The 71,838-nt window shown below is 40.3% G+C and overlaps 2 protein-coding genes, 1 long non-coding RNA gene and 1 other non-coding gene across 8 annotated transcripts; 1 reads left to right on the top strand and 3 right to left on the bottom strand.

Annotated features, from left to right (window-relative positions):
* Positions 1-808: 808 nt before the first annotated feature.
* Positions 809-4,213, bottom strand: LOC110077170 (uncharacterized). The gene is made up of 3 exons (XR_012082435.2): positions 4,090-4,213; positions 2,654-2,749; positions 809-948 (listed from the first exon to the last, which is right to left on the bottom strand). It is a non-coding gene; the product is annotated as an uncharacterized LOC110077170 (long non-coding RNA).
* Positions 4,214-9,769: 5,556 nt separating this feature from the next.
* Positions 9,770-34,263, top strand: LOC110077169 (uncharacterized). Its single transcript, XM_020789947.3, has 7 exons — positions 9,770-9,838; positions 9,931-10,131; positions 16,061-16,248; positions 19,608-19,821; positions 24,127-24,225; positions 30,510-30,577; positions 33,881-34,263. Exons 1-7 carry the CDS (start codon positions 9,770-9,772, stop codon positions 34,035-34,037), a joined length of 996 nt encoding a protein of 331 aa, XP_020645606.3. The 3' UTR covers positions 34,038-34,263.
* A 3,975-nt stretch (positions 34,264-38,238) lies between these two features.
* EIF4G2 (eukaryotic translation initiation factor 4 gamma 2) lies at positions 38,239-51,889 on the bottom strand. 5 transcript variants are annotated; one of them, XM_078383935.1, is made up of 22 exons: positions 51,634-51,852; positions 50,129-50,236; positions 49,383-49,448; positions 48,815-48,940; positions 47,536-47,638; positions 46,327-46,458; positions 46,172-46,238; positions 45,933-46,084; positions 45,171-45,281; positions 44,218-44,301; positions 44,032-44,130; positions 43,734-43,875; positions 43,484-43,644; positions 42,664-42,777; positions 41,993-42,118; positions 41,348-41,452; positions 41,030-41,245; positions 40,662-40,920; positions 40,329-40,533; positions 39,755-39,966; positions 39,270-39,391; positions 38,239-39,048 (listed from the first exon to the last, which is right to left on the bottom strand). In XM_078383935.1, exons 8-22 carry the CDS (start codon positions 46,014-46,016, stop codon positions 38,983-38,985), a joined length of 2,106 nt encoding a protein of 701 aa, XP_078240061.1. In that variant the 5' UTR covers positions 46,017-46,084; positions 46,172-46,238; positions 46,327-46,458; positions 47,536-47,638; positions 48,815-48,940; positions 49,383-49,448; positions 50,129-50,236; positions 51,634-51,852; the 3' UTR covers positions 38,239-38,982. The 5 variants fall into 5 exon arrangements, with proteins under 5 accessions (XP_078240061.1, XP_078240062.1, XP_078240063.1 ...); XM_078383936.1 differs by having other exon boundaries at positions 51,610-51,634; XM_078383937.1 differs by lacking the exon at positions 51,634-51,852 and adding an exon at positions 51,198-51,338.
* On the bottom strand, positions 42,429-42,624 carry LOC140703646 (small nucleolar RNA SNORD97). The gene has a single exon (XR_012082948.2). It is a non-coding gene; the product is annotated as a small nucleolar RNA SNORD97 (small nucleolar RNA).
* Positions 51,890-71,838: the final 19,949 nt, after the last annotated feature.

Raw genomic sequence — 71,838 nt, forward strand, 5'->3', positions numbered from 1 at the left:
AGTGTTAGTTGGCTGGGATCAACACTATGAAAGTAACCCAAGCCTCAGACTAGAGACGGATGGAACCATTTAAGGTAATCTGAATCCAGTTGATGGTGGGCAATGGGCTTGTGAAGGAAATTAAGCACTCCTGTGAACCGCTGGAAGGGAGGTGGCCAAGAAGAATCTGTATCTCGCTACCCAAATCTAAAAAATACGAGCTCTTGCAACATCAAGAGCCTCAAGTTCACAAAATCTTTAGTTCAAAAAACCCTCCTGGCCACCCCAACCTTGAGCAGGGGTGACAGTGGTCACAGGGTTAAATACTTTCTCAAGTACCTTTATTCCTAAAATGAAATGCCACAACTCGCAGGCAGCTTTTAAAAAATACTGTACTACATTCAGAACTTTTCCCATTGGTTCACACAGAAAAAGATACTAACTTGCAATATTAATTGCCATTGTGTATGCATTGCTTGAGAAACTCTGGATTTGTTTTTCTGAGCGTTGGATTGCCTAACACCTTGATTATAATCTTGTTGCCTTCTCGTGTTTTGCCGTTCCCTCTGGAATGCTGACAGGTCAAGAAATGATTTCCTGCCAAAAAACTTGCTATGACAGGAACAGAAATAGAATAATTGCTAGATTAGGTATAGATTATGCTTTAAATTTTGATAAGGGTAAGGGAATGCTTTATAGAAACAGAACATAATTTTTGCTTGGTTGATGTTTTATTTGGTTTCAACTAATATTTATTCTAGTTCATTTTAACTATATACACAGTTTGTCAAACTGACGCACACAGGTATCTTCTGAAATGCAGTGTGTAAAAGCGAATGAAAGGGACGTGGTGGCACTGTGGGTTAAACTGCAGAAGTCTCTGTGCTGCAAGGTCAAAAGACCAGCAGTCATAAGATCAAACTGACGCAATGGAGTGAGCTCCCGTCGCTTGTCCCAGCTCCTGCCAACCTAGCAGTTCAAAAACATGTAAAAATGCAAGTAAATAAATAGGCACCACTATGGTGGGAAGGTAACGGCATTCCATGTCTAGTCGCGCTGGCCACATGATCACGGAAGATTGTCTTCAGACAAACGCTGGCTATATGGCTTGGAAATGGGGATGAGCACCGCGCCCTAGAGTCGGACACGACTGGACTAAATGTCAAGGGGAACCTTTACCTTTATCTAAAAGCAAATGAATGTAAAGTTGCACACAAGAATCACATTACCCAGCATCAGTATGGGCCATTTGAGGCTCCACAATCATACTCTGTTGTAGAATCCACATAGAATGAAACCTGCAGTGTAGGCAATCTGTGGCATTGCTACCTCAAAAGCTGCAATTTCCCTAATTTTCAGTTATGTATAAGATTTTCTTTTTAAAATGTCACATGCCACATTTTCAGTTAATACTCCCACACCATTTTTCAGTATGAACATTCTTGCACCAATATGTAAGTTACATCCATTTGGAAGAAATTGAGATAAATGCTTTTTTAACATGGAAGTCAGAATATACACTGTGCTACCAGAAATGTATAGTTATATCCTGTCTAATTCCCAATTTTTCTAAGGATCAGAACATATCCCATAACTTGATGCAAGACGGTTCATTTATTTTAATTCTAGTACTTGAGGGCTAAAATTCACTCCACAAAATGCAACAGAATGTATGCATATCTCCAATAACTCTGCCATTTTGCATCGATGCCTGTTGCTTTTTATACAGGCGCTTGGAGGCTGTCCCATCAGGTAGATCTAGTATATGTTGTGATATGTAAAAGTAATCTGCATTTCTGTGTGATATGCTCCATAGCCAATTAGTCATGAATTAGTAAATGGATTACAGATAAAAACTTGTGTATCTTATCCAAACATCAGTCTAGGCATGCCTTTGTGAAGATACTGAAGGAGCATGTCAGAACCTAAACAAAAGCAGTCAGTTGCTAAGAAAATGAAACATTTTCTTTCTTTCATTCTTTTTTTGATAGAGTAACATTGCAAAAAGCAAAATACAGTCGTCTGTGCAAAAGGAGGTATCTTTACTCATAGCCTCAAATCTGACTATAGCAATTAAATGTAGTTCTCACCATAAACCAATGAATGACCAACAACCACTTGAACCCATAAATCTTAATGTGTTCTTACCCTCATTCTTTCTACTTAACCCTCCTGGAACCTCTGATTAAAACCCTTCCTCTCTCTCTTCCCATTCCTGGCCTGAAACTTCTGTATCTACTCCGTTTACTGTGGGCTCCAATAACAGTTTAATAATTGATGCCAGATGAGGCCTTTAGTTGTTGGCTCATCTTATGCTGGAGTTTCAATCTTCATTGTTTCCCAAGTACTCTGAAGAAGTGAGGTGTTTTTTTTTTTTAACTGGGTAAGCAAAAGGTAGTAGCTGTTCAGCTGGAAAGCCAGGACTAGAAGATAGACTTTCAAGAAACACTTCTCAAATATGCCACAAAAGACATTATCACAGAGAGACCCGCAAAGACCCTCTCTGTCAACAAAACCCTCTCAGCTGGAAAACGCAGCAAGTGGCAAAGGCATCTCTACTGTCAACTGCAGCAGTGCTGGTGGACCAACAACCTTTCCTAATGGCAAGCCAAGTTCCAATGGGCTCACCAGGAAATCTTTCATTTCTACTATTTCTCTGGGGGATCACGCCAACCTGTATTGCGGAGGAAGGCCTGTATGCCAGATTCGTCCAACCAGTGCTGTGATCCAAGGAGGCTCTGTTGCCCATATCAACCGCCTGCACGGAGAACTTGTGAGAAAACGGAAGGTCAGTGGCTATCTGTCATGCCTTAGTAAACCAAACAGCTATAATTTAATGTAAAAACACATTCATTTTCGAAAAGATACTTGCTTTTCAAATTTGCCCTTTGCATCATGGTTCTAAGTGGCAAAAATTCTAATTTTGTTACAGATAATAATAAGTTCATTTTTTAGGATGCAAAGGTGCCATCTACTTTATGAGCACAGACACACTTAAGAAAATGCTTCCATCCTGCACAACCACAATCTTCTTTTCTCTCTCAGCTTTCAAATTGTTCTGTTGCTTTGCCCCTTTATATATACAGTATATTGACGGATAACAGTTGGCTATCTTTTGTCCTGTTGAAATGTAATAAACAACACTTCTTAAAAAGTGTATTCATTAGGATTATTCTGGGTCCTCGCAGTCATTTCATATTACATGAGATTCTTTATTGTTTTTCTATCATGCTTCTAGGTGTCCCCATAATTCTTTTACTATTTCATGAGATGCATTCAGTATATTTCCTGTCCTTTTCTGAGTGTATAGCAGGAAACATATTTATATGAATAGAAGAATATTGGCAAAATGCCAGTGTTAAGAAGGCCTTGTGTTTTTCAAAAAATTTGCAAGACTCCATCCACAAGCTGTGGAAAATTTCCAAAGCAGGATCATGAAGGAGACTTTGGAGACAAGATTCTCTCTCTGTGTATACAGTATATGTATCTGGGTGACTAGACCTTATGCGCATTGTTTAAATCTGATTCCATATTTGGGAGTGGAGAACAATACACCTGACTCATAAGGACAGAAGCTGTTACGTCTTACAGTTGCTGCCTTGCCCGGAGAATGTGAATATCTGCATGTAATTAACAGGGGAAGTAATACTTTTGGATATGTGTGAGTTAACATGCTGTTCTTGGGCAGATTGTCTCCTGTCACATGTGATGAATCTGCTTGATTAGTGATTATTACCTCCTCCATTTCTTTTTTTTTTTAAATCTTCTTCCTCTACATGCAGATTTGGAGAAGACACAGACTGGACTGCACTGGGATGGGTTTCAGAAGTCCCAAAGTTGCTGGCTTGGAGTAGGTTGTTTGACATGCCATTGCAAGAATGGCCAGCTGACAGCCCATGTGCATCACCTAGCTCATGAGATGACTTTTGGTCTACTAGGAGATTTCTTTGTTGCTCACTGTAAAAGGATGCAGGATTTGCACCACTCCTGCACTGGGGAGCTGACCAGTGCTGATGTGTGTTTTGTTAGCAGCCTTCTTGCCCATACATCAGCCACCATGTTGTAGTAGAGGAAATGCTGCGGTTAACTCTGAAACTCCTGATGCCTCACCTTCTTTTCAGCCTCATTGATGGATTCCTGATTGCAGTGTCATATCTTTGTTTTCTAAATTATTAATGGAACTCTCTCCAGAACAGAGAAGCCACTGCATCTTCCCTTTTAGAAAAGCCTCTTTCTTGAGCTCACACTGAGGTGGTCACTTTTGAGCCAGCACCAAAAAAACAAACAAAAAAACAAAAACAGAAATGCATCACTAAAAGAGAGTACAAAATGCATGTGCTAATTTATATATTATATATGAATATTTGTTATAAATTAACTTGCAATCTAAATATCAACACACTCCATATATATATGATTTTAAAATATTATATGTATATGTGTGTATCCTGCATATGATAGTTATAACATAGCTGCATGCAAACCCAGATTGATGTCCAGGTAGTTCATTACTTTTCAACCCAGAAGAGAATCAGACAGTGCAGAACAGGAAGGGCAATGTGTGGCTGATGAACCACACACACTCCCACCTGCTTTTACGAAGCTGCACTAGACCACCATCAAAAGCCAGTGCAATTCTCTTTTAATGTGAGCACACTGGAAGCATGTGATGAATTTCACTCCTGAAGCTCCCTGGCAGTGGAGTTCAAATTAACAGCAAAGTGTTTGTCTCTCCACCTCCTTTGAAAGTACAATCATGGGTTTCTTGTGACAGCAAACTTTCTAGTTTTTGCTATGATGGCAAATTCAGTGGGGCAGCAGTGGGTGTGACCTCGCTAGGTTGGGTTGAAGGGTTGACTCATAAGTTATCAGTCACTCATTCTGGTGTCACTCTGGGACTGCGTTGTTGCCTATATCTGAACAGGGGAACAGGGCACTCAATCCCCTTAGCTGCGCACACTCTGAGCCATCTTGGCTTTTGGGGTGGGTGAAAATGTCAAATGTTAACCTCTGCCCTCTTATCCATCCCACATAAATTTAACAGATTCATATGCATATTTGTTAAATTTTAAGAAGCAGTAGGTGAAATCACACCGTGATATTAAGACAAGAACTCCCTTTTTATTATCAGGAGTGTGAAGAACTGAAGAAGCAAAACAAATGTTTGTCAAATGAGCTGCATATGGAAAGAATTTTTATGAAATCAGAAAGTGAGCTTGGGATGAGAAACCTCAGAAGTTTGAACCATGGTCTTCAAACTACAGTTAAAGAGGTATGGGAAAATCACCCTGGTTACTCCATTTTATTGTGGTAGATAAACCTGACATTTTAACCCAGATTACACCCCGCAGACTATTACGTTGCTGTGTTGGCAATCTGAAGATGAAGCACAAGGACGTCATATGTTCTGCATCTTTGCTATGCACTCCAACAGGAAAAAGTTAACTCTTCCAAAACAACTCAAAAGCCAAAGTGTTAATAGTTGATTTAATCTGAAGAGATAAAGGTCCAAAGTGAGGTTAAAGTATAAAGTCAGCAACAGAATTAAAAAGTTAATTCAAACAAACTGCAAATCTTCAATAACACTTTAAATGCCTGGGGTGAGCAGGGCCTCATTGGCTTTACAGTGAATTCTGTGAATTTATGGAGGCTTCATGAGGCCATCTTCATTAAGAAGATGAATAATGATGGACAAACATTGCTGAAAAGCAGCCAAGATCATGCTGATATTCCTGTTATTTCTTTAAGATGTAATTTTATTTCATACAGGAATAGCATGAGTGAGGCCTAAGAGGCCAGTATACTATGTGAAGTGGATTGTGCATGCTAAAGTAAGTCTCAGAATCAATCTGCATTTGGCATGTTGGATTGTCAGCAAGGTAGAAAGTGTTAGGTTTCCAGCAACACAGTAAATTGTCTTATACATTGGTCTGACTAGCCCAGAACTGGCAATTTTAACTGGCAGCTGCTTTCCAGGATTTCCTGGATAGGATTATAGTGTAGATAGGATTATACCTTTAGTTAATATAGAAAATAAAACATTAGAAAACAAGTGTTGCAGATAAATTTGGTAATCATATGGGAGCTGAATCTCTCAGGTCTATAACTGAATTTTTTAAAAATATGGTAAAATGAAATAGCTGCCATTATCCCAGTCATGATTCTGTACATTGCTCCTCTTTGACTTACAATACTGTTTTCTGTTAACTTTGGAGTAATTATCATTGTGAGAGAGACAGAAGAAGAATATTATATGGAGACATTAATTTCTGACTTGCTTTTTTGTTTTTGTTTTTGTTTTTTAACATCTCCAGTTCTTTGGTTACCGAGAACTGAGCCTTACTAATGAATATTGCATGGGCAGTTTATGTTTGGCTGGTTCAGTCTCAATATTTGGGCAGCAAGTGCTATTCAAGGTCTGCCAAAGCATTTGCCCAGTGTAAGGATATGTGGGAGGGGGTGGGGGGGACACAAAGTAAAAGTAACTCAGGTGAGAAACACTGCTGATAGAGAATTGGTAGATATTGGTTCATAGGTAGGCTTGCTATAACCAAACATGGGGGGGGGGGAGAGAGAGAAAGAAGTCTTGTTAAATCAAATAATCTTAGTTTCTCTCAGTAGCTGTGCAGTGTTGACAAAAAAGATTGCTAACAAAATAGAAGAAAGGTCAAGAAAACAATGAAATATTTTTCCATGTTTCCATTTGTATCTCAAAATTAACAACACAAGACAACATTCTTTAAAGACAAGATTACAAACAAAATTGGGGGGCACAGTCTATTCCCGGCATCTAGTTTGTTCTGTACAAAAGGTCTGCATGGATGCCGATGCTGATATTGCCATTAAGAGTTTGGCTGTCAGGATTTATTATTTAGTGCAAAATTCTATTTCTGGTTTATAAGCACATCTTGCCAGGATTTTGTACAATGTCCTGTTGGCCTAAATTCCACTGTAGACTTTAACCAAAAGGATTCCACGTTGCAATAAAATAAAATAAAAATAAATTGTCCAGGTTGGGTGCTGCTTTGATACCTTAAGGACATGAGTTAACTTTCCCATCAGCACTACTGTATCTGCCATATTCTTTTGACCCGGTTTTCTGTTGTCAGCCTTTCCAGTGTCCTCCATTGCATTATTTTTAAGTGTGCTGTCACTATTAATAAGGATGTTTTTTGAACAATTGTTCATTAGGACCCATAAAAATAGTCAACATATACAGTGTTCCACAGTGCTTAATATTTTGACTTGTTTTTGGAATTTGGGCTTCTGCTTCCTTCCAGAACTCTCTCACTCTTGGACATTCCCACCATAGATTAATTAAGGTACCTGTCTTTCTGCAGCACCCTCTCCAGCATGCAGGGGAAAACTGCATTCATTTTAAACAGCTTTACTTTTTTTGAGTCCCATCTCTATCCTGTTTTCAAATTGTTCCCTCTATTTGTGCTGAGATTCTTTTACAAGAAGCTGTTGTCCAATTTTTCTCTCATTGTTGTTCCATAATACTGATTAACAGTTCTGTTTCCCACACTAATTTGGATCCTTGCTTTCCTGTGTATATCACATCTATTATCCATTTGTGTTCGAGACACTTATTCTTTGTTTTCTCAAATCTGTGTAGAGTGCATCAAATTCTGTGAGGGAGTGTTTTTTTTAACTGTCTGTGCTGCTGAATATATTTGCTTTATTTGCAGCCAGGTAAGTCTACGATCAGCTAACTTGGTGTTCAGTTCTTTCTTTCATCAGGGACAATCCCCCGCTTAGCAAATCTTATATTCTGTAGGTACCCTTTTCTTTCCAGCTTTTAAAAGGTATGGTTGCAAATTTTACAGTGAACCTTTTGGAGGAGGGGATGGTTACAAAAAAAATGACTCCAATGAGGAAGCAGAGTTATGGGCTGGATGAGGGCCAATAAACTCAAACGAATCTTGAAAAGATGGAGGCTGTGTGGCTCAGTGAATTCCATGTCTGGGAATTAGGTAAACAAATTGTTCTGATGAGGTTACACTCCCTCTGAAGGATTATGGCCAGCTATGAAGAATGATCCACTATGTGGAGACATCGGGGTGGGGCTTTCTTGGCTGTAGCATGCCATTTATGGAATGCTCTCCACTTAGAGACTTAACTGGCACCATTTACCGTGTTTCATTGCCAAGTCAAAACATGATTATTCTCAAAGCTTTGGGAATTAAGATACTAGACTATGGAGGTTTCCTTATTGTTATGGGTTCTAATTTATGCATATAGTTTTAATGGTTTTACAATATTTAATTGTTTTTAGATTGTTTTTATTGCTGGCCTGTTCCCTGAGACCATAAGATACAGGTTGTAATATAAATGTTCTGAACTAACAAACAAATGAACAATGAAAGATTTTTAAAACTACAATTTTTAAAAAATCTAAAAACGAAACACTACAAAATATTGTCTTTTCAAATCTAGTTTTTGATGGAAGCTAGGTTGATGCTCCATTAATATATTTCTACTGGCAGGCAAAATCACTTTTATCTAGATCAATCAAATGAAGAGGAAATAAGAAATAGTTTGCTTCTTCATTTGCGTGCTGTTGTTTTTAACCTATTATTAATATATGAACTTAGTGGATTTTAAAATAGGATAATCAATATAATACTGCAATTTATTTTATTTTATGTTTTAGCTTGATTTGTTGTATTTTTTTAAATTAAGTTATTTTGAAAATGTAAGTTGGACGCCACCTTGGATTCCGCTAGGAAGGAAAATAGCATATAAAACACATGCATGTACTGTACGTATACAAACATATCTACCTACGTATATACATGAACTCCTTTTGGGCACAGCCCCTTGCCTTACTGTTTAACTCTGCCTCCTCTTTTGACTATCGTTTTGCTTCTGTTGAATACAGGTATTTAGATTGCAGGCACCTCAGGGCTTTCTGACACAGTTGCTTCACAGATGTTTTGAAAATGGTGTCATGAAAGAGATAATGTTTATGTTAGTAAAAACTGAAACAGTAAGTCTTGAGACACATGAATGGCCTAAACATTTCCAGGAGCTTTGTTAGAAAAATGGCACCTAACCCTTTGATTTTTGCATGTATGTGCAGCTATTTTCTGGCTTCTTCATGATAAAATGAGGGGAACAAAATGAAATGTCAGCAGCAGCAAAAAATACGGTTGAAATTTGCAAGTGAAACTGCAGGTAATGTGTCTTATGGCAGAATACTTCAGCCCTACACTCCTGACTAGTGCCTTCAGGACACTAGGGAAAAAAGGCTAATCATAGAGGAAATTTTCAAAGCAATGCTCTGAGAGGCATTGTATAAGTAATTTGCAGAGGCATTTAAAAAGAAGTGTTAACAACGACAAGGAAAAATCTCCAGAACAGCAGGAAAAATGGAATCAGTTTAGTTTTTCTTTCAATAGTTATGAGAAGATTTAACAGTTAATTGCCACACTTATTCATTTGACATTAAATGCTTTTGAATGTCCCAGTTTTCTGGATAAGTATTTTTTTTTCTTACAAAAAAACTACAAGCCACCATAGTGTTCCATATACTGTGAGGAAAATCCAATTGTTAGTCCCCAATTAGAGTAAAACCACAGAATCAATGGAACTCACTCGAGCGCTGACTTACATAAAACCCATTTGGTCAATATAATGATCATAATTATTGTAGGTCCACTCCAACTGGGCCTTGACAATTGGATTTAACGCCTTTTATTTTTGTGTATACAAAATGCAATATTTCAAAAATCTGACTGCCGAGGCCTCTGCTGAGCCAGTTCCCTACCCTCAGATTTTGCCTAGAATGCCTTGTGCTCTGAAGCGCTACAGAACGCTGTCCCTCCTACCTTCTCCCCTATCCTCTGACTACCGGGTAAGTGGAAAAACAGCAGGAGTGAGGAGGTTTTCTGACTCTGTCTCCAAGTGTTTCCCCCCCCCCTTCCTCACCTCCTGTCCCTCTTGTAGCTCAAGCAGAAGCTGAGCACCTCTCAGCAGGCAGCGGCAAAGTACTCCAGACTTGCTGAGGAGGCTTCTCTGGCCCAAGCAGAGGCCGAAAAGGGCCGAGCAGAGGCCAAAGCTCAGGAAAAGTTGTGCCGAGAGCAACATGAGGCAGTTCAACTGGAAAATCTCAGCTTGAAAGAAGAAACACAGCTGCTGAAGAGAAAGGTATTTATTAGTTTTGGATCACATAATCTCGTTTTAAAATAATGTGGTAATGATTAGCACCTTGTTCTATTGGGCTGAGTAAAATTTTGTCTACATCTGGGCTGGCTCGATCCTACCATTTATACAGAGTGACACAAATTCCTCAGGCTGATGTTTCTCCTGAGACTTTTGGCCTTTTCCCTCTCTCGGAGGGTAGTGCTGGGTACCACACAGTCGGTCCTGTGCCCTCTAACCTGGCCTGTTGCTTTTAGTTTAGCAGACACCCTGTCCAATTGCCAGTGTTGAGGGAGGACTCAGCTACCTGTACAGTACATGGAATGAAAGGGACAACATCTTGTCTTTTACCTCTGGTGGGAGAAAGTCTTGGTTCAGCCCTGTTTCACAATCATGCCAGATGAGACACTCAACATGTATTCGGAAGCAGCACTCTCTCAAGTAGTGAAAGGCAACTGTCAGAGCACATGTGTTTCCTTATCCGGGTATCTTGCATTTAATGATGCTTTGTTTTGCAGTTAGAAACTGGAAGGTAAAAATTAGCTTATGTTGTGGCAGTCATTGCTGAGCTATAGTGAGAAAATCCTATCACTGAAGGGAATGTCTTCCCTTTTTTGTTAAATGTTCTGTACTGCATGTTTCTGGTAATTGAAACAAATATCATGTAGAACAGTTAAAACAAAGCAAGACCTTAAATAAATTGTGGTGTTTGGATTTTAACTAGAATAGCAAAGCAACATCAGATGGAGGTATTTAAACTTTTCTATCCTGAAGCTGCTGTATTGCTTCTCAAAGAGAAAAAAATTAAGAGGCCTGTAGGTTTTCCCCCTCCACTCTCCTACAAGGCTTTAGAGGCAATTAATGGATTGAGTAGATAGCAGGGAGAAAAGGAGAGTATCTTTTCCTTTGATTGAAATAAAGCCTGAAGTGATCCGATCATAGACCTCCCCATGTCACATTTGTTCTGGGTTTTGCATTCTGATGTTTTGCATCACAAAGAAAGGTGTCTTTTTTCCCTTAAAGCATGTAACAAACAATGCAATTTTTATGGCTGGCAATTAAAAATGAATGAGTGAAAGATAATGACACCATTTGTGTTGCCATAAGATGCACCTAATCACCGAATGACAGGAGGAAACGCTCCTTCAGAAAGTCGGGATTACCCTTATGCAATGGGCATTTTAAGCAAGCCATGAGCTACCCAGCTTCAGTCTCAGCTTCTTCTATAATGTTTTATTTCTGTGGAACAATTCTCTATCAGCTTCAGTAACACTCATTTTGATTTACAGTAATCATTTTCATCCATGGTCTCATATCCACTGTAAGGTAAAGCAGTGTTTGGGATTGAAGAAGAATAAAGATTTCAGTTATGTCAGTGGTTCCTAGCCTTGGATAACTCAGATGTTTTTGGGTTGCAACTCTCAGAAACGCTGGCCAGCACAGCAGTCCAGGAGCACCTGGGTTACCAAAAGTTGGCAACCAATGAGTTATGTCAAGAAGAGTTTTACTGGTGCCCTGCTTTGGCTGGTACCCAGCTCTGTGGTAAGAACAACCCAGCCAGAAATCAGCAAGCGGGAGCAAAAGTGAGGCAATGCCAAAAACAGGACGTGAGAAGAAACAGGAAATTAGCATTACGATGAAGATAGGCTCTGCTAAAATGTACCTAACACAGCTGCTTGAGGCAAAGGGCAAGATGGCTCTCTGCCCTGTCTCCATTTGGCCCCGATAATTCCTCGGAGCCAGGCATTGAAACAATGCTTTGCTGATCTTTGCCAGTGATTTCAAGGTGTGTGGCAGTGCTGGCATTGGCAATCTGGCCTTTGTTAACCACTGTCCTCTTCTTCTCCCGCAAGGGGAAGGTGCAGGGGTTCTGCCACTGTATCTAATAGCAGGCAAGTTGGGTCAGGGTCTTTTCCAGGGAGTCCTCTCTTCTAATGAGATGGCCAAAGTATTGGAGCCTCAGCTTCAGGATCTGTCCTTCCAGTGAGCATTCAGGGTTGATTTCAAGGAAGATGGATAGGTTTGTTCTCCTTACAGTCCAGGGGACTCTCAAGAGTCTCCTCCAGCACCACAATTCAAAAGCATCAATTCTTTCGCGGTCAGCCTTCTTTATGGTCCAGCTCTCACTTCCATTCATCACTATTGGAAAAACCATAGCTTTGACTGTGCGGATCTTTGTCAGCAAGGTGATCTCTCTCCTTTTTAAGATGCTGTCTAGGTTTGTCATTGCTTTCCTCCCAAGAAGCAGGTGTCTTTTAATTTTGTGGCTGCTGTCACCATCTGCAATGATCAGGGAGCCCAAGAAAGTAAAATCTGTCACTGCCACCATATCTTCCCCTTAAATTTGCCAGGAGGTGATGGGACCAGTGGCCATGATCATAGGTTTTTTGATGTTGAGCTTCAGAACATTTTTGGCACTCTCCTCTTTCACCCTCATTAAGAGGTTCTTTAACTCCTGCTCACTTTCTGCCATCAGAGTGGTGTCATCTGCATAACTGAGGTTGTTGATATTTCTTCCAGCAATCTTAATTCCGGTTTGGGATTCATCCAGTCCTGCCTTTTGCATGATGTATTCTGCATATAAGCAGGGAGAAAATATACAGCCTTGTTGTACTCCTTTCCCAATTTTGAACCAATCACTTGTTCCATATCTGTTGCTTCCTGTCCCACGTATAGATTTCTCAGGAGAGGCTTTCTTTTTAGGAGACAATAAATGGGATGGTTTATATTTTGTTGCTTCTGAAACTGTTTTCATAATGCTTTTACCTAACATTTTAAATGTTATTGATTCTTCTTTCATGTATGAATAATTTACTGTTTTTAGTTTTTTAATATTGTGTGTTTAATTATGTAAGCTACCCTGGGTCCTTTTTTGAAGGAGAAAGGTAGGGTTTAAATATTTTATACAAATAAATAAATAATAGAAGGATGCAATGCTGGGATAGAGAAAAATAACAGAGCTACAGGCTCCTGAAACAACATGGTTCTTTATTGTCTTTATCTGTATCAGAGTGTTACACAATTGAAAATTATCGATATATATGAATTATAGGTAAGATTTTTTAAAAATTAAAATGTTGAGATAATTAGACTATTTTTGACCAGAAGTGGGCTACTTCAATAGCATTATCATGGCCATTAGCTAGGTATTCTTTTGTGGATATGTGGTGGGACATAAATTGCATGCACAAAAGTTCTGGATTGATTGAATTTCTCCACATTCACAGAAAATTTGTCATATCCAACTAGCCCCATTTTACTTTATTACTGTATTCTTTGATCTTCCTCCTTTGCTTTGAAGTCTAATAAGTGACTTCCAGATGGTCCAGACAAAGTTTTCTCCTGGTGGGGGACAGTCTTTGGCATTCCTCTTTACACCAAGGTGTGGTGTTTCTGTTCTCCATAGATGTAGTCTACTCTTTTCTGCTTTAATATTTAGAACTTGAGATGTGTGCAGAAAACATTGTTTCAACTTTCACCACTGTTGAGGGGTTTGGTGTCTATGTAGTAAATGGATTTGGCACTGTGTTAACTTATTCCATTCATTATTTGCTAGCACCTCTTGACACCTCTGGAAGGGCAATGCCAGCCAAATAATAGACCTTTTCCAATGGGGGGGGCAGGTTTCAGGCAGCCAATAATAATCCTGCATGATTCATTAAGAGCCACATCCACTTGTTTGGCATGAGCTGATTTATACCATATGGCACTAGCATAATCTCCTGTAGCACAGGGACAAAGCTGTTGTTCTTATTCTTTGTGGGTGTGCATCCCAGTCTGACTCAGCCTCTTTCCTATTTATGTTATTTCTGGCAGCAACTTTCTGTTTGATGTTTAGACAATGTTTTTTATAAATCAGGGTTTGATTCACGGTGACTCCTAAATACTCTGGGGTAGGACAATGCTCCAAAATCTTACATTCCCAGCTAACTTGGAATTTGTTGGTGTCACAGTGTCTTATTAGCCTCAGGAGTAATAAGTAAAATGACAAATCATGGGGCCTCTAAAACATTTGGAAGAGATTGTTATTAAATCTCTAAAAGATCCTGTCATTACAACCCTGTTCAGTTCACCTCATGTGAGGTCTTTCTCTTTTGTTTCTGTTTTTAATGTCTTCTTTCTCCACTTATAAATAACTGACTATTTGTAATGAACGGTTCCTTTTTCCAATAACTAAGGTATAACCAATTTAAAAGGGAGAACCTCATGCATTTTGTACTATAACTAAGTGCAAACATTGCTTTTCTGCTTACAGGGATGTGGCCTTAATAAATGGAGAAAGAACAGCAATATGACTCAAATGCCAGTTCATACTGTGCTTTGCCTCATGCTCTGTTGTGTGTATTGGTGTTGCCATAAAGTGACTTGTGAGAGAGTGTAACAAAGTGTTTTGCGCTATGAGCCAAATGATTTGTATGATTTGTATTTGTATTAAAAGTGCAAATAAAAGCAAAAGTTTTATTTTTCTATTTTATTAGATTTATACCCCGCCCATCTAGACCAAAGGTCTACTCTGGGTGGCAAGTTAATTTTGAATACAGTGGTGCCTCACATTGCGATGTTAATTCATTCCGCAAAAATCGCTGTTGAACGAAAACGTTGCTATGCGATATTAAAAAGCCCATAGAAACGTATTAAAACCTGCTTAATGCGTTCCTAGGGGATTAAAACTCACCATTCAGCGAAGATCCTCCATAGCACGGCCATTTTCAGTGCCTTTTAAGTGAGGAATCTGTCCCAGAAAATAGCAGGCGGCCATTTTGTTTACCTGGTGGCCATTTTGAAACCACCGATCAGCTGTGCAAAAATGGTCGCTTTGCCATGATCGGTTCCCAAAGCAGGGAACCGATCATTGCAAAGCGAAATTCCTCCATAGGGAACATCGCAAAGCGATCACTTTTGCAATCGCAAAAAGTTTGTCACAAAGCGATTTCATCGCTTAAACGGAGCGCTCGCTAAGCGAGGCACCACTGTAATGATAAACATCAGCTTTCTAAAATTATAACTAAAAAGGTTACCAACTACTTTATCATGTTGGTATTGGAGCAGGAACTGTGATTAATTACTTTAAAAATAATTTTCAAAGCTCTGGGCATCTGAAAGGATCTCAGGCAGTGCCAAACCAAGGCAAGGCTGATGATATTTAACTGAAGTGAAATACAAGATGCCACCCATTCAATCTGCAATGGAAAGATCCTTCACAGTTCTTGAAGACCACAGGCTAGCTTAATGTGTGTAAGGTAGACCTCATGGGATAAAGTTTTCAGCTCCAACATCCTGGTTCCATCTCTCCACAAAAAGGCTTTGTATATTGGTAGGGGAATCTGGAGTGTGCTTCAGCTGTACGCAGGGGAGCCAAGAATCTGAAATTGATGAGAATTATGTGGAGTTGTAGCTTAGAGCAGTGTTCCCCAACCTTGGACTTCGACTCCCAGAAATCCTGGCCAGCAGAGGTGATGGTAAAGGCTTCTAGGAGTTGTAGTCCAAGAACATCTGGAGGCCCAAGGTTGGGGACCACTGGCTTAGAGAATCACTTTAAGTCGGTACACAAGGGAATCCATATTCATTCCTTGTGGTGTTGCTGAAGGGAGAGAGAGGACTTAGAACACTAATACTGTACAAGAGCCAGGACAGTAATACAGGATTATGGATTCAAACCACTAGTTCTACACTGCCAATCTTAACACAGAGCAGCATTAATTAGCGATAATGGTATATATACATACCTCAGAGTAAACTCCACTTACATCAGCTTACTTTTGAACAGACATGTATAAGATAGCATTCTCAGTTTCTTCTGGAAACACTGTTATCCTGTCCCCCAACACAGTCTCTGGCTTTCACCCCTACTCCTGCTTTCTTTAGATGTTATAATCGCAGTCACTTCAATTTACTGCTAAGAAAAGGGGAAAAATAAGCCTTTTTTTTTGTTTAGTTAACAGAAATGCAGCTCCTCTTAACACAAGTGGAAAAGAGTCACTTTGAAAGTCAGCTGAAACTAGAGAGAATAACAATGGAGAGAGAAGTTATCAGTGAAGAAAAAAGATATTTGGAGCATGAAAGAAATGAGCTGAAACAGAAACTGAAAGGAACAATAGAAGAGAATTCTAAGTGTAAAGAAAAGTAAGATTTTAATTTAGATCTACTGTATTTTTCAAAAACTGGACCTCTCCTGTTCTGGAAAGTGATTGCTTATTTCATGATTCCTATTATGTACCATTGAGCCGCCTCTGACATATGGAGACCCTATGAATGAGAGATCTTCAAAATGTCCTGTCCTCAACAACCCTCTTGTAAACTCAAGGCTAGATGGATTGCCACCTTTAGTGAATTAATCCATCTAGTATTTGTTTTTTCTTCCCCCCCCCTCCGCTGCCTTCAACTTTTCCTAGCATTATTGTTTTTTCATGGTAAAAAATTCTGACTTATGATTACCCTTTCTAGGATTTTCCAGATACAGTCAACCCTCGACTTACAAACTTAATCCATTCCGGAAGGAAGTTTGTAAGCTGAAAAGTTTGTAATTCAAATCAGCATTTCCCATAGGAATGCATTGAAAACCAATTAATCCGTTCCGGCTGTCTTTTGGTTCTTAGGTTGCGGGGCGGTTTGTAACTCGAATCATTAATTCCCATAGGAACTAATGCAGAGCTGGTTAATCCGTTCCTACCACTAGGGGCAGAATTTTTTCTTTTTTTCCTTTTAACCTAAGATGACTTAGGTTTAAAAAAAGGAAAGAAAAGAGGGAGGGAAGGAGGGAACAGACACCTTTTCAACAGAACACCTTGAAAAGCACCTTTTCAGCCAAGACAAGCACCTTCTGGGAAAAACCAAGCGCCTTTCAGATAACAGATCACCTTGAAAAGCACCTTTTCAATCAAGACAAGCCAATACAAGCACCTTTTGGAGAAAAGGGGGGCAGCGAAGGAGGGAGGAAACACCTTTTAAAAATCAAAATATATATATTTTTAAAAAGCCAAAAAATAAAAATACAGCCCATACAGCACTGTACCAGGCAATACCAGGCAGTACCAGGCAAACTGAAGACTGTCTCCAAATCCACTCTCTGAATGCTGGGAAGAGCGAGGAAGCAGACAGGCACCCTCTTCACTGGCCAATGGTTAACTGAAAGTTCAAATTTTGCGCTTTCCCCACCTACCGCGTGTTTTTTTCAGTTCGTAACTCGAATCTAAGTTTGCAAGTCGAGTCAATATTTTTCTATCAGAGCGGTTTGTAAGTTGAAATGTTTGTAAGTAGGGCCATTTGTAAGTCGAGGGTTGACTGTAGAGAATACTCAGAAGTGGTTTACCGTTCCATTCTTCCAGGGATGCCCTGGGATTGTATAGCTTGCCCATGGCTACATAGACTGGCTCTTCTGCCAGGAGGTACAGTGGAGGAATTGAACCTCTGGTTCTGCAGCCAGATATGTGGCTAGCCACTATGCTACCCAGCTAAATATTCAACTTGGTGGCTTCCCCATATTTTGTATGGTTATATTATGTTGCTGCTCATTTCATGAAATCTGCTTCACCCCCATCCCCAAAGTCTCTTAAAGTTGCGATATATACTTTACACAATTTAGTTTCAAATATTCTAAACATCAGCCTCCACCCCAACACAACTAGACTTTATGACAGCTGTTGTGTCTCAGCCTCTTAATAATACTGTCACAGAAAGGTTAACTTCTTTCCCTCATTTTAGAGAATTTTTGAAAGGTTCATCTGTTTGAAAGGCTAATCTGTTTGCACATATATTTGGGTCTCAAGGCTGAGTCAAGAAGGATGGAGAAACCAATTTCCTTTAAAAAAATACAACACTTATTCAATTGTTTTGATGGTTTTGCTTTTGCTATTCAGCTTGAACCTCTATATACATATACTTTTGAATACATATTTTCCTTTGGGTTGCTTCAAGCAGAAACTGTTGCCAACTTCCCTCTATATCATTTTCCAAAGTCTTGTATAACACACAAAATACACAATACATCCATGATTATTTTAATGTTGGAACAGATACAACTGGTGTCATGGTTTCAACAGCTGCTGCTAATTTATAGGGGCTGATGTAGGAGAGACTAAAGCAATGACTAACTTTGGCTTCTGCCTGTCCAGCCATAGTGAATATTTTTCACTTCATATAGCCCAAGGAAATGAACCGAAACTTTGGAGAAGTGAGATTTACCACATGCATGTTTGATCCTTGTTCTTCCTGGCTTGTAATAATGGCAAGGAAGATGGGGACAGTTGAATAGAGACAGGTAAAGATGAATGCCTCTTTGTGACAATATGTGATTTCATCATGCCTCGCAGAGACCATGGTAAGACATTTGTTTTTTAAAAAGCCCTCCTTGAACCCTGCCATTTTAGATTTAATAGCCCATCTGCTATGTTCCATTATTGGGAGAGATATTTCCAGATGTTTCTGGATGAGTCAGATTTTATAAATCCGTTTAAACCAGGCTTCAAGTCTGGTTACAGAACAGAAATGGCTTCATCCAATCTTATTGGATATTCTTCTCTGCAAACTGGATAAGGGGAGTGTATATCTTATATATGGTCCTCGTTATTCAGTTATCGGCTTATTATGTACATTTACTATCAGGAGAGTGAAATGGTCTAGCCCCACCCTATGTGCCACTTCTGATGGTGCCACTTTCCTACCCATGGGGTGTGATGAATCTGAAGAGGAGAGCCTCTGTTATCTGGAGAGCTTTTTGGAGATTTTTCAGGGTTTCGTCTCACAAGGAATGCCTCTGTGGATAGCAGAGAATCTCTCCTCCAGACTTTTTGCTTTCCTTGAGTAGAAGAGTGAGGCTGGAACACTCCCCTCTTCTTGTGGTAAGTGCACACAATTCATTAATGATGAAAAAAGGCTTTCTCTTCTTGCCATCAAAAATCAAGTGAACTGTTCCAGTCTGTCAGTTTATGTCTAGTATTGTTAATGGACTGGTTGAGAACAAACAAATCCAAGATTAAGCCAGGTAACACAAAAGTGTTTTTAGTTCAGAATCAGGCCAGATCAGGAACAAAGGATTCAAAATCTGAAGTCTCCTTCAGGACTCAATTTCACAGTTTGGGTACATATGGATTCATCCCTGAAGAAGGAAGCTAAGTGTTGGTAGTCATCAGTAGCATTTTTGCAGATTTAAATGCAGAGTACCATCTGGTGAAGTGATCTGGTCTGGTTGAAAAGCTTTTTAACTAAATTGTGATTTGGTCGCATTTGGGAATGGTCTTTGGCTTATTACAATGATAATGAGAACTGTTTCAGTTATGCATGTGATCTGCTTTCAAGTCCCAAATGATGCATGTGTAAAGAGACAAATCAGTGGGTACATGGTTCAGAGCTTCAAGAAATAAATCTGCACAATATATTTGTAGCATGAGGCTTGTTTTTGGTTTGGATAATACACTTCTTGGTTATTATTTGTTAATTGATTTGGCTGCTTCTGTGCATATGTGTATTTCCCCACCTTTATACAGTGAAATCTCTCAAAGATGCCGAACTGAAGCTGCTGAAGAAGCTTTAGAAAAAGCAACTCTTCTGCATTATGAGGCTGAAAGGGAGAGGCGTTTGTTGGAACTTGACAAAGAAGAGAAGGAAAAACAGTGTGAGATATGGATGAAGAAGTACAATGCTTTAGCCGCCCTCTTGCATTCTCAAGAAGAGGAAAAATCAAAAAGGCAAAATAAAGCTGTATGTACTACTTTAAAAATATATATATCTTATGGGCAAAGTACTCTGTGAATGATTCTGATAAAGATTCCAGGGGCTGAACTAGGATCCTCTTGGCCCAGTGCTGAGAAGTGGCAAGGTGAGCTATTTCAAACTGCAGGGTAACACAGTGTAACTTTAAGCATTTGATTTTTATATGTGCTTCACTGGGGGCCCAAAGGCTGCTTTTGATAGATAAACGTGCTGCTTGGCTATATTAAAAAACAGCCATAGGGTCCTTGGTTTGGATCAAGATATGACCTTGATTAAATTTCCTTCTTCTCTCTTCCAAGCTCTTTCTGAGCCATCCCAGTACCATTTATTTGATTTTGTTCATTTATTATTAAATTGGGGTGATTAGTAGGTTTTAGATTCAGAAAATGGCACGGGGGAAAGGGTTAAGTCTCTCTTCACACACACCACAGTCTTGAAACAAATAAGGAGAATGTACGGCTTTTTGAAAACAAAAACACTGCCAGGTTAAACATTTTTAAAAATAATCATTTGGGTTGATCAAGCCAGGTACATCAGGCACAACTGTTTCACTAATCTAGTTTCCAGATCAGCCTACACTTTAATAAACTTTAAGCTCCAGATCCTTTCCTTGAAGAAAATAAGCTACTCATACTGTAGTTATAGTTATGACTTTCTCTTTTTTATTGATGTTTTTAATTCTATTGTTTTTTGGACTGCAAACTGCCCAGAGTAGATGGGTGGTATAAAAGCCAAACAAACAAACAAACAAACAAACAAACAAACAAACAAACAAACAAACAAACAAACAAACAAACAAATAAATAAATAAATAAATAAATAAATAAATAAATAAATAAATAAATAAATGGCTCTCCTGTAGCTGACTTACCTCCCAGGGGTGCGTCACCATTTAGCAATTGTAGTAGTAGTTGTCAAAATAATAGTAATAATATAAGTAATCCATAACTTTTGGTGGAAAAAAATTTGATTTAAACTCACATACCCTTTTTTTTATACAAAGGCTTTGACAACCCTGATCATATTCCAGACTTTTTCACACAAGGAAGAACCTATCTCTTTAATAAATCTGGTGATTGTTCTGATCCTAAAAGCTACTGTCCTATCACTTGTTTACTCACAGCTTACAAGCTGCTTACATCAATTATTTCCCAAAACATACATAATTTTCCTGAATGCAATCATATCCTAATGGAACAATAGAAAGGCTGCAGTAAGAAATCATGTGGTTGTACTGTACGGAATTATTCATTAATGATTGCTTCATATTGAATCAGGCTTGAAGAATCTCCAGACATTTATCTATTACTTAAATTGATTACTATCAAGATTATGGCTAGGTCAGAGAAGTCCACACTAACCACTTAGCTGCACTACCCAGGCTTTCCTGGTGTGGGTGAATTCTAGAAAGGACAAATTTTCTGATGGCTGGGAGAAATCTTCCTGCTCAGTACCCCTCCCCAACACCTTGAGTCATTCTAACTGCACAATGCTCCTGGAAATACCAAAAGAGTGAGCCTTTTAGCCTTTATGGCAATCCTGCCAAGCAGGAATAGCAAAATTCCTACAAAATATATGGTATCCAGTAGGTGTTGAAAGCAAAATCTTTCTTTAGAACCAACAATCCTCTTTTATTCCCAAAATAACCAAACTGCTGTGAATTTTTATTATTTTATTAAAACTATTGCAAAAAAGAATAAAAAAGGATAAAGTTCCAAACAGTTTCAAAAATCCCAAAAGCAATAAAAAAGGTGTGGAGTAAATAAGCATTCAAAAGATATTGAGGCAAAGACAATTCCAGAATAATTCCAACAGAAAACAAAAAAGCTAACTATCCTAAGCTAATAGTCACATTGAAGCAGAGCTTCAGTATGTTTCCAAAACATGTACAAAGTATAGATTAGTTAGCAAAGCAGCAGGTGAGCATAGTGTTCCCCTGAGAGAGACTAGGCTAAACTAAGCAAACTCTAAATTTTTATACCTGTTATTCCACTTGCTAGGCCCTTTGAATGCACCAATAAGGACTTGAGTTGCCCTGAAACTTCTCAAAGAAAAGTAACTTTTCCAAAGTAACTTCACTCTCTCACCCACTCTTCTCTTCAGCTGAAACCAGTTTTGTTAATTGGCTTGTACCAAGAGTGAGTTTTTGGCCTTGAATTTTTTTTTTCTCATAAAGGTAAGACACAGATGGCGAAACCTTCCAATTAAGGGGCAATTTCTTCCTGCGCTTCAACACCACTCATCCCTGGCTCAAGAAAATTACTAAAAGACATTTGATTCTGTGGCCCAGTCAGGCTTCTTGAAATTTTAAGTATCTAAAAAAATTATAATAGAATTATTACTATCTAAACTCATGATGAAGTGGAGGACAAAATTAAGGTACAAAGACCTTCTCTTTAACAATATGTTTAGTAGAAGAGGTATTTTTCAGTGTGATTTTTAAATTCCTTTATGGTTGTGCTTTGCTCTAAATCCCCTGCCTAGACAGCTGAGTGATAGCACACAAGCCTAATTACCAGAGAAAATGCCTTGATGTTTCACATTTGATCAGTATAGATGATACAAAGTTTGCAAGCTTTCCCTATTCGTGAAACCGAATAGTCTCTTAAATATTGCTGTGTCTTGTAGTATAGATATCAAGGTGAACTTTAGTGTTGATAAATGTGCTGTTATTCACATGAGAAGAAACTAAGTCTCAGAAGGAAGTAATTAGGAGACATAATATATAATGCTTAGAGGAACCAAAAACCTATAAATATATGGGCACCCATAAAAATCTCAGTATAAATGACAAGGAACTGAAACTGTTATTCAGAACAAGTACCATATTTTTCTGTGTATAAGACTATACTTTTATCTAAAATCTTTAGACTAAAAATTGAGGGTTGTCTCATACACGGAAGTAAGCTGAGGAGAGAACAAAAACAAGTGGAGGAAAAGCAGGGATCAAAGCAATCCTGCAGCACTTTGATCCCTTTCCCCCTACAGTTGCTAAGCCCCACTTAGATTTCTTAATTTTGGATTAGAAAAGTGGGGGGGGGGTTCTTATACACTGAAAAATACGGTACCTTGAAGATGGTGCTCAGAAAAGAACTTGGTGCAAAAGGAAAAATTGTTAGTATTAATAGTTGGACAACCTCACTATCAACATATTGTTTTGGAACTGTTTACTGCAAGTATGATTATCCTAATGATTTAAATAAAAAACCCAGTGTCCTCCTGTCAAAATCCTAGTGCTATCATCTAAAGGCGTGTGCCTTTATTTGCCATAGAGCATAAGCAGGTGGAAACTTATTAACTTAGTGAATCTCTGTGTGGTTAATTCCATTGGATCATAGTTCCACTTCATCGGGTGACTGTAGAAAATGATAAAGGACTAATGGTATTGCAACTTACAGGTGAGAATGGACCTATGCTAATGAAAGTCCCACAGTGCAGGGATGCATAGCTTGAGACACTCTTATATATGGACAGCAACCCAGCTACCTCCTGGATGAGAATGTTGACAAACAACCATGGAACCTGTGGCTTAAATTAGGCCATCTTCAGGCTAAAACTGAGGAATTCATATATACAGCCCAAGAACAAGTTATTTGCACTAGATACTATCAGAAAATAATGAAACAAGGTGTTAATGATATATGTAGGGCTTGTTATGAATCTAAAGAAACAATTCATCATTTCGTAGGTGGATGTCCCAAGCTAGGATCAAATGATTATGTGTTCAGGCATGACCAAGTTGCAAAGATCATTTTCATCTTTTCTTCCTTGCTATAAATTTTAACCTATTTCATTTTTATAAAATGGAACTGCAATACCACACACTAGGATAACCAAGTTATCATGGGTAAAACAGTTGATTTTAATTAGCTGAATGTCATACCTCTGGAGAAGCAACAAATTAAAACGTACCATATAAAATTTGCAGCTTATAACATTTTATATTACATTTGATATCTAACTGATATTTAGGTTTTTGGTTAAAATCTCTTTTATATAATACCAGTCAAAGGTTTGTCTCATATTTTTAGTATTATATTATGTAATAATAATAATAATAATAGCATGGTGATATTCATAGGGTTTTGTAAGTATAAAACTCCTCTCAAGTAGTTTACTAGTCCCTCTTTCTACCTTCATTTCATTTCCTGACTTCCTTTTCTCATTGCTTTGGCTTCATGCTTTTCTTCCTTTTGGTAAAATGTTTTGTTAAATATTTTTTAAAGATCTTGTTTTGCATAAAACATGGTGCCTTCAGATATTCAAGCCACATTCCTCCTCTTCACTTCTTAGTGCCAGGTGAAACTGAAGAGCTATTTCTTGTGCATCAGTGAAAGCAACGAGCACATAACAGCACTGAGAAATGAGGATGGCACTCTCCAGAGATTTGCGGTAAGCATCACAAAACACCTTCCCTTGGCCTCTTTATTTCTGTAAATGGAAACTGTGTTCATGTGGGGTTTTACAGCATAAACAGGGTTTTCTGTAGTGGACCAAGAACACCTGATTAAGATGGAAGAGCCCATTTCTACTGGAATGGGCAAAGTGTGGCCAGCCCTCCACTGTGACCTGCCCTCTACTCCACATTCCTTTAAAAAATGTTTTTTTTTAACCATAAACGTTTTATTTATTGTTCCCAGAAGGAATTGGGGGGGGGCAATTTTGTTACAGGTTTGTTTTTACAAAACCAGAAGGGCCTCTAGAGCAGTGGTCCCCAACGTTGGGCCTCCAGATGTTCTTGGACTACAACTCCCAGAAGCCTTCACCACCACCTCTGCTGGCCAGGATTTCTGGGAGTTGAAGTCCAAGAACATCTGGAGGTCCAACGTTGGGGACCACTGCTCTAGAGAACTCACAAGGAGAGGCGATGCATTCAGATAGCCCAAAGCATTCCTCAGGGAAAGGAAAGAGATTATCTGGAAAAGGGATTGTAGCTGGAATAAGCATTAATAAGAAGTGAGCTTAAACTATAAGAATCAAAACACCATTTTACTTAACTAAAAGATGAGATTTGATATTATTTTAAGATATGTAAATATAAAATTACACTAAAGCAAACAAAACAAAACAAAATCTTGTGACTAACACCATTATCTACCCTTTGTGATATGACACAGAAGGCAGGTTATATTATGTGGTTACAGTAATCCATAGCATTGTTTCTAAGTTAGAAACCTAAGCCCCTCTTGGCCTGCTTGGCAAAGAGGGCATAGGTTTCACTGGCACTAGTTCCAGAGCTTCCCTAGCAGCTTCTCTCACTCTTTTCTTACAAGAAATTTTAATTGGAATAGTAGCCCCTGGGCATGCGGAGAAGGAGGGATAATAGACTCAGGCCGGTCCAACATGATTCTCCCATACTGAACAAAAGGGAAGGAAGCCGCCTAGAGTAGTCGTAAGACCAGATGGGTGGGGTACAAATAAAATAAATAAATAAAAAATAATAAAATAAATAATTATGCCTATTTCATAAGGGCAATGGAGATGAACAGCCTTGGATTCACAGTGTATGCCTGTGGATGTTTTGTTAATGAGTGAGATCCCATGTCCTTTTCCCTTGTCCCCTGCAACCCCTCAGTGTCTTATTCAGACCAAAAACAGAAGCCCTTATAGTTCAGGGCATCAAGGCAAGCCACATTTTGTAGCACCTTGGAGAGGTCTCAATGAGCTACTTGCTTCAGCAAAATCTGAGACCAGACAGAGGAGTTTTTACGCTCTGGTCCTAGAGGTCCCTCTCAGACTCCAACCCTTTTCTAAAAGATGGGAAGACTTAAAGATGTGGCTTTTTGTCTTGGAGCCTATCCCTCTTCCATCACTCCAAGAGCTTATTACAGACCTGTTGCTGATACTGGAGTGATGTTCCATGGATTGTGGAGCTCTTGGAGATCCATGTGTTGGCCCCATGTTGGAGACGGGCCCTGGGGCTCATTATGTCGATCCAGGCTCCAAGGTCTCCATCATCATGGTCTTGGGGAATCTCTGGTTTCAGTGGTGCTCAATCCCAATGCTCATCCTGTCAGCACTACTGGTTACTCAGCCTCTGAATCCATCTCCATCCCAGGTCCCCCAAATCTGCCCTAGAAAGTTACCTCAACACATCAGAGCATATTTTAGGGGAAGTTGTGGGAATCTGCAGGAGGGCTTCCTTCTTTCTCAGTGTCATGATTCCCACGTGGCCCCTGCTTGTTTCACCAAACAAAGAGCTCATGCTACGTGTCTTTCAGGGCCACCAGTTGATTACATCAACATTACCTGTTATTAATGATAGATGTCCAGGGCATATGTCAATTTAAAAGAACCAAATAGAAATTGTTTATTGATACAGGTGTTGACAGAGCAAGCAATGTTGTTAACTCTTAAACAAACATTCTCCTTTATCCACTCTCAACCACCACTCTCCCGGCCAAACTCAACTCTCTCTCAATCTCTTCAACTCCCTAACTAACACTCTAACTATCCATCTGAAAATCCTATCTATTTTTCTATATAGCTCTCCCTCCTCCTGCTGAGTCTCTTATGTCTTGTGACTCTGCCCCTCCAGCATTCCTATTGGTCTATGCAAATAGCATAGGAATATGCATGACCTGGGCGGACACCACACTCAGCTAAGTCTTGTGTCAACAGAGAGAGACACTAACTGGATTTCAAAGCCTATGCGGAGAAAGGGTGGTGTGCTCAACCTGTGGCTGAGCACTTACAGCTTGTTTGTAGCTACATGTCACCAAGAACCTTTAGTAATGAAGACTGTTTCACCAATACAGTTAGCCATATACCCATGACTTTAAGTGACAAAATGCCACTTTGTATTAATTCTTGTTTTCTTGTGATGGAATAGCCTTGCATAATGCAAAACTAGAAATAGAAGAAAATAGGCACGTAATTTTGTGTGGGTAGCAGTCCTTCATAGGAGAGATCTGTTTATCTTCTGCTGCAGGATTCAACTCCTTTTATAAAGAGGCAGCCAAGATGTGAATACATTTACCAAATATGCATGTGTGTGGTGTCATAACTGAATCAGTCTTAGCAACATGAATAGTTCATATTGCTAAGAAGTTAAAAAAAACCCACGATTGAATTAGCAAGAATTAGAATATGAGTAATTTATGACACTTTACATTTGGAATTTTTAAGTGAAGTTACATATTTAGGATTCATATGAAGCATATTTTAAAATTCCTGGAAGCAGACTCTAATAATTTGTCTTTGCACAGCCTCTGGTATATTATGATCAGTTTATTGTAACAGAATTTCAACTGGAGAAAAGAGCATATAGTTCACATAAGCTATGTTGCACCTTCAAATATGGCTACTTTTAGGTACCCAGCAGCAGCTCTTCTTGTTAAATTACTGCATTCTTTAAAAATTATTAGGAAATATTAAAGATCGTAATAAGAGCGTATCCACTGTTGTAGTGGTGAATTTTGAAGTGCAGCCATTTATTGTGACAGTTCACATAGTCATGCTGCCTGAAGAGAATCTAAAATGTAGGCAGCTGTAGTGTTCCATACCTATTTGTGTATTATAGAGGACACAGCATACTTCTCAACAGCGTGCATCACAGTGTTATTATGAGTATAAAAGCAGGAGTAGCAATACATAGCCATGTATACTACCCTGAGCTGAAAGGGAGTAAGAATGTACTGCAAATGTGAGTAACAATAATGTGCAATGTAGTACATAGTTTGTGATGTCAATAAGGTTTATTTCGACCTAGAAGACTTTGAGACATTTGTCATAGGTTGTGTACACTTGTAGTTTTGGACTACAACTTCTAGAGCACTGGTAACTTTCTAATTCAAAGAAGATGCATCTCCAGGACTAATTCTGCCAATTTTCTTTTCTTTTTTAAATAACATTTTATTAGTTTTTCACTATATCTACATTCAATTCATGCTTATTAAACATTGTGCTACACGGGTTTGCTTATAATTATCTATTTTCATGTTTTGATGATTTAATCCCTTCTCCGATCTTCTAGCCATTTGCAGAACAAATTCCACGTATTAAAGTATTCTGAGTCTTCTTTCTCTCTCAGTCTCAGTGAGAGTCTATCAATTTCTGCACAATCTAAAATCTTCTTAATTATCTCTTCTTCTGTTGGTATTTCTTTGTTTTTCCAATGTTGTGCAAATACAATCCTAGCTGTGGTCACAATATGCAGAGTTAGGTAAACCAATTGTTTATCAAGATCCTCTGGTGAAATACCTAATAAAAACAGTTCTAGTTTAAAATCTATACATTTTAAAATCATTTTAATCAACCATGTGTGTATTTTAGTCCATTTTGTTTTGCTTTCTCATATGTCCACCATACAAGATAATAGGTACCTACTTTTTGTTCACATTTCCAACATTTACTAGACATATTTGGAAACATATTTTGCAATTCTGACAGGTGGTACGGGCCATCTAGAAAACATTTTATAAAGATTTTCTTTATATGGAGTTGCCATTGTTATTTTACCATTTCTGCTCCACAATTTCTGTGATTTGTCAAGTTCAATATTGTGCCAATTCTGCCAATTTTCATGTCCCCTGGGAATACGCTTTCTGTAAAACTAACGGCCAGAAGAATTAACATGATTGTGGAAAAGCAATGTACAAACATTTCCCCCCCTTGAGGATTCTACATCGCATTAGTTCTCATGTCCTGGTTGCAAAACTGGGCATTTGACCAGTTCTGTAAAGGATAGCCTGTGTGAAGGAATCAGATTGAAGGAGTTAAATCTAAGTTCTCGAAGTGGCAAAAACGTATACACATTTTTTTTCTCTAGTAAAGAAAAAGCAGAATTAATATTCAAACACCTTGGTCTAAATCCTGTTGCTTTTCCAAGCTGGAATAGACCCACTGAATAATTTGTTGAAACTTCTCCAGAGGGTTGGGGTCCCTCTACAATGAGAAGTTGCATTATGAGGAGGGGAAGAATTCGTAGAACTTGCCTCCTGCCCTTTCTGCTGGCAGGAACCTTCAGAGTAGAATTCCACCATGCTGCAGCAGCAGCAGCATAGAGTAGAGTAGCAGTAGCAGTAGTAGTTTGACTTATATATCACCCCCTAGTGCTGAAAGTTTACAACAGAATCATACAAAAAACACTTTGCCCTCCAATGAGCTGGGTACTCATTTTACAGACCTCTGAAGCATGGAAGGCTGAGTCAACCTTGAGCCAGCTACCTGAATCTATTGGGACTGAATTCAGGTTGTGAGCAGAGGCTTGACTGTAGTAGTGCAGTCTAACCATTACACTATGGGGCTCCACTATGGAGATCTACAGTACCTGCCTGTGGGAAGAAATGCAGGATTCAACCAATTGTTTGATCTCTGGCTAACTCAAAAGGAGAAGGATAGATCTGCCTATTTTGCATTTGTTCTATGTGCAGTCCAGAAAAGAATATGGGAATTCTACTAATCTGATAGTTCAACTCTTTCTACCCCCCACTCCAAATTTGGCATTAGTATGAAAAAAAAGGATAAATCTGAGTCATATCTGTGGAATTAGTTCTGTACTAATATGATTAGTTTTAATTGTACAGTTATATGTGGATTATAAAATTTAGAGGCGATAGATAAAAATGAAAATATACTTTCTTATAGTTAAATAATTGATAAAAGGCAAGCTAGGATTTGGAAATATTAGTGTCTTCAGATTCATGGTGAAGAGAGAGGTTTTCAACATGCTGGATCCAAACTCTTATTCTGATGCCTGCTTTGGTTTATAGCCTGCTTTGGGAAAGCGTGTAACAGGCATAGAGAAGCTCTGGAAATCAGTGGTAGGACCATTTTTGGCCCCCTGGCTCCACTGCAGGCTGCAGTAGCTCTCTAAAACATATAAGCTGGAAGGTGTAAAGCTAAAGAACTAAAATTATGTTTAAATTTAAAATAAATGAATGGTTTGTGTGAGATCAATTGGGAAATCCTCTTTTTTAAAAAATTATTAAAGTATAGAGAGCTTTGAGATGCTTTATTGCATAATTTAAAAAAAATGTTTTCAGAGATGGAAAGGAGATGTCAAAGAACAAATGCCATAATAAGAAACTGTTTCTTAGTTTGTTAGAATGGAATGTTTAACTGCTGTAATTCCCTTCCTTCCTTCCCCAACACCTTTGGAGCCAGCACCAATGCAATCTTGCCTGATTGATCCATTTGTGTAACTTCCAGTGTTTTTCGAAAGAAGACCAACAGGCTTATCCTGTTCCAGTAAATCAGCATTCGCCAAGCTGGTACTTTGTTTTTGATTATTGCACTCATCATACACCACTATCTACTGGCTGGCTGGGGCTGATGGGAATGATAGTCCATAATTTCTGAAGGGTGCTGGATTGGGGAAGACTTCTTTGAAGTATTGTAGCTCTTTATTGTTTGCTAGCCTTTTAGATCAGTTTTTAAAAGATTTTCAGTGGATGTCAGCTGTCTGGGAAAAAGAACAAGATGATAGAAGTAAGCATTATAAAGAGAACCTGGCAACAGCCATTTGGTCTGTTGCTAGCACAGATGTTCCTTATAATTTAGCAGCACTTTAAGAGAGAGAAGAGGTATACAGACACAAACATGCAGAATAAACAGCATGACTCATTTCCATGCAGGTTGATGCTGTGCTGTAGACACACCTTCAATGATCACTGTTCAGAAAACAGTTCCGCTTCTAGAGCTGTCCTGATTTCTTGCTTCTGTCTATGTTTCAGGAAGGTGAGCAGGTCTGTTTTTCAATCCCTAGTGCTGAGGCTGAAGAAAAGGCCAAGAGCACTGACAGGTAGGCCTTTGATAATCTCTGCCATCTTTTAGCACACAATGACCTCTCTGTGCAGAGGAGCTGACAGGTAACCCATTTACTGTGTTTACTAGCCTACTCACTGGGTCAGACAAGGGACAATGCCAGTGGAAAGGTACTTCTTGTTACTTCTGCTTTTCACCTATCCTCTGACCACACAAATTACTTGCCCCTTTCTCTCATTCTCCTCTTTTCTTTGAATAGAAAATGGTCTCCTGTGTGAAAATGGAGGCAGTGTTTTATACATAGAAATGATGGTGGCTGAGAGAATTCAGCACTTCAAAGGGGTGGGGTTTCTTTTTTTGCTTTTTCTGTTGAGAACCCTTCAGTCACCGATGGGCAGCTTCTGGCAGGCAACTAGCATGTGCTCACATCCACACTGCTGCTGCCACATTTCCTTCTAGGAACACGGTGCAAAGGAAGTGCACACCTTCTTTTAAACAGTCGCTCTAAGAAAAGGTGTATAATCATGCTTCCCAAGATGATTTGTTCTTAAAGGGAAATGTAGCTTAAGAATGAGCAGAAATAAAGGCCACAAAATGAGGCAAAGGACTCGCATGTCATTTGCACACCCGTTGCCTACTTCCTGCCTCAAATCTTCTTCACTGGAGTAATGTGTGCTTTTATTCCAGACTTTTAAGGTGCTGGGCTTTGTGCAAGAAACTGCTCAGGAACAGAGAAGGCTCAGAAAAGGGGGCGGGGGGAGAATGGCACATGAACAGCTGTTTTGGAGATAAGCAATCTCTTCTGTGAATGATCCCCATTAAGGCAATTCTGGCAAGTACTAACCCGGTGCCTTCACTTACTCATCCGGCAGGGAAAGGCTGCAGGCTGTTGGAAGAGTAATAAATGGCTTTTCACCTCCTCCATGATGGAAGAGTAATAAATGGCTTTTCACCTCCTCCAGCCACAGTACTGGCTGCTGTGCTGGAGGGGCCCCAAAGGGAGGGGGCTCTTGTTTTTCCTCCTCAGGCGGCACAGAAGCAAATCAAGTTGTCAGAGAAGAGACACAGGGACACTTTCCCCTCTTCCAGATGGCTGCATTGTTGTGCTGGAGGAGAGAGGGTGAGGGTGGAGGAGGAGGGTGGGGAGGAGAGGGCACTAGAGGAAGGGATGCACAAAGCAAGGTGGCAGAGGGAGCGGGGAGAAAAGAATGGTGTTGCTGGTCTTGACTTTGCCCACTAGCATTATGTGGTCCTGACACAGAATCATGAAGACCTTCACAGAATATGGACCACGGTCAGCATGGAACTCCTAAGGGAATGCAGCCCTGCGAAGGAAGTAAAGGGCTCTCCCCCCTCCTCATGCTGAGATATTAGGCCTTTCCCCCCTCACTTTCCTAGACCAGAAGTTGGAATAGTAGTATAAGGTGCTGACTTTTTAAAAAAATGCAATGTTCAGCCTTGATTTTCATCATGTCAAGCTCAGTAGAAAGCTCTAATGCCTACCCAGAGAAACCCTTATAAAGGGAGAGGCCAGAAGGGAGTGGTGTAGATTGAATGGGAATAATTCTAGCTGTTTGTCAAGGGAAAGAGAGAAAATGCAGGGGATGAAGGAGTTACAGTATATGGATATATAATCTCCAGGCTTAAAAGGAAGTTACCTCCAAATGCCAGATGCAGGGGAAGGGTATCAGGAAACATCTATCTAGCTGTCTCTTGGCCTCCCAGAGGCATCTGGTGGGACCACTGTGAGATACAGGAAGCTGGACTAGATGGGCCCTTGGCCTGATCCAGCAGGGCTCTTCTTATGTTAATTAAAGTAAGGCATCTGGGAGAACGGAAGGGAGTGATTAATGTATAAACAGTAATAGTTGTCAGATAAACAAATGGAACTGCATTAATCTGAACCTCCAAGCCCCCAAAAGATGATTGCTCAGGTACTTTATACTACTAATGGTTTACAATGGTCTTTAGAAAGTTGTGGGAGAACATTACACTTGCAGGATCATTTTTTTAAAAAAAATGTTTGATATTGCTATTATTCTAGGCAAATAGGACCCCAGACCTCCAGCTGATATCTGGGTGCAAGTCTTTTAGAGATCTACTACTAAATACTCATCTACCTTCTGCATATTCTACTCTATATGGTTTAGCTTTCTTCTGCTATAAACAAAGGCTAAACATAGTCAAGAACGTGGCATTATATTCCCTGCTCTTCCCTCTTATTTGTCCCAAGTGCTATTTTGTTGTCATAGTTGCTTCGTAAACTGAGTAAAAATAATATTTCTCTAAGATACACAATTTAAAAAAAATTTAAATACAAAGCATATTCTCCCTGCTTCATAACTATAATGTTGCATGAAGAAACAGCACGTGAAACCTTCTTTAGTTTGGACTGATCACCCAGTGTTTGGCAGTTAACTCTAAAAGAGAAGAATTATTATTAAGTTCTACAGCAGATGGCATAGACAAAAAGTTATGAGTCCCTTTGTGATATATAAAGCAGTTCTATGTCTGCTGCAAGGTTATACAATGACATGTTAAAAAGTTAATTTACAGAAGGAAGAAATGAATATTCTCACCTTTATTCTTGTATAAACCACTAAGGAAAGGCATACAAAGTTTCTGAACAGGAGACCTCAAATATGGCAAAATGCCCCCCCCCCCACTCATGAGAAGATCCAGGAAGTCTTTCTGTGCAAACTTTTTGGACTCTGGAGGGAGGTTGGGGGCCACAGGAAAAGGGAAACACCCTCTTTTACTTGCTGCTTTCATTGAAAAAACTGGAAAACCATGAAGTGATGGACACACACACACACACACACACACACACACACACACACACACACACACACACACACACACACACACACACACACACACACACACACACACACACACACACACACACACACACACACACACACACACACACACACACACACACACACAGAGTCAAGCAGCTGTTTGCAGCATCACATTTGATCTTTGCTATTTTCTTTTGTCCCTTGTTATTAATAAGCTTGTGTGTCATATTAACAGAAAAGGAAAGGAATGAGTGAAAATGAAGCATTGTCTCTGCTGGACACTGGCAGGAGACAAGCCGGAGGTCTGGAGCCTCCTCTTACCAACCAGGTAACGCTGTAGTCTAGCCTTTTCCTACCTGTTGCCCTCCAGATGTTTTAGACAAGAACTGACATCATCCTTTACTGCTGGCCATCCTGGCTGGGACGATTGGATCCGTAGCCCAACACACTGAAAAAGCTGCAGTACTGTGATGCAGATGTTCATATAAGTGGGCTTTTGCATTTCCTTGATGTTGATGTTTTATTTTTTTTTACAGGATATTGTATAGAGTTACTGCACCCGGTTCAAAGCCTGAACATACTCAGCTATGTAGACTTTGCCCTACTGAACTGCAGGAGAAATTGCCGGCTAGAAGAGGCAAGAAAATAATTGAATATTTCTGGTTTCCAGATGAAGATGGTAATGAGGAGTGAGTTGAGAGGAAATGACTATATAAGTGATTACAGCTGCTGTATACATGTAAAAGAGATAGTGCAAGATATAAGAAGCAATCCATGCTCAATCCATAACATTTGTGCCTCTGTGTCTACCTGCAAAGCCCAGATCCTCTATCTGCAGTAGCAACCCTTTATGTTTGTGGCTTTATATAGGCACAGCAGCCAAATGTCCTGTAATAAACACTCATATTCTCATCCAAAATGTCTCTCAGAAAAGTCCCTTTATACCAATAGCCTGCCCAGAGTCACATTCCCTAGCTCCCATTTAAAGTAAATCTGATACATTTTACTTTCAATATATCATATATTCTTCATTTACTATGACCCCTGAGATAATCTGCTTCACCTTTTAATTTCACCTATTTCTTTGGAATTTACCACCAATTAAGGGCATTGAAGGACTGCAGCCAGTTTGAAGGGCCAAGAGGACAAACGCTCTGGTCCTTAAGTGTTTTACATGCAACTCACTAATTTCCTGTGATTAGTAGTTTGCACAAACATACACACCCACCAGTGTGATGTAAGAGAAATTGCTGGACAAGGGACTTGGCAGATCTGGGTTAAAATTTATCTCAGCCATGAACACTAATGGGGGCAGGAAGGTTGGCATTGCTATCTCACATACTGTACTTTGAAAACCACAATGAAGACTGTTATGATTTGTAAGCAACTTGATGATGGCACATAAACAAACAAGTACTGTATATAAAAGATTTAAGGCTGTAGTCTCATACAGTACTTAGAAGGAACTACTTCTGAATCAAATGTATAGTGTTTTATCTTTTGTGTGCCTGGCTTGAAAGCTCATACCATATTTAGGAAAGAGAAACATTTCCTTGAGTCCTCAGAAGTCCCTTAAAGTTTCCCTTGGTTTCATTTTAAGCTAGTAATCATGAAATTTATTTTGACTGGTGGAGAGCAGCAACACTTGCAAGCTAATACAAACCATTTCTGCACAAATGCTTAAAGCCCACTATGATTTCATTTTAAATACGCCTTTTTTATTATTATTTACTGTCCAGCAGAACATTGCTTATAATAGCTGAACCTATCCCCACCCAGTGGTGGGGATAGGGCCTGTGTGTCCTGGCAGAAATGGCTTCATCGTTCCTAGTGGTAAGAACACTTTGTAAATAAATGTTAGCACAAGTGTTTCTGCAACTATTTTATATAGATGTGCTTAAAATATTTCCAATAACATTGGCACAAGACTGATCCCAAGGGTTGGTGCTGTCGGGCCAATTCCCAAGCCCCCCTGACCCTGTTTTTCTTTGTTGTCTCATTGTTTCACCTGCCCGTTCGAGCATGTGAGCAGTGAGGAGGAGGAGAATGAACAGGCCCCAGTGCATTCTTTTGCCTTGTGCGATCTCTGTGGGCATTACAGTGGTGTCCCGCTTGACGATGATAATCTGTTCCAGCAAAATCGTTGTACAGCGAAATCGTCGTCAAACGAGAAAATAATAATAATAAATAATAATAAAAACCCATTGAAATGCATTGAAAACCGGTCAATGTGTTCCAATGGGGGAAATACCTGATCGTGCAGCGAAGATCCTCCATAGGATCTTCATAGCCATTTTGCCACCCGCCGATCAGCTGTTTCCAATCGTTGTCTAGTGAAGAAACGGTTCCGGAAGCAGGGAACTATTCGTCAAGTGAAAAAAACCCATATAAACCCATCGCAAAGCGATTTTGTCGTCAAAAGGGGTAACTGGCTAGCAAGGCACCACTGTACTGTATTAGGAATTGGGCATAAGGAGACAGGCCAAATGACTGGACCATGGCAACGAAGACTGTGTGAAGATCATTTGTTCCAGGTCCTCTTGAAACCTGGACCTGACACTGTTACTGCCCACAATCAAATCAGTGAGCTCTCAGGATACCACTTTCAGCACTGGAATGGATTAGACCCCACTCACACTTTAAACATGTATTAAGGGGCTTTCCATGGTTCCCCAAGCTCCAAAATGGTGGAATGTTGCAGCTGTTAATGGCTACACCCTGGTTGTTTTTTTTTAAAAGAACAAACTACGTTGCATACACATGATCACATCTGATTTGATAAATTAAGCAGCTCTAGATTTTATTAGCATTTGGGAGATCATGGTGTGATAGCTCAGTGAGTTATGTATCTGATTGCAGAGCCAGAGGTGGAAGTTCAATTCCCTACTGTGCATCCCAGAGGAGTCAGCTTGTGTTGCTTTGGGTATGCTGCAGTCCCAGCATGGACCCTGAAGAAGGGAATGGTAAACCACTTCTGTGCATTCTTCACCTAGAAAACCATGGAAAGTGTTGTCATACTTGACCTGATGGCACGTAATAAAAAGAAAAGCAAGGCTCTCTAGGTAGACCTTAGAAAAAACATTGTCCCAAATCCTGAACTGCAATCAGTCAATTACAGGTTAGATGGACTAATAGGCTGATTTATCAAGCTACTACTGTACTCTGTTCCTGTATTATGAACTTTTACTGCTCCAAGTTCTTTTCTGAACTCCCTGATCTTCCCCAACTTTTCCCCACCTCCAGGTTTTGTTGTTCCTGGAAGTCTCTAGAAAGTTATATGCAACACAAGAAATGAGACATCCAGTCACCGCTTGCCCCTTTTTTGTATTTTTGTATTACGACCCACAATGCCTTAGTTCTAGTTTTTATCATTACCTTGGAGCCAAATAGTTATTAGCAACAAAATGGTGGCCTCATGTTTCTTATTTGCATTTAGGAAATCTTTGCAAATGCACCCAACTTGATTTATTGTGAGGAACTAGTGGGTGTGTTAGAGCAGTGGTTCTCAATCTAGGGTCCCCAGATGTTCTTGGACTGCAATTCCCAGAAGCATTCACTTGCTGTGCTGACCAGGATTTATGGGAGTTGCAGTTCAAGAACATCTCCGGAAGTTTGAAAAACATTGCATTAGACTAAAACATATTCTGTTTTACTGTCTGTGTAGTCCAATTTGTTTCTATCAAGAGCTTCTACCATTTTATGCTAGAACACTCCAGTATAAAATGGATTCAATAATCTCTCATTTGGCTCCAAAAGCCAGCACTTGGAAGATCTACTGCCTGCCCATAATTGGCTAGGTATAGATATAACTCATGGATTTCGTTTTTAAAAGACTACTTAAGCTAGTGAATGTCACTTCATTATGCAGCAGCAAATTCAAACACTGTTCCCTTTTATCTGTTCTACCATAGCCTACTCTCAGCTTCACAAGCAAATCTGAATTCTATATTACAGTAGCTTCTGCATTATGTCTCTATTTCAGCAATTGTCATTACAGTCGTCCCCCCCCCCCAATCTTTTGCTTGATTTAGAACAGGTAAGGAATATTTACTGTTTTACCTGTAGTTCTCCCCCCCCCCCCCTTTTTTTGGTGATGGAACAACCACAAATGTGATTTCTATAATGGTGTTGTATGGTGGAGCTTTAAGTGCCACCAGTTTTTGTACTAGTGCTACACTCACTGTAAAATTCCTAGCATCTGATCTGAAGGAATATAAAGCTTAATTAAAATACTGTCTTAATATTGTTACTCTGAAGTTTCTATTTCAGATGACAACTTCCACGACCAGGCAGGCTCTAGAGCAGGGGAGGGGAACGTGTAGCCCCCTCCAGATATTTGATTACAACACCCATAATTTCTAGCCAGCATACCTAACGTTGAGATGCTGGGAACTGTAGTCTACCAACAGATGAATATAAGCACAGAGTATCCATCTTGCTTTCAGACAGTACATCTACTTCTTAAGTGTGTTCAACTGCACTGTGTTAGTTTGTCTTTCACAGCTGGAAAGTTACAGCACAGTGCTCTTACCAGAAAACGTGTCTGTCAGACAAGAATGACTGGGAAAGGAAGAACATCTAAAACCTTTCAGCTTCAGTATCAATCTTCTACTGCAGGGGTCCCCCAACCCCCGGTCCAGTGCCGGTCCGTGGCCTCGGATGGACTGGACTGTGAAGACAGATCTCTCCCCCCCCTTGCACTCCTGTTCCCCAGTCCCTGCACATGAGCAGCCCACCCCTTCATGAGTGTGCACAAGTGTCCCCGCTCCTTCGCACATGTGCGTGAGCACAGGGGGTGCCCCACCTTTCTCAACTGGGTCCATGGAGTAAAAAAAGTTGGGGACCACTGTTCTACAGTACATAAATAATTAAAGAGCAGCCATCTCGACAGACATTCAAGTATCACAATGTTTATTGATAGATACAAGTATATAAAATCAGGGCATGAACATGTCTTGATAAATTAAGTAGACTTAATTTCAATACTATAATAGGGACCAATTCAGCTTCTCACCATTTTGTTTCACACCCAAAGACCACTTCCAAGGGCATTAATCCACCTCTTCCAACTGATCATTTTTGTGCAAGTAAACCATGTTTTTTTAAAAGACTTGTGCACTTGCCCAGGCTCAAAGATATTAAAATCTAGCACATAAAGCCCATTACTAGAGGTAGAAATACAGGCAATATACTATTACGGCAACCACCATCGATTACAGTTAAGGATTCTCTGTAACAACCAAATGGATAATCAATATTGCAACAACTCAAGTATTACACTGAGCAAAGTGCATTTCTACAGTATTCAGTGTTGCTATTCAGATTTCTAACGAACAGCCTATGGTAACTGGCATCAAAGAAGATCCTTACACAGACTGCTTCTGAACTTATGATGTAATTATTGCATGCTGCTAATACACTGTTATCTAAACATTAAAGATACTCTAAAATATTTTTTATGGTAGACTATGATTAAGACATACTACAAAAACCCTTATGCAGAAGCAAGTCCTACTGACCTACTGCTGCTTTAAATATTGTGAAAACATTACAGCGGAATGAGTTTTCGCAGTGGTTAGGTCAAATGCAGTTACATCATAGCAACAGTATGTTTGCACAATTTAAGGCTTTGGCTGGTTTAGTCAGCTTCTTCTTCAGATTCTTCTTCCTCGGCAGTTTCCAGCCAGGTCAACCACTGGTTTACCTGCAAGAAGGCCAAATCAATGTTAACAGTCAGATGAGGAAGAATTGCCACACTTCCCAGTGCATCTGCAGAATATCCCCACATGAATCAAGCCACCGCACACTATACAATTAATGCAATTATTTAAATCTTTTGCTCACTTTGAATTGTTTCCGATATATTCCAATGCCTTATTTAACTTGCTACTACTACATGTGAGAGATTGCAAGGAGACAATTCACCTGGAACAATGCTTTGCCCTTCCCTGGAAACTCTTGTGTAATATCTTCTTTCCATGCGAGAAAAGCTTCTTCTTCAATGATTTCCATATCATAGAAATGAACAAAGAAGCGCAATAACATGCCTGAAACAAAGCAAAAACATTTCTATTTTAAGTGGAAATATTTTTTGGTTTTCATATGTTTATGTAATTCAAACTGCCATTAAACAGAAGTAGTCATATTATTCTAGGTGTCTCTGGAACATAGACAACCCTCCATACATCATTTGGAATTATTTGCATAGAATACATTAATGGCACCAATTCTTAAGTCTTTAGTCTATGTACAACTGCAATATATGTGAGTCTAACTTTCACCAAAGAACTTTTTCCCTCTCCTATTATAAGACAACCAGTTTCCACCTCTTTGGCAGAACCCTTCTTCAATCTCCTTATGACAAAGAATTGCATAGAGAAGCAAAAGATGGGATTTGATTTTATTCCTACCTTTTGGAAAGCTGTTGTTATAGCAGTGCACTTGGAGCGCATACAGGGCACTCACTTGTAGATCAACATGGTCATGAAGGAACTTCTGCATTACCGGCTTAAAGGAAAGAAGCAGCTGTTTTTCTTGCTCTAACTGCTCTTTAGTAGGAGCAGATGAAGAATCTGGTTCATCATTAGGTGGATTTACTTCACTGGAAATATACTGCAAGAAACTGAAAGAAGAGTTGGAATTCAGACAACAGCATAGGCTTTCCTCAATAGCATCTGCAACATATCCATCCCCATTAAAGAGGAAACAAGTAAATTCCAAGCCACAGACAAGGAAGGTATGGCTCTCCAGATGCTGAGACTGAAACTTCAATCAACAACTTGTTATGGTAGCTGAGGTTGATGAAAAGTGCATATGGAGGGTCACACCTTCCTCAGGTCAAACAATGAAGATTCCTTTGCATATGTAGGAATGTTAGCATAAGGGAAACTTGGTAACTCTGATGTTAATTAATCTTTCATATGCAAAGCCAATATAGTTCATTTACATTACTTAAAACCAATTCAAGTAACTTGTTTTTCTCACCTGGTCATCAAAATATTAACAAATCCCTTATCTACATGAAGTTTTGGTGAAATATTGTCTTTAATCCATTTATAGATTGCTTGAGGGGATGGGTCCAATTTGATTTGCTTTAACAACTCCTTCTCCAATTTTAGAAGTGGAAACAAGAAGCTAAGACCTTTTCCTTCCAAAATCTCCAGCATACGATCTTTATTCTGGTCAATCTCTGTAAAAATACAACCAGCAGCTTGTCAATTTAGCTACTGTTGCAGTACTTGGGGAGAGAGGCTCAGGTCATTTACCATTATTTTCAAACCTTTTATATACTATAATCTTTTTCTTTTGATCACTTACCTGGCAGCATCTTCTGCATATTGACTTTACTCTGTTGGAAGAGTTCAGTTAGCCATTCACGGTCCTGCAGCTTCGCTAACTGCTGAAGGCAAAGCAAGAAGAGGGGGAAATGGGTGCCACTTTCCAATGGCTGAGCTAGTTCCGAGATGCTCACTAGTTCTGAAATTATGGCACGGGCTGCAAACTGTGCTAGATAGGATTTTACCAGAGGGATGTCCACTTCCAGTTTAGGACACTGGTCCAACACATTTAGGAATGCCTGCAAAACAACAGCATGTGCATTTTTAGTATACATATTCATACATCATTTAGACAACTGGACAATGTAAGCCAAAAAAATCTATGATTATAGTTCTGTATGTTAATACCTGCATGAAGTTTTCACTAGTGGCTATCCCTTCCTGCTTAAGTAAATTGATCAGTGCACTTGCTTTTTCTTTATCTTCATCTGATCGATCTAGTGACTGAAGTATTATTTTACTTAGCATCTCAGGAAGAAAGTGTTTTGGCGCCCTCATTTCTCTCACACTGTTAACAGCATCGTTGGCATTTCCACTATTCAGATACTCGGTCACAACAGTTTCCTAAAACAGGAGGAAAAACAGAAAACGAAAAAGAATCTACTTTTCCCAATATTCTGTCAAGCTATTACAGTTTACATTTCTAAGAGTGATTAAGGAACTTACTGTTAACTTGAGCAGCTCTTCTTTAGAAGGTGGTGGCTTTTTACTTATCTTTGCAGGTTTCTCCTGGATAAGTGGAGGATTTGTCTTCAGACCAAGCTGAGGTGGCTTGAAGAATAAATGTTTGTTAGCAAGTGACAAAATCGGCAATAAAATATAACAGAGTAACTTGATGCTAGCCGTTTCTGTGCTGCCATGTATACTTTAGCAAACTGCTAAGAAGGCTGGGGATACTCCAGGAGCACCCCACAGCAAGAACAAATGTTCCACAACAGTATTTTAAGGCCAGCATTTTTCCATTCAAGATTAACTACTCAGCTATACACACTACTAAGAAGGAAATCTTGCTAAATCTACTGAGACTTGCTCCCAAACAAACATATATGTCAACATCCAAGGTCCTAATACCAGTGCTTGGTCTTCTGAAATCTTTTAAACAGAAATTACCTACTAAAGACTTTGCTGCAAAATCTTAAATTGATACAGGAGACAAAACTCCCAATTCTATCACCACAGGAAAGGTTACACTGCAGAACAACATGTCGATTCCTGCCTTACCCATGCATTTCTTGCAATTCCAGACACAATTTAGAACTATTACTGTAACCCACTGGGAGCTTTTAATTACAACAGTTAGTTAACATTTACCTGTCCCAAAGGTGGTGTCTGAGTACGTGGTGGCTGTGCACTGGGAGGGATCATAGTTATCTGGGGCTGAAGCTTTGGCACTTGATTTTTGTTTATTAGGAAAGATTGAGCAGGCCTCAGGCTGATCTGTGGAAGGAGTTAAAAAGATGAAGATTCCTTAGAAGGTCTGTTTTATCTAGCCAAAGTGGGAGTGATATTTATTCTACAGATATTAATGATTCAATTGCAAGCTTGTATGCTCATTAAACTGCAGCTCACTGTAGAAGACTTCCAAGCTGGCAAGTGGGATACAAATGCTTACAATAAATGCTTAATAAGGAACAGCATGATTAAATAGGGGAACTAGCTGTGAGAACAATGCCATCTAATTGTAACTCTTTATACTGCCAAACAGGAATTGAAACTGTCTTTCGACTGTTCCTTGTTTATGAAGAGACTGCCCTCATATCTCATAATCTTGCTCACAGGACACTGGATATTCCAAAGGCAGAGGTAAGGTAGGAGGAAGAAAGAGGAAAATAGAAAGATAAGAAGAGTGTTGGAGAAAAAGAACCAAGAGGTGAGGGAAGAGAGAAATGGAAGTTCCAGCATTGGTCCTCGTAATAACGCGTCTTGTTATAATCATCGGGCATTCAGTTTAGAATCAAACCCGTTTAAACATAAGCATGTACCTCATCTGCATTAAGCTGTCCTTTCTTAGAAAACCGAGGTGGCATATCCTTGGACTGTCCTTGTTGCTGGGATAGAAGTCCCTGATTCTGATTATGGTATAGCTGACTTTGCCCCTGTTTTCAAGAAGAGTGAAAAGGAAGTCAAGACTACTACACTGCAATACTTCCTTTTTAATAATATCTAACGCACTTCAGAAGTTCTCATATCACAACTCTCATTGAGCTTCATATTAACCACTGCTATCAAGAGATTATGAAAAGGCAGTATAATTTAACATATGGTAAGTAGCAACTTCAGAAATCATTTATCTTACAAAGGCTTGCTCTAGTTCACCTAGGCAAAATCAGGGTAGAAATGACATCTAACCTGACTCTATGAAAGGATCACCTGTTTTCTGCTGCTTAGGTAAAGGTTACCCTTGACATATAATCCAGTCGTGTCCAATTCTAGGGCGCAGTGCTCATCCCCGTTTCCAAGCCATAGAGCCAGCATTTGTCCAAAAAGTTTCCGTAGTCACGTGGCCAGCACAACTAGACACGGAACACTGACCTATCTACTCGCATTTACATGCTTTCAAACTGCTAGGTTGGCAGGAACTGGGACAAGCAGCGGGAGCTCACTCCATTGCGTGGATTCAATCTTACAATTGCTGGTCTTCTGACCTTGCAGCACAGAGGCTTCTGCGGTTTAGCCTGCAGCGCCACCACGTCCCTATTTTGCTGCTTATTTAGTGTCAATTACTTACAATAATTTATTTCTCTTATTCCCCCACACAAAGGAATTTTAAGGAGTGAAATTAACATATCTAAGGTCACTTACCGGATTTTTCAAGAAAGATTTGCCTAGTTCTCCAAACTGGGATTGAGGAGGAGCCATAAGGTGTCCCCCATGGCCATTGAAAAGTTGATTTGACCGATGTCGCCCCATGGTGGGTGAAAATCTATCTTGAATAACTCCTGGACCAGTACCAATTCCGCTACCTGTTTTTGAAAACAATGATATCTTAGAGTATCTTACAATATTCAAGGTGCTAAACAACATACTGTGAGACCCACAACTGTAATATTACCAGGCATTTGTCCAAACATATCAGCAAGTCCTCCAAGTGGATCCCTGTCAAGTTTTATCCTGGGCGGCATAAACGGTCCCTCCAGAAAGAAGTCACTTCTCATCCCTTGAGACATAGGTGGAGGAATAAAAACTCCCAGATCCTTCAAAATAAAAGATGCAGAAACGAAGTTTTATTGTAATTCTGGCAAATATCTTAATGTTAACATTAACTGTAGAAATAAATCTCAATGACATTCTCTTTACTAAAGATGCAGTATCACTGTTATAGCCAAATATTTATTTATCTGAATACTCACTTTCACTGCATCTTGACGGATTTGATTGATAGTCTTTGGTCCATTGTCAAGAAAAGCTTTGCGAGGAACCCAGTTGTGTTCTCTCAACTCCACAGTGTCCTTTAATTATGAAATGGCATAGCATTAAATTCAGATACAGATGCCAATACACCTGACCTCCTAAGATAAAGAAATGTAGGCTCTTACCTGCAGCAGGAAACGAATCCTTGCCGGCAATTCCTTACTCATCATCAAGGTGCGCATACGGGCAAAGTACTGATCCATCAAGGACTGTTGAGAAATAAAATTTTTACGTTCTGCTAGGCTGACGACACGTTAACATTAGAAACATCCAAGTCTTGAATACTACTACAGTGGTGCCCCGTACATCGAGGTTAATCCATTCCAGATTAACCCTGGCTATGTGAAATCGTCCCTAAACGAAATGTAAAAGCCCATTGGAACGCATTAAACATCGTTTAATGTGTTCCAATGGGCCCTAAACTTACCGTTCAGCGAAGTTTCCTCCATAGCAGCAGCCATTTTCGCACCCTTGGTAAGTGAGGGGAGGGCGTGAAAACGCTGCGCACGGCCATTTCGGGCGTCCGGCGGCCATTTTAGAACCGCTGAACAGCTGATCGTGGGAGGCTTGGGGGGGCAGTAGGAAGAGAAGAGGGAAAGTGGGGGGGAGGACGTGCGAGCGCGCGGGCTTTCCTCCCTTCGCCTGCCTGCCTTCCTCCCCGGGGGCATCAGGAGAAGGACGAGGACGAAGAGGGAAAGCGGGGGTGGCGGGCGAGTGCCGTTTCCCTCCCTCCATCTGCCTGCCCGCCTGCGTTTCTCCCTGGCTAGCGCGGCCCCGCATCACTCTCGCGGCGGCTCCTTCCTGGCGCCTGTCTTCGGTAAGCGAGTTTTTTCCATAGGGACCGACGCTATGCCTCCGCATTAGCGATCCCGGAAAAGGGATCGCTATGCAGATTCGTTGTTATATGGTGTGCTCGTTATGTGAGGCACCACTGTACTAAAAATACTGTTCAAAAATACAGCTTAGTCTCTTGAATTAATATTAAAACACCCACACACGTCTCAAACATTTTCTACTTGATTGGTCTGAATTAAACTATGGCTACCAAGCAGATCTGTGAAGTTCTGGCAATGTTTACCTTGGCTTTTGCATGGTCTAGTCTAGGTCCTACTGTCCTCATTATCTGACAGAGGCACTCCAAATCCTCTCCCATATCCTTAAGTTGGACTCTCTTCTTCTTTTCCAAAAGCTGAAAGTTTTGAAACCAAGAAACACATTTATTAACACCACTTTGCTGCTTTTCACAATCTTCCATATAGGATCCCACTATCTCCATTATAAGTCATTTGTAAAATTAACTAGTTTACAACGTAATACTCCAAGGCATCCTCATGATAACCTTGATAGTTGCGCTTCCCTTTCAAAATACATTCTCAGACTTCTATCTCTTGAAAGATTTCTCAGAAAATATGGCAACAGCCTCACAAGCTCCCTTAAAAAACACTTAAGTCTATATTAAAAAGTTTCACTCGAGATCCAGTTATGGGAGAGTGTATTCTGTACTATGTTTAATTCATTACAGTGAGAATCAGGAGTCTAGGTCACTGCTTTTCATAAATTCAGTGTGCATCTCATAATGTAATCCAGAAATTTCTACTTCATTCAATAATTTTTTTTTTCCATGGGAGAAATGAACCATTTTCTCAACATGCGATTCTGGAATGGGTTCTCTAAAAGTACTAATTCTGAAAACTTCTGCTTGAAGAAATCTCTCTTTGTGAAAGCATATACATTTTGCATTCATCAGATTTTGTCATAAGTTATTCTTTCCCTTTTAACTGAGATCTTGCCAGTTATTCCCAACTGATCAGTGTACACGAAGACAGAAAATAACACTTACTGTTTTGATGCACTTATGAAGGATAGATTCATGAATAAGATCAAGCTTGCCAAGTTCTCCAATGAATTTGATGTTTCCCAGCATCTTGATCTTAGCAATGGCTCTCTGTTCCTCCTCCTCGGGGAGGAGGGGGCCGTCATGCTTATCATAGACTAAAAGAAACAGAGAAAAATGTTGCTCTGTTTCTACAACAGACACAAATTAAAACAAGGATTGTATCAAGAAAAATGAAGTCTTACTATCAACATTTCTGGTGCGGTTTTCAAATTCATCCTGAAGTTTAGAAATTAAGAGGCGTCTGAATGTCTAGGAGTAAACAAGCAATCATTTAATACCTTGTTATTCCACAGTACCAAGCCTTGTAAGTCTCATCTTGAAAAACATTTGCACTCACTGTGCTTTGCTTCTGTCCTGGATGACTCTCTGCTGATGGGCCATCAAAGTTGGGTGCATCTTCTGCCAGTCGCAGACATAGTTGAGCATATAGCGAGCTATATTTTGGCTCTTCAAGGGCTTTGTCTACAATCTAAAGAAGAGAACCTTCATGACTTGTTTGGAAAAACCAGAATACGAACCTAGCAAATGAAGTATTCACAGCTTTATATCCAAAGGGCCAGCAGGTTTTTGAATTTCCAAATTTGAAAAAAAAATTGTGCACAAGCCCAAACTATCCACTGAATTTTAACAGTTTAGACCAGTCATTCTCAATGAGGCCCCTCCGGGAGGCCCTGGCACATTTGAAGAGGGCCACAAATTGGAAACAATTCTTCACACAACACCTTGTAAGGCTCATTATGTGATTTATACAATCCTGATTTGGCCTATATTTCTTTCATATTGCGTTTATCGCTGTGGCTAAAAAAAAAAGATTGAGAATGGCTAGTCTAGAGTAGCTTCCATTGGCATGATTTAAGCACAGACTAAATAATCATACTTTCCTAGGATCCAGTGCCGATTAAAGAAAAGAGAACCAGCTTTTATCTTGTTGGTTCCAAGACCGATTTAGCAGTGCCCAACATTTGTCACAGCTGTCCTACTGCTTCTCTGTTAATGAGAGGCTTGTGTGCCACCAGTAATGCCATCAGGATGTGGCCTATGTAACATTCCTAGTTGTGCTCCTCCTCTTGCCAGCACTGCATCATGAAAGTTCTAAAATGGCACCAAGGCTTGATGGTCATTAGAAAAAGGACTATACCAAGCAATCACTGACAAGAAACCCAGGAGTCAAATTGCACCTAAACTTTTTAGCTAAGAAACCATGAACATCCACCACAATGATTCTATATATTTTTTCCTAAGAATTAATTGCAGCTCCAATTGTGAATTAAACCCACCTAGCCCTAAATCTGATATCTTATTAGTGCTTGTCTGGGTAACAGTAGGTGCTACAATGCAGCTGAACCACTGCAATGTCTTGGCTTAGCCAATGTGAGTACATTCTGATGCAGTACTACAATAATCCCTGCAGCATACCCCAGCACTTATTATAGTAGGTGCTTAAAAATGATAATTTCTAACATACATACTATTACACCCTCCTATGATGCAGAATTTTCATTCTTATCTAAATTACTATTTATCCGATAGGTGTATTTGCCCTTACCAGCAGTATGATCCCCTTTAGGATGAGCTTAGACTCTACACCCACATTGAGGAGCTCAAGGCATAGCTTGTCAAACTTTTCAGGAGTAAGCTTATTTAATATGCTAAAAGAAACAAAAAGAAAAAGAAATTATGAACTTTATTTCCCAGTATCTTTTTCTTGCATGATTTGTTCTTACATAAAATGTATGTGCAGCCACTAACGACTCTCCCCAGTATGTAGCTTTTCTCTTAGGAAAAGTTACAAGTATATCCAAATTTATATCAATAATATATTTATTCATTAAATTTATGCCCCGCCCATCTAGACACAAGTCTACTCTGTATACTGAAAATATGGACACAAAGTCTGAACCAAATGGCTGATATAGCACTGACTGGTGCACTAAAACTGCAGTCCAGCTTCTGTAAAGAAAATGGAAGATCTATCTAGCAGTTTCAAAACTTATACAAGGCAATGCTGAGGAGACACAAGGAAGAGTGATGGTGAAGTAGGATACTGCTGACAAACTGTAAGTGGAGAGAAAGAGGGTCTGTAAGAAAGGCCAGGCATAGAATCACTGTGGAAGAGAATAAAGCAGAGAGGTGAACCCAAAAGGGATTAAAAAGAGAAATCTGAGAGGTCTCACAGCATTTCAAACCAAGAGAAACCTATAACCAAGAGAAACCTATACTACTGCAGAATGAAGAGAAAGGAAGTATAGAATAACCAAGTCAAATCCTAGGGTGACCAAAAAAATAGATGAATGCAGTAGGCAATGGCATACAGTATAAACAAGAAGTAGCATAGATATGAAAGTCAAAGGAAGAACCAAGGAGAATGTAGAACCAGTGTAAACCCATAAAGCCAAAACTAGCCATGCATTACTTGTAGTCAGGAAGTGAGCAGGCAATCAAGGCTTACAGACTGTGGGAGAGGGCTCACTCTATTCTAGCAACGTAAGAGGGGAATATCCTGCAGGGACATACATTTCACACTGGGTTGAAATCCTCCTGCACAAGTATGCAGATGGGAGTAACATTCAGAGGCAAACTGTCCCACTTGAAAAAGTAATTTTCAGTTGCAAGCAGAGTCACACAATTCAGTATGTAACACATCATGTCTACAGTAATTTAACTCTTGTGGATTTGCCTGCAAAACATACACCTCGTTTCATCAGCATAGCTAAACAGGACATTTGGGCCATCGTATCTCAATTTAACTAGCCAATTTCTGGCTGTGTGTTTCCATTCTAACTTAAACTTGGCTTAATATAGACATCTTATATCCCATAACTCACCCTCTCACTTTCCTGAAGATTGCATCATGTCGTTCTTTGTCATTTGCGGAGTCGTCATCTCGTCTAGTGCTTCGTGAAGGAATCCATTTCTGAGCGTTTTGCCCTGGGGTTTTCCCCAGGAACTCGCTTTATTTGGGAAACAAAACATTATGAAATTAGAACCTATAACATACTTCCATATAAATTAAAGCCCTTCATGCACGACAAAAAACAAACACACACATTCTTGTCACCCAGTCTGCAGGAAGACCAACATACCTCAGCCACTTTATTTTTAAAAAACAATATACCCACACCTTTCAGCAATATGAATCTCTCCTATATCTCAGTATAACCTCCCCATCAACAAAAGCAGAGTATCTTCTAAGTGGTTTCTTGGATGTGTCTACCTGGCATTTACTACCACTGACTAGTTTCGCAGAAGCATTCAATTTATCCCTAATTTCTTATCCAACTGTAATATCTTTGCAAATTAAAGCATATGCTTGCCACACACATTACTAATAGTTTCATATTCATTTCATGTAGCCAGAGGCAGAACAGTATTTCAAATTGTAAGCAGCTATACCTGTTGCCGGCAGTCTTGGGATAGTGCTGAGGTGCACCCCTACCTCCTCCTCCGCCCGAAGAAGCACTGTTAGGAAAACAAATTAAACTTACTCAATTGGTACATGTTTTCTGCAGAAAGCTTACACCTGTGTAATATTAGGAAACACTGATTTGTAATCAACCACAGCTACCTGCCAACTGAGCAAAGTAAAACCACCAGCAGCAAAATAGCTAAAACTGGCAGGCAAGATAGTTGGTTCTTTTTCCCTTGTATGTAAGTCACATTAACTTTGACAGGCAAATATCCTTTCTGAAGTTTGCTCCTCATAAATATGTATATAGGGACTTCAAGAAAGTTACTTATACATGTGTAACTAGATTGAGAATCCAATCTTGTGAGTGCATTCAGTACTTGAATCAATGCAAGCAATCAACATCTTGCTGAATAGCTTTGTGCTCAGTGCTACTTGCTTGACCCTTTCGTGTTAAGATGTGTACTGATACAGACTGCTTAGCACTGTAATCTATTCTGCCCACATGTACTGTTTGCTACGGGTCCTGAACTTTGATTCGCTTAAAAACACAACTCATTCTGGAGTTCCAACAGTACACAACTAGCCTGTTGACAAGCTGCATACCATTTCCTTTTCCTTACTACTGATCTTCCCAATTCCTTCTGAGAAACCAATAGTGGCATGGTTGTCTTAATTTTAAACTAAGTTATTTTTTCCTCTGCTTCAACATTAAAATTTGAGCTTTATGTACCTGAAACGAGAAGCACCCCCTTCTGCAATCGCACTCTCCACTTTGGCGGCTTGACAATGAAGAATCTTCAAAAGAATAATAAATTGACAGGATAGGGAAAAACAAAACCTAGGAAGCAATCAAAAGTTTGTAGTGTTACGTTTTTAACCAAAAAGGTGTCACAAGCCAAAATAAAATCCTGCAGCGAAAAATCTGTATCTAACAATTCTAATGTTTCACTCTATTGCTTCTCTTTGATTTCCTATAATGTAACTGCCTGCTTCAGCAGTTTCTTTCTCATCTATATTATGCAGATAACATTAGTTTAAAAGGGTTTAGTATAAGCAAAGTAGTGGACTTATTTTATGTCCTACTTTAAAAACCAACATCCAGTGCTGAAAATTTCTTTAGAGTGCCTGTTTCTAAACATCTTTGAATCTTTAAGCAGAATTTCATCTAAGTAACCGCTAATATAAAGGGCAATAGTTACACTACATGCTGCCCCTCTATGATCAGGGAAAAGAAGCCATTAAATCGGGGCAATCAGATATGTCCCCCTGGTATGAAATCTAGCTTTAAACTTGCCATCCAAATCTTGTAGATGATTCTTTGCGCGGTCCGTCTATTTCAATCGTTAACTCGCAAACAAAGGCAAGAGTGAGAACCCTCCTTTCCAATCCCACGCCGCATCTCTCTCTCTCTCTCTCTCTCACACACACACACACACACACACACACACACGTGTCTCTCAGTTCTCCACGACACGTAGGACAAAAGAATATGGGGCGGGAGAAGGAAAGGAAGCCAATATGGCTTCAGCCTAACAAAAGGGCTACAGCCACGGCCCACCCAACACATCCGATCCTCGAGCAGGCGCTGGCTTGTCCCAAAGCATAATCCTCCACCCTGGCCTAGGACCTCCTCCCTCATCATCCTTCGGGCACCGCCCGCTCCCAGGCTCAGCCGCGCCACCAGGCCCCCGGTCCTTTGTTCTCAGCGCGACCCGCGATAAGCAGCCCCATTAGCCCCGAATACGGGGAGCCTGCCAGAACCGGGAGCAACGGCCACTCCCCCTCAAAACCAGACAAACCCTCAAGAGCGGACAAATCCTTTTCCCCAGAAAGCGGCGGCGGCTTGTCGGCTCCGAGTCGTCAGAACTCTGCTCTCTTTCCTGGGCAGGAAAAGGAAGGCATCAAGAGCACCTCGAGCGGGCCCTGGGGTCTGGCCACCAGCGAGCGCGGCGCTCAGACAAAGGCGGCCGCCTGCCCACCTCGCCCTCCTCCCAGACGCCGGCTCTGAGCAAACGGGCTCCCGGCCGCCGCCATTTTGTGTCTCCAAACGAAAGTGCAGCACCGAGGACAAGATGGCGGCCGTTTTAACTAGCGGCCATTTTGCGTATCGGCGGCTCCTTTCCCCTCAAGCTGCCCATCCGCACCCCTGGCCCAAAATGCTCCCGGCCGCGAGCAAAAGTAGGGCCGCCACCCTCACGTCCTGCCACTTACGCGAACAGCGGCTGACCCTCTCACCTTCCCTAGAGCCTGATCAGCGTCCCCAGGAGCGGCGGCGGCGGCGAGGGCTAGGGAGAGGCGAAAGAAGGGAGGGGGAGAGGGAGCCGGGGATCGGGGCTGGGGTAGGGAGGGGGGGAGAACGTGAATGGCAGGACGGGCCTCCGAGTCACCACAGCGTCCACCGAGCGCTTCCCTTCCTCTCCTCCATAGAGACCAGACCAGCTCGCCGCGGCTTCTAACGCGTACTGAGACAGCTCCACTAACTTTATTACACAGCGGGCAGCCAAACCCGCCTCGAGATGCCGGCTTCCAATCGCCGCTAGAGACTTTGGACGAACAGCCAATCGCGATTAGGAACAGGGGTGGGCGCAGACCTAAGTTGGGGGAGGAGGAAAGCTTGGTTGACGGGCAGCACCGCCGCAGTGCAGCACCGCATTCACAAAGACGGGCACATCCTCTGGTCTGCGTAGAAAGTGGCCTGGTAGCGTAGGTTGCGCAAGTGGCGCAGCAGGTCAATTGGGACAGCTTATAGATGTCTTTCCCATCACTGCGTTTCCTCCAGTGACTGGAACTGGGAGGCATCTCCCTGTGATTCGATACCAGCCGCCTTCTCTTCTGTCTGACGGAAGAATTGACTTCCTTCTGTCTCGGGCATGTTGTCGTTGCTTGTGCCTCTGTTTGCTTCTAGTCGATGAGAAATGGCCGTGAACGTGCTTTTTGGGCAAAACCGTCCCTTGGCTTTGTTCCGACAAATTTTCAGGATGAAGGTGTAGCGTTAGGAAGTCGAGGTGGGCATACAGTATGGGGCGAGCCGGCCATAGGCCTGCTGTAGTCGAGAGGAGTTTTTTGGAAATTACACTCGGCCAATGCTGATTGCCCAAACCGGAGGGAGTAAGGCTAGGGATATTTTTTTAAGAAATGCAGTGATTATAGCCTTTCTGATTTGAACGCGAGCCTTGTTCCCATCCCCCACGCCGGTGCCTGTGGTTATCTAATTTTTTTTTCAGCAGATCGTGATGAAGGAACAAGCTTTCTAGAAAAAAACAAGGCTTCTAGCTGTGGTAACAAAACATGCCTCACAACGCACCGTTTTTACACTTATTTCAGCAGAAAGCAACACATCGACTGGAGCTCCCAGCCAAACTGCTGGAAGAATGCAGAAACCATAGTACTGTATCTGGGTATATAACACATCCGCCTTCCACTTTAAATAACTACGTATTTGGAAATGAAACGTACATCCTGGTTTCACATGCTTTTGAATGATAGTGTTTGCTGGTGGAATCAAATAAATTGGCATGCTTATATTGTTACCTCCCCCCCCCCCGAATGTTGACGGTTTCTTCTATCTAAAATACAGAGTATGCATTAAGTGTAGACTAAAAAAAAAGACATAAGCTGGGTTTGTCTACTTTAATCACAATTAACCAGTGATCACTTCCAAATCCTACTTGTACAATTCATGGAACAGCAGAGGCTGTGTATTCAAACATTTACAACAAGTCGTCAGGAAACTGCAGTTGGAAAACAAGTTTCACATATAAAGTTGCCAAAAGTATTTTGGGAAAAAACGGTTCAATTCCAGAACTTCCTCTGTTAAAATGATAAATATATTGCTATGGTCATAGAAAGGGCAAAGACAGGTTATGCTCTTAAAGCTAGTGGCACTGCTTTGATGATTGGAGGATGTTTCCATGAGTGAGGCTTGATAATCTAGTTTGGCTGGTCATCTAACTGTTACCTATACTCTACTTACTAATTTGAGAATTGTTGAAAAATAGTTTAGCAGTTAGAATGCAGTTCTCCAAGGAATGAGAAATCTGCAAATTTGCAACTGGTTGCAAGAAGGATACTTGGAAGGGCTTTGTGGACACACTTTTTTGCTCCTGGAGAAGCTACTCTAAGGACTGATATTACCCATTTGAACAATGTGCTTGTCGCCTTATACTCAGTTTATATAATTGTAAATAATATAGAGAAACTAGTGAACCCCTATTACTATTCCATTCGAAGTAAATATGAAAGCCTGCCTTGGAAGCTTCCCACCCCTTGGGAAGGAGGAGGCTGTCCCTTGATCAGCCTTTCTACTTTTTCCCCTCTAAAGGAAAGTTGACATTGTCCTTTTCATTCATCCTGTGATTACTACATCCACACAGCCAGCCAATTTGGAGTGCATGGCTACTTGCATTTTGAGCCTCCTCATCTCAGTACTTAGAACATGGTTCACTTTGGATGTATTCTGACAGCATTGAATTGAGTTGGACAGCTAGCAAGAAAGTGTTTTGCATATGACTCAGCACCGATGGGTCAAAACCTACTCAAAATCTTTCTCCTGTGCTAGATCTTAAAACATTCACTTTGCACCCTATAGTCAAACATTATCCACTGTAGTATAACAGAAATATGTATGGATGAATTAAATGTTATAATCTAGCTATATTATTCTTCCTCCCTCCTTTAAAGCGTTGATTAATGTACAGTATAAGGAGCTAATCCAGTGGTCAGGGAACAGGGGTAAATTACCCCAAATGGGGTAAAAATGAAAATCCTGGGGGTAATGAGGATGTGACCCTAACCCCTTCCCTCCTCCTCCTCCATCTGTTCTGCCCGGAGGGGGGTCCCTGGCAGCCCAATCGCCCCCTTCCCACCCCCCTTCTCCAGCCCGGCTGCAACCAAACCACAGCGGATGGTGGCCGGCAACGGGCCCCAGCTGGCAGCAGATGGCAGTCGAGGTGGCAGCGGGGCCGGCCATGGCGGAGGGCAAGGCCGGGGTGAGTGGCTGGAGCGCCCCAGCCAGGAGGAGCCTCTCCTTCCAGGGCCTGGAGAGGTGGATTGCGGCGGAGGGGGAAGGGCATGGCCATGATGGTGGCATGGGCCAGGCTCAACTTCCTGGCACTGGGCTGCCGCTCCATGCCCCGTCCCTGGAGGAGCTTGTTGGGTGGCAGCAGCACTCACCCAGCCACGTGGCTTCCTTTGGCAGCACCTCCATGCTGGCCGGCCAGGCCTGGAGGAGCGTCTTCCGTGCGGCTGCTGTCGCGGCGCATCAATGGGGGTAATGTTGGCGTATATACATTTTTTAGGGGGTAAAAGGTAAAAAAGTTCCCTGACCTCTGAGCTAATCATTGGCACATACTGCAGGTAACACACAGTGGCAGTGCATGGCCCAGTTCAACAGAAGCAGGAAGGCATGGATTGCTAGTTATGGTACAGTTAGACATACATCTCTCAATGTATCCTGCACTTTGTATTATTATGACATACTATGAAGCTGCATGGGGCCATTTTCCAGGAAGATTGCTGGATTAAAAAAGTCATGAGATGCTTCGGCACCTGCATTATACTGGGCCAGAAGATTAGATTATCTAGCTCAGTATCACCTACACTGTCTGGTAGCTCTCCAGATTTTCAGTCACAAGCCCCTCATCCATCATCCTACTAGCAGATGCTAGAGACTGAACTTAGGACAGTCTGCATACAAATTCCATGCTCTATCACTGAGCTGAACTAACAACATATTAACCATCTTCTTTTAAGTTTATATTGGATGTTTTTATTTATTTATTTATTTATTTATTTATTTATTTATTTATTTAATTAATTAATTAATTAATTAATTAATTAATTAATTAATTAATTAATATGCTGCCCACATTACCCAAAGGTCTCTGGGCGGCTTACAACATTTAAAATATAATAAAAATTCAGAACAATTAAAATAGCTAATATTATTTCAATTAAAAGCCTTCTTTTAATTATAGTTATCTATAGCAAATAGTCAACAAGCTGCCAATAGGACAGAATATGGAGAGACAAAATGGTTTCCTATAGGCAAAGGTGTCAGACAAAGGTGTATTTCATCTCCTTATCTGTTCAATCTATATGCAGAACATATACACAAAGACAGACTAGATTTAGATGATAGAGGAGTGAAAACTGGTTGAAAAAAATCAGTAATTTAAGATGCAGATGACACCATCTGACTGGCAGAAAACAGCAATGACTTGAAACATCTTTTATTGAAAGTTAAATAAGAATGTGCCAAAGCAGGGCTACAGTTGAACATCAAGAAGACAAAGCCATGACTACAGAAGAAGTGGACAATTTTATCACTGACAGTGAAGAAACTGACGTAGTTAAAGATTTTTTTTTTTTTGTACCTTGGTTTGATCATCAGTCCAAAGGAAGACTGCAGCCAAGAAATCAGAAGAAGACTGAGACTTGGAAAGGCTTCAATGAAGGAATTAGAAAAGATCATCAAGTGTAAGGATGTGTCATTGGAGACCAAGACCAAGGTCATCCACGATCTTATATTTCCCATCAGCACATATAGGTGTGAAAGCTGGACAGTAAAGAAAGATGACAAGAAAAAATAATAATTCATTTTAAATCTGGTGCTGGAGGAGAGATTTGCAGGTACCCTGGACTGCCAGAAAGATGAACAAGTGGGGCCTACAGGAAATAAAGTCTGAACCATCTCTAGAGGAAAAATTGACACTGTCCTACCATGGGCAAATCATGCACAGGCAGGATTCTCTGGAAAAGATAATGGTGCTGGAAAAGATTGAAAACCACAGGAAAAGAGGAAGACCATATAAGAGATGGCAACAACTAATAACAAAACACTTTTCTTGATAACAAAGATCTGAAAAAGTCATATTTTAAAAGTAACATAATGTGTGGGGATATCACTACAGTACTTTATTTTTAATGAGTGCTCTGTTATTATTTCTCAGGGCCATTTAACAGAAATTGCCATTTTCTGATTAATCGTATGGGTTTTTTAAAGTAATTAAATATTAACAGATAACGCTGTGAGCAATGTAAAAAGTTGGTTTATAGGCACGGTAATGTATAAAAGCAAGTAACTACAGTATATTTAAAATACTTTCCAAAGAAGTCTGTCTCAGTGTGTTGACAGAATGGGGGGGGGGGGGATGGCAAAAAAGAAGAGAAAACGTGGCATTTTAAAACTAACATATCCTTCAATGTGAGCTTTTCAACTTATTTTCCACTTCTTCAGACACTAGGCTGCAGGTCTGTCTGAACATTCATTTGCTCATGAAACCTTGATTATTTTTGTTCTCTCCTCCTTTAATTTTGCCAATATTTTAAACATTGTAATGAAAACAAATTGTTTTGAAGAAGGAGATTTGTAGTTTGTGTCACCTCTGGTCTATCTTTCCATACAGTATTTGTTCTCTAATGTTTCTGCAATTCATATGGTTGGTAAAAAGTTCAAGACACTGCAAGAGGCTTCCATGTGATGGCAACACTTCTCTTTGGCCTAGAAATGTTATACAAACTCCACTGATTTAATTCAAAGCTAATTGTGGAATAAATTGTCCCATGTGATGGGTCCACCTTTTCCTAAAAGGACAGACATGCTGCAAAAACCTCAACAAGCCACTTGTAAGGTTGACCTACCGTCAACATTGCTTCTACTTCTGCTATAGAAAAGTCACTTTCCCCTCAACTTGAGTCCCCATCTGCTGTAGTGTTTATGAAATAATTCAACAGCTCTCCACCTTTATACCTAAAAATGTCTTGTTTATTGCTGCTACAGTTTCCTGAGGAGAGAAGTAAAAGAGTAAGGTGAAACTGGCAATGAGTTTGTCAGTTTCACTTCTTGCCTTGACAGAAGATGGACTTTTAAAAAAAGGTAATGAATGTTAGGTATGCCAATTTCCCCTCATCACAGTCCCTAGCAAGGTGTCTCCTTCAGCCATCCAGAACCATATCACATATTTTATTTTAAATTAAAGCACTGACAGTTTTCTACTCTTCACTGCTGCTGTCTGCGGTCTCAAGGTCAAAACAATAGAGATGAGTTTAGCAGAAAAAGTCCAGGTCAATTTCATCTCAGGTCTGTCTTGAAACCATACTGTGCCCCATAGCAGTTTTCTATTTATTCTGTAACAGAGGCATCACCTTTCAGAACTGCAAATAACGGAGAAGTGGCCAGTCCATAGAAAGGAGTGGTGTTATAGATCATCATCACCAATGTCCAAACCTGATGAAAAATGTAATGCAATACTACTTCACACTAGGAATAATAGCACTACAGTTGTGATACTCAAAATAAATTGCAAGCTAACACTTAAAAAGAAGTCAGAGTGGCATTTGGCAGGGGGAGGAATAAGAAGGTTTCCAAACATGGTTTTGTCATGCTAGCAGTTAAGGGGCACTTTGCACCTATTTCATCTTTTTTCCTTATTGGATTTTCTCAGCTAAGGAAAAAGATAGTGGAAAAACAAGGGAGGATTATAGTCATATATGCGCCCCATCTGTATGTTCAGGGCAGAGGGCATATGTATATTATAGAAGAAGGAGGTATGGAAACCAGACCCCCTCCTCCCAGCACAGCAGTTGGTCCTCAAATGGGATTTGTCAGGTATTATCAACCTAAAGAAACCTAGTGCGGGATTTGCTGTGGAAATAAAACACATGCATTTGACTTTTTAAAATTGATCACATGATACTCAATGATCCCTTTCCAGCTCTGCACTTCTAAGATGATGATGATTATAAAAATCAATATGAAATGGAAACAACTCCAATGAACCATAGCAGACTACTATGTTTCTGCAATACCGTATATGTTTATGTGTTTGTATGTTATGAAGAACTTCAGAAACTGGGCCTTTCCCCTGACACCGTGCAACACCTTAAACAGCCCACCAGCTTTACAGTGAACCATAAAAGGAGAACTGGGATTAGAAGAGGGTGAGATCAAAAGAAGAGTAGCTGTGGGCTGTGACATGGGTCAAACCACATTAGATTTAGAGGCCAGCATGAACGCTGGCACTGGAAGAATCTACAGTCTCCGTGTGATCACCTACTCTGAACTGAAGCACAAAATAAGCTGTGAATCAAGCTGCAGTGTAGTCACAGCCTAAGTTCAATTGACTAAATATGCGTAGGTTTCTACTAAACATCACACATTAATATCTGAAAGACTCATGTGCAACTTGGAGCAGGAGAAAACATGCTGCTGTATGCCAAGGGGTCTAATGAGGAATTTCTTTGTATTATTGGTTGTCAATGGTAGCAGATGGATAGTTATGTGGACTTTAGAGAAGAAGGTGCATATATGGCATGCTAAAAATTACCAAATGCTATGGATGAGGAGGTGGAAAGCCATATAAAAATAACTTGTCCTTAAACATTATGTTTATGAAATAGCAAAAATTCAGATAATAACACAGCAAGTACTGGTAACTATGGGCCACATCTGACCTCTCGCTCTGACAAATTGCCAATACAGATCACTTTCTTTTTCCAATCAGGGAAAGTATATTATAGGCAGAGTTGAAGAAAGTGGGGGGCAGGGGGAGTGAAATGGACAATACAGAGGAACTGCATTATGCAACAGCTATAGTAACATTTACAGTATCTTATTATAGGCTTTCTGTCAGGTTTCTTTCAGAACAGGATTGTTACTGTGATTTGATTTAAAGTTCTGGACTTGACAAGAAAGGCCTGTGGCTGGGGATGGTCAGGTTTTATGATCTCCAAAATTCTATTTGTCCTAGGAAGCTAATGGTTAAACTATTGCTTTTTGACAGGATCACTCTATAATGTTTTGAATGGGAAACTGGTTTAGAGACAGGGGTGGAGCATTCTAACAATTATGTAATCCAAGATGTTGTGAAAGAAAAGAGTCACAACTTTCATTTGACCTTGAGACCGAACTGAGCTTTCTATAAACTTTGTAGGAACTGCCCTTTTCTGGGGATTTACATTCAGACCAGTGGCAACTGCTGCTTTGTGTGGTTGGTGTGGTGGAATCATAGCACAGCCAGGCAAAGCCAAGGAAGATTCACAGAGCCTGGGTGAAAATAATACTGTAGATACACACCGGGAGAGACAAGTAAGGGAGGATTCACATATAGGTATCTCTAGAGCAGGATGGGAAAACAGGCAGAGCACTGGTCCTTCAACTCTCGTAAAGAAGCAGGCTGGTTGGGTTCCCTTGAGCCTGAAGTGGGGCAGCACTACAATTGCCCCAATGGATGATCTGCCACTGTATAAGACAGTGGATTTCGCTGTCTGCTGCAATGTTTTATATCAGGCATCCACATGCACTCATCTTGTATATTTTTCAATAAACTCAGCTGTTATGGCACATCATAAGTCTCCAGGTATCTCCTCACAAAGCATTGGAGGCCAGGCAAATGCTACAATTGTGGAAATTCTTATCACCCAAAGGAACTGGAGAACATAACAATATTTATCTTTGACGTATGGCTGATTTTTTTAAAAAAATTATGTGAGCTGCCCTGAGTAGTATTTTAAGGGAAAGGGAGAAGATGCTTTCCCCTCTATTATGCAATACAAACAATGCGGGATGGATAGCAGGCCACCTTCACAAGTCACAGGTTACCTCTTGTCCCTTTCTTCAGAATGGCTTGTCAAAGAGCTACGTGCTGATCAGTGACATGTTTCTATAGAAACTGGTGAAGCTTGGGAGTTCCACAAAATGTCACACTGAAGGAAGCACAAAAAGGAACAGAGAGAAGGCAAGAGGAAAACGCTAGCAAATGCTGCACATTAAGGATATTTTTTTGCAGACTGACATTTACTGAGACTAGGGTTCTAATGGTGTCCTGTGATGACAGACTGTAGCTCTGACTTCTCTTTATCTATTTACAGTATAATGACAATAAAAATAACAATTTATTTATCACCTTTTAAGTATAGCTTGCATTGCTGCCAGCACTAGTTTGGTTTACCTTCAAAACGCCATCTTCCTGAAAGGACATGTGTGCCTAAATGAATACATAAAAGCCCTCTTGGATCAGGCCAAGGGCCCATTTAGTCCAGCTTCCTGTATCTCACATTGGCCCCAACAGATGCCTCTGGGAGCACACAAGACAACTGGATACCTGTCTCCTGATACCCCTCCCCTACATCTGGCATTTGGAGGTACTTTCCTTCTAAGCCTGAAGATTCTACATCCCCATCATGGCTTGTAACCCACAATGGACTTTTCCTCCAGGAATCTGTCCAATCCCCTTTTAAAGACATCTAGGCCAGATGCCATCACCACATGCTGTAGCAAGGAGTTCCACAGACCAAATACAATGTAAGGAGAAAGTATTTCATTTTATATATGCTATGTTTATACAAGATGGAAAATATATTTATGTGTATAATCAACAGGTCAATTATTTAACATTTCCAAGTGCTTACACAATGGTGTTGTAGTATTTACATATGTTTAAGTCACCTCTGACCTATGAATGAGCAATCTCTAAAATGTCCTACCCTCAAGAACCCTGCTCAGCTCTTGTAAACTCAAGCCTGTGGCATCCTTTAAGGAGTCGATTCATCTCTTATTTAGTCTTCATATTTTCCTGCTGTCTTCAACCTTTCCTGACATCATTGTCTTTTCCAAAGAATCCTGCTTTTGCCCATAGGACAGTCTCAGTTTCAACATTTTTGCTTCCAGAAATAGTTCAGACTTGATTTGATCTAGGACCCACTTGATTGTCTTTCTGGCAGTCCAGGGTACCCACAAAGCTCTCCTTCAGCACCAGATTTAAAAGAAATCTATTTTTTTCTTGCCAGCTTTATTTACTGTCCAGTTTTCACACTTATACATGGTGATGGGAAATACGACAGTATGAATGATCTTGGCCTTCATCTTTAGTGATACAGTACATCCTTACATTTAATGATCTGTTCTAGTTCCTTCATTGCTACCCTTCTGAATCTCAGTCATCTTCTGATTTTTTGGCTGCAGTCTCCCGTTAGTTTGATAATTGAACCAAAGTACAAAAATCTTTAACTATTTCAACTTCTCCATTGTCAACACAAAGTAAAAGCCTTTTGTTTCAACACCTTGAGCATCATTTGCATGGAAAATTAGAGGGATGGTCCTATAGTTACTGCACTCCCTGGCATCACCTTTTTGAAGATTTGAATGTTTCCGGTCTGTGGGCCATTGTTTTGTTTTTCATATTTGTTGGAATATTCTTGTTAGGATTTTGATAGATTCAAGATCTTCTATCAGTATTCCATCTGATAGAATTTCTTCCTAGTGCTTTCAAAGTAGCTTTCACTTCACTTTCTAGAACTGTGTGTTGTTCATCATAGGATTTATATGCTGGCAGTTAAACTTTGCCAAGAACATAAGGTCCAGCAAATTCCTCACTTGCCTTGCAGACAGTTTCACAGTCCAGAAGGTGGAAGAGGCATCAGCTATTTTAGATCTGATCTTAACCACTGGGGATGGCCTTCTTAATGGGGTCAAAGTAGTGGGATCCTTAAGCGGGAGTGACCACGTTCTCTTGGAATTTGTTATACAGTGGGAAGGGGAAGCCAAGTGCAGCCAGACACACATTCTAGACTTTATGAATTTCAGTAAACTTAGGGAATTACTGGCTGTAATTCCATGGACAAAGATACTGAAAGAGAATGGAGTTCAGGATGGATGGGAATTTCTTAAAAGGGAGATACTAAAGGCACAATCTAAAACTGTTCCAATAAGAGGGAAAAACAGGAGATGTCTAAAGAAACCAGAATGGTTGACTAAAGAACTTTCAGCTGAACTAAGTGTTAGAAAAAACATGTACAGGAAATGGAAAAATGGGGAAAATGCCAAAGAGGAATACAAGCAAATAGCCAGTATATGTAGGGGGAAGGTAAGAAAAGCAAAAGTGCAGAATGAACTCAGGCTTGCCAGACAGATTTTAAAAAATGACATTTTTAGTTATGCCTGCAGCAAAAGGAAAAATAAGGAAATGATAGGGTTGCTGCATGGAGAAGATGGCCAACTACTAACAGAGGACAGGGAAAAGCCTGAACTTCTCAACACTTTCTTTGCCTCAGTTTCCTCCAAAAAGGAAAATAGTGTTCAGCCTGAGGGGCGAAGAACAGGTGATGTAGTGAGGGAAGTGTAGCACAGAATAGGTAGAGAAGTACAGGGGTGCCTCGCAAGACGAATGCCTCGCCGGACGAAAAACTCGCAAGACGAAAGTGTTTTGCAATTGGTGTGGTGACTCACAAGATGGCTTTTTCTATGGCCGTGCTTTGTAAGACAATTTTTTCCCCGCAAGAGCGATGCCTCGCAAGACAAAATTCATTCGTCTTGCGAGGTTTCCCATTCTTGCAATGCATTCCTATGGGAAACCGCGCTTTCACAAGAAGAAAATTTCGCAATACGATGCTACTTGCTGAACAAATTACTTTCGTCTTGCGAGGCACCACTGTAGTACAGGAATACCTGGCTACTCTAAATGAATTCAAGTCTCCATGGCTAATGAATTGCATCCAAGGATATTAAAAGAACTGGCAGAAGTAATTTCAGAACCCTTAGCAATAATATCTGAGAGTTCTTAGAGAACCGGAGAAGTCCCCACAGACTGGAGGAGGGCAAATGTTGTCCCTATCTTCAAAAAAGGAAAAAAGAAGACACAAGTAATTATCACCCAGTCAGCCTGGCATCAATTCCCAGAAAAAATCTAGAGCAGATAATTAAATAGGCAGTTTGTTATTACGTACAAAGCAATGCTGTCATCACTAAAATTCAACACTTACTCACAGGTTTCTCAAAAATAAGTCATGCCAGATTAATCCGATCTCTTTTTCTGATAGAGTTACAGGCTTGTTAGAATTGGATCTTCTGGAAGAGATATCTTGTTTTTCCCTTTTGTTGTTCTCCATTGTTTTGTACTGGTTAATGTGATATCTCTCTGTGTGTCCACAAGATAGTTGCTGAAAAATTATACTCAAGAGTTCTGATCCTATTTTTGTCACCTTTAAAAAAAACTTTTGCTTCTTGTCTTTTACAGTCTTAAGTGTTAAGCAGCTAGACTGACTCAGCGGGACATTTAAAACATTAATATCCACCCAAATGATGGTGTTTATTAATTTTTAAAGATTTATCAAGTGGATTAACACATCTGTTTCTCAGTTCCTTCCCCGCTTTTCTTTCTCAGCTCTGTACTGTTGTATAGAATATTCCCACAGACTGGGGCAACTGAAATTGTAAGTCCTTGTTCATTAGTATCTATAAAAACATATGCAAATAGTAAGGTCAGTTGTTGTTTTCCCCGGTTGTGATTTAGTTTTAACCATTTCTGTCAAGTAGAAATCAAGAAAGTAAAGTGCATCTGATACTAAAAAGGCATCTGAGTTTCTTATTCCACAGATGGTGACATTAAATAATTATATTATATATTTATTTTAAATATTTATACCCTCAAGAAGACCCAAGGCAGCTTATAATATTAAAACAAACAATATAAACACTGGAAGGCAAGGGGAATCAATCAATCAATCAATCAATCAATCAATCAATCAATCAATCAATCAATCAATCAATCAATCAATCAATCAATCAATCAATCAATCAATCAATCAATCAATCAGTATTTTATATTAATATATATTTTTATTTCTAGTCTGCCAAAAGGGGATTCAAGAAGATCACCAATGACTAAATTACATGAACAACATTAAAATACAATTAAACAAACAATTAAAAGCCAAGTAAAGCCATAGTGAGACCAGTAATGTAAGTCGCGCCCCTCACCAAAACTCATTTTTTATAAGGGCACTTAGTTTCCAGAGGCCTGCCCCAAAAGAGAGGGTTTTGTCTGCTAACAGAAGAACAGCAGAAAGGAGGACAACCTAGGTTTACTTGCTTCCTCTTAACAGTTTGGCTGCAATGTTTTGAAACAACTGAAGTTTCTGAATAAACTTTAAATGAGCCTCATGGAGCAGTGGTTAAACCGCTGTACTGCAGCCAAAACTGTGCTCATGACCAGGGTTCAATCCCAGGTAGCTGGCTTAAGGATGACTCAGCCTTCTATCCTTCTGAGGTTGGCACCTAGCTCGCTTTGGGGGCAATGTGTAGCCTGCATAATTAACTTGTAAACTGCCCAGAGAGTGTTTTAAGTGCTATGGGGCGATATATAAGCAGCACACTTTGCTTTTTGCCTTGCTTCGAAGGCAGGCCCCATGCAAAGTGTGTTGAAATTATCAAAGTGAGATGTAACTAAGATATGCATCCTCGTAGCCAAATCAGACATTCCCAGGAATTAGTGCAGCTAGTATAGCACCTTTAGCTATGTAAACACACTAATTCCCAGTAAGTAAACCTGGCCATCCAGAATTAGGATTGAATCAGGAGCACACCCAAGCTGCTATTCCATGATCTGCCTTGTGAGTAAGCAGAAATACTTCTACAGTGGGGTCTTGTCTTACAAACGGCCCGAGTTACGAACATTTTGACTTACGAACTACTCTCATAGGAAAATATTGACTTGACTTACGTACAGTGGTGCCTCGCATAGTGAGGTTAATCCGGAACGGATTAACCTTCGCTATGCGAAAACATCGCTGTACGGATCAAAAAAAGCAATTGGAACGCATTAAACATCGTTTAATGCGTTCCAAATTGGCAGAAAACTCACCGTACAGCGATGTTTTCCGGGTCCGGCAGCCATTTTTGTGCCCTCAGTAAGCGAGGGGAGGGCGCAAAAAAGCTGCGCGCGGCCATTTCGGCCGCAGCAAGGCCGCCGGAACACCCGAAATGGCCGCGCACAGCGTTTTTGCACCCTCCCCTCGCTTACCAAGGGCGCGAAAACGCTGCCCGCGGCCATTTCGGGGGTTCTGGCGGCCATTTTGGACCCGCTGAACAGCTGATCCGCGGGTCGCAAAGCGAAGGTCGGTAAGCGAAAGGCTTACCGATCTTCGCTATGCGAATTTCGCCCATTGGGGCCGACGCGATGCCTTCGCATTAGCGATCCCGGAAAAGGGATCGCTATGCGAATTCATCGCTGTACGGGGCGCTCGTTAAGCAAGGCACCACTGTACTTAGATTTGAGTTACGAACTGAAAAAAAACTGAAAAAAAACACATGGGAGGCAGGGAAAGTGCAAAATTTGAACTTTCAGTTAACTGTTGGCCAGTGAAAAGGGTGCCTGTCTGCTTCCTCACTCCTCCCAGCGTTTAGAGAGTGGATTGGGAGACAGTCTTCAGACTGCCTGGTACTGCCTGGACTGTATTTTCCCTGCCTTCCCTGAATCTTTCTTGACCTAAGAAAAAAAGAAACAAAATATCCCCCTCTAGTGGTCGAAGGCAGAATAGCAGCTTCCCATTAGTTTCTATGGACGGAAAGGAGCAGATACAGATCAAATGGTTTTCAATGCATTCCTATGGGAAATGCAGATTTGACCTGCAAACTTTTTGACTTGAGAACCTCCTTCCAATACGGATTAAGTTCTGAAGTCAAGTCCATTAGTGAAATCAGACACTGGTTTAGGTCCAAAACAGTTTCCTTGGAGTTAAATGGAAAAGGGAGATAGAACTTGGTGTTACCAGCACACTAGTGGCACTGAATCCCCAAACTCTAGATAATTTCCCCTAGCGCTCTTTCAGATACATGTCATATAAACAAAAAGGGAGCAATGTTAAATGTTGACAATCTTTTATTTTCTAAAAACATACACGCCGTCGCTGAGAGTAAAACATATCGGCCAAAATCCCGTTGAGAACAGTTGCATGCATTAAGGGTAATTGCAGAGTGTTTTTGCTTGTCCTGTACGCTGTTCTTTGTGCGATCTATCACAAGCAAACGTTTGTAATCAGTGTGTAAGAAGTTGCATGAAGGAAAACCTGCCCACAGGGGAAAAATTATTTTACAATTACCCTTATGAGATTGGAAAGGCAAAGAGGATTCTTTTCACTTCTGAGATTTATACTGAATCAAGGTTTCAACATTTTAATCAGGCAACTGAGATTTGTCTAAATTGTAGCCTTGATATATTCTAGTGAGATTGATTTCCAGATCCTGGGGCGTAGTAGTAAGCATGATTTGGAGTATATCTAGAGTGCATTTCCTTTCCTGTTGCCTGGACTGAACCTTCTCCCACAGATCATGGCCTTCCAAGCAAAATGTTTGACTGGCAGGCATCTTTGTTAAATTTATCAAGCCAATCCAATGAATATAAATGGTTCTAAATTGCTGTCTGTGAGGTTAGTAAATAGGATCTGAGCAGTTTACAGAAAGCCAATTACTTCTATAGTAATTTGAAAAGCATTTCTCTATAGTGGTCCCACGGAATATGGCAAAAGAGCACATAGTAAACTGGAATCCTCCCCCCGCTATCTCACATCAGGTAGGTGTGGTGTGGAATTAGTAGCAGACAGCCAGTTTCTGTCTGCAGGAGCAAAACCTGGGGAGGAGTCAAATGTATCCTATGACGTCTGACATTATTACTCTGGCTGTATGGGAAAACAGGATATTGAAGCAGTTCTCATGCCACTGGTAAAAAAAAAGGTTTCAAGGGCTGCCTTAACGTACAGAAATGTTGTGTTTTACTTGAGAACTTGTGGCAGAGGATGTAAAAGGCAGGGATGAGACTTTCAGAATTAAAGGACTTCCACTCCCATAATTTGTCCACTACCCATCAGGCTGAAATACGGGAGCGAAAGCCCCTAAACTAAAGGGAGGTAGAGCAGCCCTCCCTATGTCCATGCCATTCCTGCATCATTATGAAGGCAGCCTCCCTCAGAACCTGACCTCCCAGGCATCTTTGCGAGTGACAGAACCTCGCGAACCTTACAGTAGGTGCGTTTCTTACCAATGGAAGATGCACCAGTGTGGGAATAGCATGGCTGCTCTACCTCCCTTCAGTTTGGAGATTTGCATTTGATAATTTAACCTGGAGGTCCTGGACAAATTATGGGAGTGGACATTCTTTAAGTCTGAAAAACCTATCCTGCATAAATCGGCACATGTCTGCCACCTGACGTACTGACATATGCTTTGTAGGATGATGACAGAGGGAACAACAAGACAGATATCTATCCCACTGTTTGTGCTATGGTCCTCACTGTTCCTTTCTATATTTATTCCATCAACTATATTATTTTAACACCAATTGTAAGTAGACTTAATTTTTTTGCATGAATATTCAATATATATTTGTTTAGCCAGGAGGACTTGTTTTTATTTTTGTATTTTTGGCAGTGTTTCTGGTCACATTTTGTCTTGCTTTTGGCTTGTGTGGTTGCTTCTATAGGTCCTTTTGGGCAATTGCTAGACACATTGATGGTGCCACGGTTGAGGTGTGGAGTGGAGCATGGTATAAAGTGAGCCCTCCTCCTTTAGGCTGCTTTCTCTTCACACTGCTGAGGAATATAATTGCAGTGCAGTTTGCAAATTGTATTTTAAAAAATATTCTTTTTCATAAGTTAGCACCACAACACGAGCCAAAAGCAAACCTATAGTGCTAGATTGATACAACACTAATTCAAATGCTTACCATGTGAGTTCTGTTCTATTTCACCCACAAATCTTAAAAAGAGATTTGAATAGCAACAAAAGGGATTTGTGAGGAAATTGTGATAATAGCAGAGAAATATAAGGGGTAAAGGGGGCTCTGTGACACTTGAAATACATCTCCCCAGGATAATTGTACATTTCTAGGTGGATGGCAGCAGTGCTTTGAATGGCAGGATATGATACAAAGAGGTTTGCATAAACCCAGGTCACAGCCCTAGATGATCAAAGTATTCCAGGATGAAATAACTCATCCTAGAGTGTTTTGGTTCTCTCTGTGTGCTCAGAGTAAAGCTCTGAAAAGAAACTAACAGATTTAAAGTGTTATGCTTATGTACCACCCCATACTGCTTAAAGCACTCTCTGAGCAGTTCACAATTTAATTATGTACTCTACACTTTGCCCCCCCCCCCAAGAGCTGGGTACAGTACTCAGTTTACTAATCTTGGAAGGATGGAAGGTTGAGTCAACCTTGAGCCAGCTACCTGAATCCATTGGGATCAAACACAGGCTATGAGCAAATGTTCACGGCAGTATTGCAGTTTAACCACTGTGCCACAACCTACCCAGAGAGATATTACTACAGTACATTCAACTCCCTCTCCCCCAGCTGCACTATGTTCAGCTCCTGATTGCCTCTTTCATTGATAGTGCTGTGGAAAGTTCTAGTTTCACAGATCTTATAGTCATGTGAAAAAGAAAGTGCACCCTCTTTGAATTCTATGGTTTTACATATCAGGACATAATAAAAATCATCTGGTCCTTAGCAGGTCTAAAAATTAGGTTAATACAATCTCAGATGAACAACAACACATTACATATTATAATGTTTCATGATTTGTTTAATAAAAATAAAGCCAAAGTGGGGAAGCCACATGTGAACGACTAGGTACACTTTATAATTCAATAGTTTGTAAAACTACCTTTAGCAGCAATAGCTTGAAGTAATCGTTTTCTGTGTGACTTTATCGGTCTCTCACATTGTTGTGGAGGAATTTTGGCCCACTCTTCTTTACAACATTGCTTCTGTTCATTGAGGTTTGTGGCCATGTTCTTTTTAGAGAAAAGAGGCTTTCTCCTGGCAACCCTTCCAAACCAACCATACTTGTTCTATCTTTTTCTAATTGTACTGTCATAAACGTTAACATTTAACATGCTGAGTCCTGTAGAGTCTGAGATGTAACTCTCTCTCTCTCTCTCTCTTTTGCAATCTGTGAGCATTGCATGGTCTGATCCTGTGGTGAATTTCCTTGGATGTCCACTCCTGGGACATTCACTCTTCTAGTCGCACTGTCCACGTGACCATGGAAACTGTCTACGGACAGACGCTGGCTCTATGGCTTGGAAACGGGGATGAGCACCACCCCCTAGAGTCAGACACGACTGGACTAAAATGTCAAGGAGAACCTTTACCTTTACCTTACCACTCCTGGGAAGATTGGTAACTGTCTTGAATGTTTTCCACTTGTGTATAATCTTCCTTACTGTAGAACGGTGGACTTAAATTGTTTGGAAATGGTTTTCTAACCCTTCCCAGATTTGAATTCTCGAAGGCTTTCATGGCCGGAATCTGATGGTTGTTGTGAGTTTTTCAGGCTCTTTGGCTGTGTTTTCAAGGTTGTTCTTCCTGACGTTTCGCCGGTCTCTGTGGCTGGCATATTCAGAGGACTGGAGTAGGAACCTTCCCAGATTGTTGGTCAGCAACAACTGCTTCTCTACAATCATTGCTAATGTATTTCCCCTTTGGCATTGTGTTAAATGCTGCAGACCAGCAAACTGCTAAAACTTTGGCTTTTATGGAGGTGGTCATGCTTGATGATGATCAATCATTCAGGGACACTTGGTTAGCAGCACCTGGCTGCTACTTAGCCTCTTAATTCCTATGGAAGCAGTGAGGGTGTACTTAGTTCTTCATGCATGGCTTCCCCATTTTGGCATTATTTCTGTAAAAGAAATCATGATCGAGTGTAATATGTCATGTGTGGTTGTTCATCTGAGGTTGTATTAACCTGATTTTCAGACCTGCTAAGGACCAGATGATTTTTGTTATGTCTTGATATGCAAAAACATAGAATTCAAAGAGGATGTACTTTCTTTTCACATGACTGTAAACCAAAAATCACTTTCCTGAAGGATCACTTTAGGATCTTTAAAAAAAAATCTAATTTATTTTCCTTATATATAATTCCAGCTAGAAATACACCCAATATATAATAGAAACACATGATATCTAAGCAGAGGGCACTCTCCTTTTTTTTAATTTTTTGGTATTTCTTTGTAATTCATTGAGTTCCTTTGCCTTGCTTATTGATTTTATTAACATAATTACTGAACTGCCTGTTATAAGAGAAGCACGGAGGTCTACTTTCACTGCTCCTGCACCACCACCCCTGTAACAGCTAATGCACCCTAACATATCAATGTGGTAGTATCGGGGATGAGGCAATCCAAAGTGTGGGATGTCATTTATGTTATATGAGCCCTTTGGAAGAAGAGGAAGGAAATAAACAGAGCTTGTCATGTGAGCTTTAACCCTGAAATGCTAGTGTTATACAGTAAAATGTATTTGCTTCTTTCTTTTCCTATCTAAGAAACTTCACAATCATCCTGTACTATATTTATTAGGGCTGTGTTTTTCCATTCTATCTTGGAATTGGTTACTAAGATACATAATGTGTTTATTCTCTTTAAATATTTCAGCAAGCCCGTAATCTGATTTTGATTCTTCTTAAACTGAATATAACAATAACAGGATGGGGGAATGAAGCTAACTGCTGTCATAACGCAGTGCCTATGTTTCATTTTTGGCTCTTTCGAGAATCAACAAGCTGCTGCCAACTCATGACTGAGATTAGAAAACATTATAGGTGCTTTTTAAAAAATATACAAACACCAAAATAGCAATGTCCTCATGATTTTAGCTCAATTGACAAACAGGAAGGGGGACAATCCTCAGACAAGTGAAATAAAGACAAAGAGAAGTTCAGTTTGTATTTGACTGTTAGGTTATCCATTGTTTCTGCCAAATAAATTCTACTGGTTATTTTTTCTCCCATTAGGCTGGCAACATCTGCAGTAGATTTGGGTTTCCCACAAGACCAGGTCAAAGGAGTGGTAGGTGGCAAAGGTGGCAATCAGCGGCATACAAGGGATAGGTTAGGCTGCATCTGGCATTCTGTTGTTAAGTGACGACCCCTCTCTTTCCTTTTTAATTCTTTATTTCTTTTCTCCTTCAGCTACATGTGGAGTGGGGTCAGTCTGGCTATTTGGTCACACTATTGTGCACTAGACCAAACAGTATAAGGTTTTCATCTCAGAATGGGTGATTGGATTCATATTAAATAGTTTGGCCGCAGCTGTCATCTTCGTATGACTTTGTATGACTACAAGTCCCAGTTTCCTCCTATTTCCTCACAACAGGGAGATGCGCTGGGAGTCACTGATGCCCATCATGAAGGTGTACCTACAGTATTACCCCCAACCAGATGCCTCGGTGCTCTGGCAGGGCGAGAATGACATCCCAGCATGAAAGCATATGGACTTGATGTTGTCTATGGAGGATGATCTAGCACTGCTTGTTGCTATGGTTGCCTAACACCATGCTTGTGTGGTCGGACCTGCTGGAAAAAGTGTGTGCGTTGTGATGCAGTGAACCCTGAGAAAGTTGACCTGCCAAGGTGGAAGGTTATGCAGGCAAATGGCTGCATCACTGAGAAGGATGGTGGTTTATGGATACATCATTGGGGCATTGTTTACTTGAATTCTGGTCTCTACATGGCTGATGGTGTGTATCTTTCACGTGATGATTAGGAGGTTCGGTTGCAGGACATTAGGGCAGATATTTTGGAGTGTCTGCAGTAGTATTACTGTAGTTTGGCAGGAGGATGGCGAGGCAACAGAGCCTTGGTGGCCTTATAGTTGTGGTTTTT

This window comes from Pogona vitticeps, chromosome 1 (assembly GCF_051106095.1).
Source record: "Pogona vitticeps strain Pit_001003342236 chromosome 1, PviZW2.1, whole genome shotgun sequence".
NCBI lineage: Eukaryota > Metazoa > Chordata > Lepidosauria > Squamata > Agamidae > Pogona > Pogona vitticeps.

What these genes read in the sequence shown, in the direction of transcription:
- LOC110077169 (XM_020789947.3), top strand. Translation starts at nt 9,770, where the DNA reads ATGCCTTGTGCTCTGAAGCGCTACAGAACGCTGTCCCTCCTACCTTCT. An exon ending in CCCTATCCTCTGACTACCGG is followed by an intron (nt 9,839 to 9,930) that starts GTAAGTGGAAAA and finishes TCCCTCTTGTAG; the next exon opens with CTCAAGCAGAAGCTGAGCAC. An exon ending in AATTCTAAGTGTAAAGAAAA is followed by an intron (nt 16,249 to 19,607) that starts GTAAGATTTTAA and finishes ACCTTTATACAG; the next exon opens with TGAAATCTCTCAAAGATGCC.
- EIF4G2 (XM_078383935.1), bottom strand. Translation starts at nt 46,016, where the DNA reads ATGCTGGGAAACATCAAATTCATTGGAGAACTTGGCAAGCTTGATCTT. An exon ending in TAGACCATGCAAAAGCCAAG is followed by an intron (nt 44,302 to 45,170) that starts GTAAACATTGCC and finishes ATTTCTCAACAG; the next exon opens with TCCTTGATGGATCAGTACTT. An exon ending in GACAGCTTAATGCAGATGAG is followed by an intron (nt 42,119 to 42,663) that starts GTACATGCTTAT and finishes CTCCTTCCACAG; the next exon opens with ATCAGCCTGAGGCCTGCTCA.